The 72,089-nt window shown below is 36.6% G+C and overlaps 1 long non-coding RNA gene across 2 annotated transcripts; it reads right to left on the reverse strand.

Annotated features, from left to right (window-relative positions):
- Window positions 1-2,633: 2,633 nt before the first annotated feature.
- On the reverse strand, window positions 2,634-29,975 carry LOC125413962 (uncharacterized). Of its 2 annotated transcripts, none has more exons than XR_015736155.1 (4): window positions 29,838-29,975; window positions 9,088-9,219; window positions 6,794-6,901; window positions 2,634-2,731 (listed from the first exon to the last, which is right to left on the reverse strand). It is a non-coding gene; the product is annotated as an uncharacterized LOC125413962 (long non-coding RNA). The 2 variants fall into 2 exon arrangements; XR_014998549.2 differs by lacking the exon at window positions 2,634-2,731 and adding an exon at window positions 3,985-4,266.
- Window positions 29,976-72,089: the final 42,114 nt, after the last annotated feature.

Genomic DNA, 72,089 nt, shown 5'->3' on the forward strand with positions numbered 1-72,089 from the left:
AGCTATTTAATTTCCCTTCCCAAATTCCTTGAAAGTTATGGGATATATTTTGGATATGTAAAATACACAACCTCCTCTTGTATTATATAGCTTTTTGTACGGATAGTTTATTGGGGTGACAGTAATGGAATACAGACAATTAATAAGTGTTGATATGTGCATACTTCTTTTATACTTGAACATAGTAGTTGAGAGTCATAGCTGATAACTTATAGTCAGATAGTGAGAAATAACTGAATTATGGCTATAAAAGATTTCATTACTATGTATGTATACAGGTTTTTTTATCTAGCTTTAAAATACTAGAATTGTTGTTTTAGTCCTTTAAAATGTATACAGTCATCATGATCATCTAAGACTTTGCAGAAGAACACAAACTGGCTTAACAAAGTGAACCATTGAACACGGTCTCCTTATTTATCCACAGTGGAACCAGCTTGAAGGAATTTAAAGATTTCTTATGTTGAGGATGAAGGAGAAGGTGGATGGTAAAATAGATTAAAAATGGAGGTTATAACCATCCCCTTGTTTCAAAACAAAACAGGATGAAATTTAGGAACTCTACAGTGATATCAAGATTCCCAAGGAAGGTGACTATTAGTTCAGTTTTCAGAATAAAGGAGATCTGGAAAATATAGCTGTTTATTAGGACATTACAATTGAATAATTGATCATATTTTATGCTAAGAGTAGTATCATGAGTAATGCTAAGATTAAAAAGAACTGCCAAACATAAATGTCTTCATATTTTCCTAGAGAAAAACTTATTTTCAATAGATGCTAAATATTTATAAACATTAAGCTGAATACAATTTTAAACTGTGATAGTTTGCTATAGCACATTTTTACCCCTTGGGATTTTAAAACTGTAAGAGAACTTGCATATTCTATGAGGATATTTTTGAAATCTCCAAAGGACCATATGTAGCATGATGCAGAGGTTGCCATGGAAACAAGAAATTAAAAACAACAAAACAATAAAAAGTTATTTCTTATGCATTCATAAGGCTTGCATAATTGCAAGCATATTTTATTTCCATACAGTTAGTAAGTGCTCCATCGTTCCTTCTAAAAGTTGGCTCAGCTGTTTTAATCTTGTGTTATTTTTATCATTAATTGGATAAAACTAGGTCCTTGGCTAATTTTATTCTTTCTGAGTATTTGTTCTGTTGCTATATAATTGATAGAAAAAGTTACACGTAAGAAAAATTCTCAGTTCATAGGAAAAGAACAATAAGCTATTCAATAATTGAATATAACAATTTATTTCATTAAAAATTTACTTGTATATTGGTTCTATGGATGAAATAAAAATCTTCCATAATTGTTCTCTAACATCAGAATTTTCCAAGGGAAGAAATGCATTGGAAATCATCGCAGCATCTGAGCTGGAGGTATTTGTTTCTATGCAGAAGAGTTAACACAATTAACCATATTTATTTTATTATTAAAACACAAAGGACTTTTAATGCAGGCCCCAAATGTATTTTGTTTTACCTTGAAAAGCAATACTTATATAACAGCTTTGCTAAAAGGAGAAACAGAAAGAAGAAATGGTGGAAATTCTGTAGAGGAATCTATGTCACTTATGTAAGTCCCTCCAGGGAAAGATGCTCTAGCATTACATAAGTGTCTACTTGGATTCATCCTCCTTCAACAGATAGATCCACCAAATAGTTGTATGGGACCGTGTTTAGAATGTATGAAATAAGTTCCAAGTGGAGAGTTGAGTTTAAGTAGTTCTAGTAAATCATGATCCTTAAAAGTCACTAGGTATTTCTTGGACCTTAATAATGTCATTCCACTCATTTATTTTTTAAAAGCACACACCAAGAGTACAAGTCATATCAACAATTTCATTAACAAACATTCATTTTTCTCAATTAGTTGCAATCAACTGCTTCTTTTTATTTATTTTTCTCTCATACAATACATTCAATGGCATCCTTCCCTCCCTCCACTTCTCCCAACTCCCTTCCCCATCCCCATATCTACTGGTCTTCCACTTCCCTTCAGAAAAGTGCAGGAACATGGCAACAGGACATGACATAAAAAGATACAATAGTACCAAGCACAGACCTTCATATTACCACTGGAGTGGGCAATCAAGTAGGAAAAAAAGGGTTCCATGACCAGGCAAATAGTCAGAGACACCCCCACTCCCATTATTAGAAGTCCTTAAGAAACCTCAAGCTAAATAACGACAACACATATGCAAAAAGCAGAATGAAAACCCATGTAGGCTCCATGATTACCACTTCAGACTCTGTGAATGCCTGTGAGCCCTGTTAGTTGATTCTCTGGGCAGTGTTCTCCTGTAGTTCTTGACCCCTCTGGTTCCTCCAGTCCCCGTATTGTGTGGAGTTCTCAGTTTTCTGCCTGATATTTGGCTGTAGGTCTCTGCATCTGCTCCTATCAACTCTCAGAGGAAGCCTCCCTGTTGATGTCCGGGTTAGGTGCTGATCTATAAACAAATCAGAATATCATGAATAATATCTGTCTGTCTATCTATCTGTCTGTCTGTCTATCTGTCTGTTTGTATGTATGTACGTATGTATCTGTCTGTCTGTCTGTCTGTCTGTCTATCTAACTATCTTATCTATCTCTCTGTTTTGCTGTCATGTCTGGTTCTACTCAAGTTTCTGCCTGATATTTGGCTGTAGGTCTCTGCATCTGTTCCTATCAACTCTCAGAGGAAGCCTCCCTGTTGATGTCCGGGTTAGGTGCTGATCTATAAATAAATCAGAATATCATGAATAATATCTGTCTGTCTGTCTATCTATCTGTCTGTCTGTCTATCTGTCTGTTTGTATGTATGTACGTATGTGTCTGTCTGTCTGTCTGTCTGTCTATCTAACTATCTTATCTATCTCTCTGTTTTGCTGTCATGTCTGGTTCTACTCAAGTTTCTGCCTGATATTTGGCTGTAGGTCTCTGCATCTGCTCCTATCAACTCTCAGAGGAAGCCTCCCTGTTGATGACCAGGTTAGGTGCTGATCTATGAACAAATCAGAATATCATGAATAATATCTGTCTATCTATCTATCTATCTGTCTGTCTGTCTGTCTGTCTGTGTGTATGAATGTATGTATCTATCTATCTTTCTGTCTCTCTGTCTGTCTGTCTGTGTATCTAACTATCTTATCAATCTCTCTGTTTTGCTGTCATGTCTGGTTCTTTTCAAGTTTCTGGGAAATCTGGCTCCTGGTTTCTGGCCATCCAGGAAGCTTAGGAGATAGGCTCCCTTTCTTTGCATTAAACGCAGGTTAAACCAGCCATTAGTTGGCCATTCCTACAAGCAATGAACCACCATTGCTCCAGCACATCTTGCAGGTAGAACAGTCTGTAAATCAAGGATTTTGTGGCTGGGTTTGTTCCCCAGTACCACCACTGGATGACTTGGATGTTTACAGAAACACGCAGGCTTCAGTATAGTCCATTAATAGGAGTTCTGCCTAGGGTCAGCCTCATAGGTTCAACGTAGTTTCCACTATACATTATGCACTTAACTTCCCTTCTAACTCCAGTTGTCTCTCACCCAAATTCTCTTCCTAGATCCCTCCTTAAGCAATCTGAATCACCCTTTTTCCATCTGTACCTACCACCAGTATACCTGAAAAATCTATTCTATTTCCCCTTTCAGGGAAATCTATGCAGTACCCCTAGAGTCCTCATTGTTATTGAGCCTGTCTGGGTCAATTGTGTTGTGTCATGATTATTCTTTATTCAACAGCTAATATCAGTTTATAAGTGAGTATGTATCATGTCTGTCTTTGGGGGGCTGGGTTACCTGTCTAACAATGACTTTCTTCTACTTCCAACTATTTGCCTAGGAATCTCATGATGTCATATTTTTAACAACCAAATAGTATTTCATTATGTAAATTCATTATATTTTCTTTATTCAATTCTTTATTGAGAAACTTCTAGGCTGTTCCAAGTTTTTGTCCATTTTGAATAAATCTGCTGTGAATATACCTGAGCAAGTGTCTTTGTGATGGGATGAAGTATCCTTTGTATATATACCCAAGAGTGATATAGCTGGGTCTTGAAGAAGATAAGTTCCCAGGGTCCAGAGGAGCTGACATGCTGATTTACATAGTAGTTATATGTGTTTGTAATCCATCCATCAATGGGGGAGTGTAGGAGTGTTCCCATTGCTCCATATAATACGACTAGTCAATTCACAAGCCTGCTTGTTTACTGGTCTTATATGGTTGTTATTGCTTGCTTTGGTTTTTTGTTTGTTTGTTTGTTTAAATTCACCTAGTATAAGGACAGAATTCATCACTGTATAACATCAACAGACATTTTTGTTTGTTTTCAAATCAAGACTCTAACTAGACATTATTATACAAACTTTAGTTAGAAGGCATTAATAGAAAAAAGACATAAAGTCGATAGATTCATTTTATTTTCTTATATCAATAGCAATACATGATGCTAGCTTTTGCTAAATTAAAAACAACTTATAGGAAAATAGACAAAATATATAGCAAGGATAAGTCAAGCCAAGAGGAAGTTACAGTATTATGAAATAAGGATGTTTTTTTGTGTTATGAGGTATTTACTTAAGTGTTACTGAGTGTACCTAGGAAGAATCTGAATTACAAGTTCTAGCAACCACAGAGAAATAAGTACACACAGAAGGGCCACAGCTGCATAACAGCCACGGTGGTTGAGAAAAAAGTTTATTTTCTTTACCTCAGAAAAAGTTAACACTAGACTATATATGTCACTGAAAGGAGAAATGTGTATAAAAATGTATACATGGTATATCAAGTTTTGACATACAAAAACCTCTATTAATACTTTGGAAATACAGGATCTTTAGCCTTGTGAAGAAACACCACAAACTTTTCATTCAAAATCAGTAAATTTTCAAATATATATTCACTCCCAAACTGAAAAATATTCACTTGAATTGATATTTGATTTTAACAAGGTTTTGGGATATCACATCAAATAGAAAAAGTAAATTGTGCTTCTAACAATGACATATAATATTATACAATTAGATTTGTACAAATAGTACTTTTTATAGGATCCAAATCATAAAATGCAAAAGAAAATTGATACCACTGTAAGAAAAATGAGTTTACTCTTGAGGAAAAAAATAACTCACAAAACACGACGATCATTCAGAGCCTAGGCTGTGTATTGAAAAACTAAATTTGTCAAGTTGTTAATTATAGTCAGACACAGATTAGATGACATCCTATGCAAAATCCCAGCATATGTTATATATAAATAAATAAACATTTTATCAAAAAGATAAGAAATATGAAGATCCTTAAATAGCCATTCAATCGTGGCAATGAAAAGTTGTGTTGGAGTACTTTCATTACCTGATTTCAAGATTCACTGAACCTCTACAACAATTAAGACAATGTGTTATCGATAGAAGTGTAGACAAACAGATCAATAGAACAAAATAAAGAGGTTTAAAAAAATGGAGCCACACTTACTTAGCCAATTGAATTTCAACAATGCTGCCAAGGTAATTCAAAAGAAAATTGAAGTCTTTAACAAATGTTTCTTGGAAAACTCCATATACAAAAACAAAACTGTGAACTCTTATCTTACACAATGCAGAAAAATGTGTTTAATATGGATAAGAGACTGAAATTAAAAAGCAGTCCATTCTTAGTGCCATTAATCTTTTGCCTTACAATAATAGCTCTTGAAATTGCTGTAGTCTTGAGTTAGCCTCCAAAATTCTATCCCTATAGTCCTCCAATGCCAAATTCCCAGATAGTTAACATTCATCTTTTTTTCCTTTCCTGGGCAACTGACACTACCAATGGCTCAGCTGCACTCAGCTCACTGCCCAATGCTTGGTTTCAGAAGCACTTTTCTCTTGTCCCTTTACTAAAATTGTTTATAACTTCCTTCTTCCTCTTGTGCCACTCTGATTTACTTACCCTGTCTCTCTTGCTGCCATTATGATACAACAATCTCTGAAAACAGGCTCCCAATCCCCTCTCTTCCCTAACATTTTCCCTGTCTCCCGGCCCAAACCTAACAATTCTTCTGTGGGTTTTTGCTTTGTTTTGTTTTTATTTTTTGGTGGAATCTTTCAAACATTTGGTATTTTACACATAGACATTACCAAACGCATGTGCATCCAACTGTCTTGGTTGTAGTCATAAACTACCCTCTGCCTGATTCAATAGAAATTTAGAATTCAGCCACAAATAGTAGACATTCAATAAAGACTATGAACCAAACTTCATGCTTAGAACCAAATAGAAAAGATATCTTAGTCATCTTCATATTGTGTGGATATTAACTTCTTCAAGTCTAAATTGTTCCTTATGGAATGACTATGTCTTATGTAGCCTTTGGGACCTAGTTTCTCACTTTCCTCACCAGTTCTGTTGGATTAGATTTTTTTCTCCCCTATATTATAAATCTGCTATGTTTTTTAAAAAGTTGATACTTTTCTAAATTTTATTGGGCTCAATAAGTTTTCCCAACCAGAATTCTGAAAAATTATTGGGTCTCTTAGCCTATTCAGAAGTGACATAAACAATAGCACTTGAGGAAAATTCATGATCAGTATTATATGAAGTCTTGCTTTCCCTCGTCAGATCCTGAATTACTTATGTTTTAAGAGGCATGTTATTAAAAAGTTAAAGATTTGAAGAAACGGTTTAGAACAAAATACATGAAATTCCATTATTACCATTCTTCTCATATTTAGATAATGGCTATCCAAATACAATATTGTTTTTTTTTATCGCCCTGATGTATGTTTCTGAAGACAGCATTTGCAAACTATCCCCCATACCTTCAGGTTATTGCACAGAAATTGCTCAGTGATTGTTTCCTCAACATATGGATTTCTGTTGACCTGAAGCGAGGCTATCTGTCTTCTCAGCTCATTTGCAGTAGAATCCTATGGGGACACACAAATAGGAATGCTTTGTTATTTTTTTTTTAATTCAGAACTTTTTTGTAAAGGAGTAAAAATTCTTAAAGAAGTTCTGAAGCTTACATTATCTCCTTCTTGTTCAATATATGCATGGGGAAATAGCTCAGACCTTGAACTCAATAGCAGCTCCCATCATGGAAGTTTCCCAAACTGCTCTATCTACCAGATAATGAAAAATGACTCTCTATAGCCTCAGAATATTTACAGGACTTATCTCCACTTTGTTGAAAGAGAAATTATAACTAATATTCTATGATGTAGTTTCAATTTTCCCAGAAGTTATGCATACTTTGTTACTTGAAATGTTCTTTTACGATGCAGTTGTATCCAGTGATTTCCCCCTTTGGAATGTATATATATAGTAGCTGTCAGGAGGCATCTATATAATCAGAAGTCTGCAATTTAACTGACACCAGCTTGTAAAGGAAACAAGGCAAGGCTAATTGATACACGGAAAAGCACTCACCACGAATAACTCTTTAACCACAGCAGAAGTTTATGTACCAATTTGACAAAAGCTGAGGATATTGGCTTCAAAGGATGGATGGTTTTGTTGAGGCTTTTGTGCCCGACACTGCTCTAACTGGGTTCCCCCTGAGGTGGTAATGGATGGCTGCAATTGTGTTACAATCAGTTTTTCTTTAGATGCAAGAGGCAATATTTGTTATCACATCTGTTATGGAATTATTTCCTTCTCAGACATTGTGAATGACTTGAAACAAACAAAAAAAAGTTTTATTTTTGTTGTTTGTGTGTTTTTTAATTTTTTGTAAAGTCTTTCTGTTCCAATTTTGTTTATTTTGTAGATTTCTCATCAACTTTCCATTAACTTACAATATAATGTGGTTGATTATTGCATTTTCATGCCTGTATATTATCATACCTTATTCTTATATATTTGTCCATTATTTTCTGCTGTCTCCTCTCCACTCTCCATCTGCCCCTCCTCTCTCCCTGTTCCTTCAGGCAATTCACCTCCCCCTGTTTTCTGGTTTCAGAAGCCTTGTTGACTATGCTCTTCTATCAGGAATGCCTCTAGTGAATATCCAAGTGCATCTTTATGTCTTCGACCTCCGCTCTCCTCTGGTAGTCCCTTCCTTTCCTTATTGCAAAGGCTATAGGCAGATACTCCAACAATGTACAGGTCAAGAGGTAGTTTTTTCCCCATAGGGGCAGGACTAACAGACAAGGATCTTATAGAGAAACTTGTTAGGTGTTTCATTCTTCTTCCGGGACTACTTTGTCCTCATTTCTTTACTGGTTGTAAGGGTTCCCCAGAGGGATTATGTTACTATGACCAAAAGTGCTCACAGAACTGGGAAAGCACACTTCATTTTTCATTTATTCCTTTTTCCTCCAAACTCCACTTCTTACCTGCTATTCTTTCAGACCAGATAAGTCATTTACTCTATGAAAACCCCAAACAGGACAGCACATAGTTCTGAGTATTTTTTAAAGTAAAGGGAAAATCACTAGGAAACTGTTAAATTGAGACAAAAAATTTAATACAAGGTGACAGCAATCTGGACCTCATGCAATTTTCTTTAGATATCAAACGAGGACAAAAATTGTTGGATTTAAACATTTTTTTTCAGCATTAGAACTGAATTACACCTTTTCTTCAGGTTCTGTCCTATAGTCATATATATGTGATGACCAAAATTTTTCTTTCTGTACCTAATATTTCACACAAATATTTCCTTGTTTTTTTCACTTGACATTAATGTCATGCAAATCTTCAACAATTAGAACCTGCATTTGCAAATATTTGGTCCAATGTAATATAAGAAAGGGTTCTGACATGTAAACCTTTCTAAAGATGGATAATAGTTTTGTCCAACAGTTTCATGCTTTGCTCTCCTGGTAGCAGCTCCCTTATGTGTTTATATACTAACATCTTCCTTGATTAAACAAACATTAGTTTCATTGTGTGTTTCTATTCTAACCTTGTATCAACCTCCCTGACTGTAAACAAAGCATTAACTGAAGTGATGATTTAACTAAGAAAGCAGTATTATCAGGATAAGAAGAAGACACAAGCTACTTTTTTTAAATTTCAGGGAAACTTACACATGACCGCCTTGAAAAGCAATAGAAAAACTATTCCATGAAGAATGAATTATAGTTTTAATATTTGGAATTCTTTGTACCTTTCCTGATTGGAGATATGAAACAGATAGGTAGTAATGTGTAGGGATGGGCAATACATTTTCTCAGATCTTGTGCTTTTCAGATTTCATGGTACAGAGAAAGGATCCTCTTCTCACTCATGCTCTTCATCTCTAATACAAATCATAAAAAAGATAGATGAAAGGTAAGTGAAATAATGCCTGCCAGGCAGAAAGAATGGAGTGGTTGTTGTTTCATATATGTCATTACTTCATATAGAGAAAAGTAAAACAGTTGTCTATCATATCCCCTAAAGAGAGAGTGTGAAAACTTATAGAGAAGAAAAATCTGGCTATTGAGATTTTTATTATTAAAACTTTTCAATTAAATTTCATTATTCATTAGTGTGGGGGTGAGTGTGTAGGTGTGTGAATGTGTTTGCGTGTGTTTATGTGTATTTGTATTTTTTCCAACAGCTGGCAAATGTCAAAGTATAACTTGCAGGAGCAATTCTCTTCTTCCAGCATGTGGGTCCCAGTAACTAAACTCAAGTCCTCAGGGTTGGCGGTAAGAGCCTTTAGAACTATGACATCTCACCATCCCAAACCTATCAGCATTGATAGAAAAGATATTCAGCCATGATAAAGTATACTTCAGAATTTGAAGTTTGATGTGTAGATTCACAAGTGTAAGCTAATGATGTCAACATTATCTGCAAACTATTACCTTAAACCTTTGAAAATAATCAACTAAACTGAGTTCAAAGGAATCAAAAGAATCAAGCTTAATAATCACTTATGTGAATAGACTAAGGATTTACATTTACAATTTCTGGTTTGTGTATCCTTCTAAATGTTATACTGAATACTGTCCCTGTGTACTTGGGAGCTCTAGCAAAATTCCATGGTCGGGGCATTATAAACAACATGACTTCATAAACTATATGACTTTATTTCTCAATATGCAATAGGCTAGGACATACAAGACACTGGAGAATTCTTTGTCTTATGAAGGTTCTGTTACTTGCTCAAGTAATAATGGCCAAAATCAAAATCACTGATGACAGCTTATGTTGGAGAGTTTGTGGGGTAAAGGGAGCACTTCTGCATTGCTGGGGGGAATGCAAGCTTTAGATGTCAATGTAGCAATTTCTCAGAAAATTAGGAAACAACCTTCCTCAAGACCTAGTAATACCACTTATGGATATATATCCAAAGGATGCTCAATCGTGCCACATAGGACATGTGCTTGACAGTATGGAGAATATGGATCTTGAGAGAAACGTTCTGCTCTTGGTTTTCACAATCTGAAGATTGGATGACTTTGAAGACACCCAGCCCAGGGAGATTCATGTGACTTCTTAATGAAATTTAGAGCATTAGAGTATTTTTATCCATCTTATTCCAAGATTATGTGATACAGGTAGAATGACGATGTCACCATTCCAAAGTTTCTGAGGACACCTGAGCTAAAATAACAAGAAATCCAGTTAGGCATATCCCATTCACTAACTGAAGTGAGAATTTGCCAAACCAAAGCCAATTTGATCTTGTAAGACAGATCTTGTGGTTTTCAGTTTTCTCTTCTATAACTCATGAGAGCAGTTGAAAATGCTCCAACAATGCCTGTTTATCCTGTTTTGAATGATACTACTAATGATGCAGATTTTACAACCACAATTTTAGTTCTTATCTCACAGACTATTTTACATAGAGTCATTCAATTCCAATCAAAATTCTAACACCATGCTTTACAGACCTTAAAAGAACAATATTCTACTTCTTATGGTTAAAAAAAAAATATCTAAAGACTGCTAAAACAATCACGCACAATGAAAGAACTTCCACAGGTGTCACAAAACTTGATTTCAAACTGTACTTCAGAGCAATAGTAATAAAAATTGCATGGTATTAGCATTAAAATAGACAGGTTAATCAATGGATTCAAAATGAAGATGAAAAAGTAAATGAATACACATATGAACACTTAATTTTTGGAAAAGAAGCCAAAATTGTACAATTGAAAAAGAGAAATCATCTTCAACAAAAGTTGGTGGTCTAACCAGATATCTTCAAAGTAGAAAAATTCAAATAGATCCATATCAATCACTCTGTACAAAACTAAGGTCCAAGTGGATCAAAGACCTCAACATAAAACCAGATACACTGTATCTGATAGAAGGCAAAGTGGTGAATTGCCTTGAATGCATTGGCACAGAAGACAACTTCCTGAACACAACATCAATAGCATAGACACTAAGAATGACTATTAATAAACGGAAATTCCTGAAGCTGAATAGCCTCTGTAAGACAAAGGACACCATCAATAGAACAAATTGGCAGACTACATAATGGGGAAGAATATTCATCAACTCCACATCTGACAGAGGGCTGATTTCTATTATATATGAAGACTCAAGAAACTATACATGAATAAACCAAATAATTCATTTAAAATAGGACATAGATCTAAACATAGAATTCTCAATAGAGGAATCTCAAATGGACAAGAATTACACAAGAAAATATTCAACGTCCTTGGCCATCAGGAAAAGGCAAATCAAAAAACTTTGAGATTCCATATTACAGAATGACTTTCAGAAGGGCTAAGATAAAAAACACAAGTGACAGCTTATACTGGAGAGGATAAAGAAAAAGAATGCTCCTCCATTGCTGGTTGGAGTACAAACTTGTAAAGTCACTTTGGAAATCAATACAGAAGTTTATTAGAAATTTGGGAATTGATCTACTTCAAGACCCAGTTATACCACTCCAGGACATATATTCAAAGGATACTCCACCATACCATAAGGACATTTGCTCATCTATATTCAAAAAGGCTTATTTGTAATAGCCAGAAATTGGAAACAACCTAGATACCCCTCAAATAAAGAATGAATAAAGAAATTGTGGAACATTTGCACAATAGAGTATTACCTATTAAAAACAATGACAACATGAAATTTTCTGGCAAATAGATGGAGCTAAGAAAGTTCATTCTGAGTGAGGTAAACACAGAAAGGCAAACATTATAGGTACCCACTTATATATAAGTGGACATTACCTGCAAAGTAAAAAAAAATACTATTGTACAGACTCAGAAAACCTGAGTAATAATGAGGGTTCAAGGGAGGGGACACATGAGTCTCACTGTGAATGGGGAATATAATAGACAACATAGTTACACGAGGGAGTATATATGTGTGGGAGTGGGAATGGGAACAGGAGGAATCAGATGAAAGGAGGATGGAGGGAGAAATTGGAGTAAGGGGGCATCTCTTGGGTAAGCTTGAAACCTATAACAATGGAACAAAGTAAGATGGAGGGAGAAACTGGAGTGAGGGGGCATCTCTAGGTGACCTAGAAACCTAGAACAATGGAATACCCAGGAATCTATGTTGGTGATGCTACTTAAGGCTCCTAGAATTGGAATATGGAACCTGGCACTGACAAAATGCATGATTTTGGAAGAGGACAAGCAGGATACCAAAAAAAAAAAAAAAAAAAAAAGAAAAAAAAACTGTCAAATCTCACCAAGACAGGGTTAGATGGTTTTGGAAATTTTCTTGCCTCTGAAAATGGTTTGTTAGTTACTCTAGGCCTTAGCCAAAGTTGGTAGCTCTAACATTGAAAATGAGACTTTGGGTGATTGCCCAGGTAGCCAGTTGTCTCTGTTGCAGATTTTGAAGTTGTTTGATTACACTTCCTGCTTGCTCAAGGAATATTATTACCCTTCTCAGATCGTCAATGGAGTTGAAGACCAGATAGTTGTAGTTACTTTCCTCTCATGACTTGGCCAAGTTATTTATTAAAAAAGACTTAAACTCATTAGGATAGAATAATTATTGAAACATTTATCACATCTTTCTTGCTTGATATATTTGTTCTTATTTTATAAAATTTTGTTTTAAGCTTAGAACGCTCTTATTTAAACAAAAGGGGAGGTGCTATAGGAATTCCTACCGCCAGTAGCCTTTAAGTTACCCGCCCACTTGGGCTTGGTCACTTATACTATTTATACGGAGATAAAGTGCATCCGGTCTCTTTTCCAGTTGCAGGCTTTGGTTTCTCTTTTTCGTTCTAGCAGAGGATTATGATCTGTGAGTCTACTCCTAAATAAATAACCCTCTATTATTCTGAGTTCTGAGCTAGCATGGGATTTCTTTTAAGCGTCCTTCTTCATATGCCATCTCCTATAACCAGGCAAAACTCCCAGTGACAGGATTAGGACACCAACCCAACCACAAAACCCTTTATCTACAACTTGTTGTGTCTACAAGATGTGCTGGAATAAAGGTGACACAGAAATCATATACAAAGTGGGCTACCAAATGTCTGGTCCAGCTTGAGACCCATACCATGAGAGGGTGCACACACCCGTGTTGAGGGCCAGACGTAGTATAGAGCTTAACATCACTGGCAATTAAAAAAAAGATCAAAATAATGATGCCTAATGGTATTCTGCTATACTCCTAGATTGGTGCCTGTCCCAGTTGTCATCAGAGAGACTTCACCCAGCATCTGCACAGCCTGAACTGACAATCTCCTGTTACCAGACAAGACTTGAAGTGGAGGGACATACCTTTAACCTATAATGTGTCCTGTCTATAGGATATGCTGGGAAAAGGGTGGTGTAGAGTTTGGGGGACTACCAACAGTGAGAACAGGTGATGTCTCTGGACTAATCATGGAAACAAACTCACTGTACTTGCACCAAGTTGGGCACTTCTTGATCTTATTATGTATGATAGTAATTTATCACTATTTTACATAAGACTTGCTTTGACCCCCACAGGCACCCTTTCGTCAATTAAATGACTAAAAATCCCAATGTGGACATTGTTTTGTTGTTATCTAAAATAGAAACATGAGGTTAGTTTTCCATACACCAACTCATTTCTTAGCAAGTATGAGAACATAAAAATCTCATTTCTAAATTTCTATATTCTGACACATATTTCTAACATGGATTTTATGTTAGAAATTCAAGGGCTTTATTTCCATACTCTAATTTCCAATGTTTTTTTTTTAAAGCATCGTTTACTCACTCCAATTGTGGACCTTTCCTATCACAAAGTGAAAATTAAAGTTCTGCCTGTAGGGTGCCATTTACACATAGTCAGAATACAAAAAGGGGAAATGGAGAACCATTACAAAACTGAAAAGGGGAAATAATGTCTTCATTGTAATGGGTTTTTGATTGCCATTTGCAATATTCTTGCTTTACATTTTTCCTTCTAATGTAAGTGCTACTTTCTCAATGGGACGCACACATAACTGTGAGCAATAACAGTAATGTTATATCCAATAATTGCCTGACGCAAGCTCCCTGACTCTCTGAATTGAATTTCAGTTTCTAATATGACTAATGTATGCTAATATGATTTAAATTGTAGAGAACTGAAAAATACTTGATTTTATAACACTGGAAAACCCATTGGTCTTAATTTCACTGAATAAATTATTCTTGTACTAAAAAAAGAATCCTATATCTCTAGTCTTTCTATGCAGAATAGGTTTTGTTTAAGAGGTAACTATTTAAACATAGGATTTTAAGTTGCTATTTAAAAAAATTATTTGCTGTATCTATAAAATATAATTGCTTGCATTTTGCTGACTTATAATTTTAACTGAGGAGTTGGAATCTTAATTCTATTTGGAAAAGCAGTTGCCTTATTTCATTGTACCCATGGCTGATATTTTCCATAGTTACATATTAGCTTTCAAAAAATCAATTCTTATTAAATATTTATTTAAAAGTAATCCTGTTTATCCTTTAAAAAGAAGTCCCCTGAGCCACATCAGTAGGGAAAAGACCTTGTTCTTCAGCAGCAGTCAAATCAGCTTTAGAGTTCGCTGGGAGCACAACCTATGATCTAAAAATCAGGCTCACAGAAGTTTACCTATGAGATGGATACATCTTTTGAATTCCTACCTATGAGAAAGTGCCCTTGCTCACCTTGTGGATAGACTAAGAAAGCTGGCCACCAACCTTCCTAACATAACCTTAGAATACTTGAATTTCTTTACTAAGTTTTTATCTAGTCAATAAAAGAATCTCCTTCGATATGTTTCCTGATGGGGCCTCTTATGTTGCTCAGTGTTGGCACAATAAGAGCCCTTTCTTCATACACCAGAAAATACTCAGCCTCAGAACTCTTGTGGAAGGTTGCTTTTATAACACTTGAGAAAATTTTTAGATAGATTCAGGAATTTTAACATCCAGTCATAATTTACAAAGTCTGCCTAGGTTTTCTGCTGTATACTATTGTTCTCTGAAACAACACTTGACTTTCCCTGTTAATATCAGCTCAGTTTTTTTTGGATGACCTTTCCTTGAGTAGGATGGACTCTTAAAGAGCCCAAATGTTTTTCAATATGATCCAGTCAATCAGTTTAGCTTGTTCCCACTCACCTACCATTACACTGTGGCTTTAAATAGCTGACAGAAATGGGACTACATGATTCACCTCTGGTCAATGATGTGCAAAGATATTTTTGCTTAAAGTATTTTTTAAATTGTGTTTTCTGATCTCCTCTAATAAGGAAAGAATACATGTTCTCCTTTTTTAAATGTATTAGATGAGCAGAATTGACAGAACCTCTCTCCTGCTTAGAGAGGAATACTCACTACCCAAATGACAGCTGTAAAGGAGGGTCAACCCTGAAGGACAGAATTCTTTCATAGAGCTGTAGTTTGATTTTGACCCACCACTGTACTGGTGTGTTATATTAGTATATACATAGACTGATTTTTATATAAGTCACCTATTTATAGTTTTGTCTGTTCACATCAATTGAGTTTTACATAAAAGCAAAAAAATGATTGTTCATGACATATTAGTCAAATGTTTCCAAGTTTCCAGAAATATGAGATTAATAATAAGAACTCCTTTCCATTTGAGGAAAATAAATACATTTTATAAATGTATTATTTCTTAACAATTACTCTCTAATTGCTATTAGTACTCTAATTTTCTTTCACTAGAGACATTTGTTCTCTAGCTTCACAATCCTCGAAACAATTAATAATTATAAATGCTTTATTTAAAGGAAAAGCTTTAACCCTCTAAACAAACCCATCTTAAATAACTGGATGTGCTAAAGACTTTTATATGATTAGATGCAAATAGAGGAGCAATTAAGTCATCATTCATTCTTACTAATTAGAATGTTACTCAGGACTGTTGGCAAGTGAAACAATAAAACAAGCGACATATCTATGAGAAAGTGTGACTACATGAAGAAAATCATATTCTCCCAGTGGATCACAGCTCCTAAGCACTGTCAGTGACCACAGTAACTACATCAAAACCACTTTACACACTTCTTTGTTTGTAATGGAAAAAGAACTCTTGAGAGTTAAAACTTTATTTTTCTAAGATGACACATTCTTCATTTCAAGATCGATACTATCTTCTTGTTTCCATTAAGATAATGCTGCATAAAAACAGGACCATTTAATTTGATGATGCACTTTCAAAGAGCATTCATATTACTGCCTTCATTTTATATAGCACTAGTATATTACTTATTCATATTTATATAGTAGACATCTCTTTTGCTGCAGACAGTGCTTTTGTATTGAAAAATGTAATTTAATGTCACATAGCTCTGGTAACAATTCATTCATTATTTTATATTACAAGGAAATATTCCAAAAAGGTTTAGATGTGTTAGCCTAGAATGTATCAATTATTAAACTTAAATATCTTTCTAACATATTCGAAATGACTATGTTCAGACACCTTCAGATGAAGGACCTGAAAATATTTTATGGTCTGATTTGCAATTTTCAAAGTAGAAGTTTCATAGTAAACATCTGTGTTTCATATAGAGTAATGTGATTTCCTTTCTTTTGTTTATGTTTTTTGTTTGTTTGTTTGTTTTGAAACATGGTTTCTCTGTGTCACAGCCCTAGGTGTTTTAGAACAGGATGTTGTAGACCAGGTTGGCCTCGAACTCACAGAGATCTACCTGTCTCCAGAGTGATCACATTAAAGGCATGTGCCACCGCTGCCCAGCAAGCAGTGAGATTTCTAACCCTACTCTAATATTAATTATATTAAGTCAATTGGTTTTTCATGAGAGTAGTCCATGCAATTTTCCATTTCTCTAGAAATCTCATCTTTGTCTTATTAATGAAATCACCTACAAGAACCACTTTCTAGTAGGATAACATCAGCATGCTGTTATTGTTCTCAACGTGGTTGATTAGAATATTCTTTTAGTATGCGTGAATGGAAGTCAACAAAGTCCTCACATGACACTCAAGATCAAAATGGTTCTTGACCGTCATACCTGAGAATCACAGTAAGATTTGTTGGATAAGATCTGTATTCAGGTTTTTATGAAATTTAATAGCCATAAGTCCATCACATCTTTCATGATTGACCTACCCTATACATCTGTGGCTCTGTTTTAAAATCAAATTGAAGACATATTCCATCCTGTGCTGCTCAAGTAATGATCAATTCTCAGGGCTTAGAGAATTCAAAAAAAAAAAAAAAACCAACAACAACAAAAAAAAACGCAGAAGAGTTCCTTCAGGCACATTTCATATAATTGTAATATCCCAGCTGTAAATAAACTTTGTCCTTTTCCTGATATGAAAAGGCACCCATGAGCTTCTTTATTGAGCTTTCTGGAATCATAGATCACTTTGCTTTGCATTTACATTCTTTTTAAATCAAGAGTATTCGCACACTTTCATCTCATCAGGATATCAAGATCCTGCACACACTAATATCCTTCGTTTCCACATTATCCCAGAAATGCTGCACGTAAGTGTTAGCGCACAGTCTCATCTAGCCCTCACTGTGTTTACTATGGAGTATTGTATCTGATATTTGTATTTTCTCATGAATTTCATCAGGAGAAATCCTTATTTTAAAACTGATGCTTATTTGACATTTTGTTGACCTCTAGCTTTCTCATATACAGGACCATGTTTTTCTATTTGTGGCAAAATTGTCCTCCCTCTCTTTGAAATGTGGTCATAATAATCCCCTTTGAAATACCTGGATAAAATCTGAGAGATTCATGATGTTCAAGAAAGCAGCTGAAAATAAATTTTACCATTTCAATAGTCAAGTTAATATAGGCATGTTACTAATCTGTACAGCAGTCACTCATTTTACATTACTTACATAATGCAAAAAAGATGATAGCTTATGTAAATATCTAAATAATGTCTCTTTTTAAATTTTCATTTTGGTAACCTTCAATCTACCAGTGAATAACAAACTAATTTTTAATAGTTCAAACTTTCTTGATACTTTAACTTTTAGATCATTTGTTATTTATACTTTCCAAAATGCTTTCTTTCATTGAAAATTCTAACAGCTTTGTATGATGAATTTATATTGAGAATGTTAATTTCAAATTAGGTTTCATAATTTTGTTAATTATTAGAATATGCGACACTGTCTGGCCAATGATCTTCAAGGATCTGCCTGTCTCCACCCCTCACCTCCAGGGCTTGCAGTCAGGGTCACTTTCCACTGTACCTACCTTTCATTTTATTTCAACTAAGATGATATTTATGCAAGGCATTCAAATCTTGCTAAGGCAGAGACACACTTTTAAGGCAGTTTGCTCTTCTTTAAAAACTTCAACCCTAAGGGATTTTATATTATTATTATTATTATTATTATTGCTCATTTTTATTTTGGTTTCAGTGTTTTGAGAGAGAATCTCTCTGTGTGCAGCCCTTACTGTCCTGGAACTTTCTCTGCAGACAATGATGGACAGGAAATCATAGAGAGCCTCTCACCTCTGCCTCCCAAATGCTGGTATTAAAAGTACATGCCACCACCATTAACTAAATTTTTGTTTTGATTTATGCACATTTGTAAATATTGAAGAGTTGTTATGTGATATTCCGAGTCATCTATATAATATGTAGTGAATGAATTATGATAGTACATCAATTTTAATAAAGTCAAATTATGATGAGTAATAGATCTACATTATTAAAGTTTTATCATCTGATTTTAGTGAAGAGATTCAAAAAATCTCTAGCAATATACAGAGAATATTGTTGCTTCAATTTACCCTTCTATGTCACATAATGCTAAAACTTATTTTTCCTTTCAAAGTACAGCTTTCAAGTCATTATAAGTAATACTATTTTATATTTCAACATTGTGGTTTAGGACATTTTCTTCTCGTGCAAATTTAGTACATATGCTATTGGAAGGAGCACACATAATAACCTTGGATGTAATTTTTAGTAAGATAAATTTTCTTTGCAATTTCCCTTAAATAGGATATACTGATTTATTATGTTGTGGTAAATTATACCACTCACCTATTTTACCCAGACAAGAAACAGTTTGGTATTACTTTTTCAATATTGTAAAGGTATATATGATACATCTAAAAATTACAGGAACTAAAATGCTAGGCATGGGGATGTATGCCTATAATCCCAGTCCTTTAGTGCTGGATGCAGTAAGATCCAGTCTAAAGATCAGCATCAGTTCCATAGGCATTCATAATAGACTATGGTATGTAAGATGCTGCTTCGAAAATTGTATACTTTTGTGTCTTCTTAGGAAAGGTTTAGAAAGATACTGTTGGAGAAACTCCTCTATATATCTAACTTGATTTTATTATAAAAATATTTTATTAGTTATTTATCAGTCAAAATATTTTGGCAGTGTCTATAACCAATCTGGCTGAATATAGTTCATTATGGCTATGTGAAGATTAACTTTTACTGCAGAATCCAGGTTTGGGATGTTGAGCAAAATACCATGTCTAAAAGCATGAAGATGCTATGATGTGTTTCAGTGGATAAGACACATATTACTCAATTACATTGCATACAGTGTTACTTCAACGTACTTGTTTCATTCTTGATTAATTCTGCTTCTTCCTACATACCAGTCATTAGAAGGTCCTACTGAAGATACATCCCTAGTGTTTGGGGTATCTCAGACTTTTGCATCAATGGTATTTACAGTCTGGAAAATATTATGATTGAAAATAGCCTTATAAGAGTTTGTTTGCCTTTCTAGTTGCTTCTCATCCGGTGTCTACTAAGTCATACTAATGTCAGGTTTTCAAAGTTTTCAATAACTTTTGTTGTGCTAAACCCAAATCTAACTTTAGATCCAAAGATGAAAATTACATGATTTGTTCCTTATGTAACCCAAAAAAATCTCATCTTCTATATTTTCTGTTCAACCGTTAAAGGTTCATCGCCTTTTCATGCCAGCTTCCTAATCTTTTAAATCTTTTAGAGTCCTTTTTGCAGATAATTTCCTGTCCCTAGACTGCTGTCTTTCTTTAACTTGGTCTCCATGGTATATTAGTACATTCAGTGTTTGCTTCTGAATAGAAAAGCAAATAAATCCTGCCTGCTTGTGAATCTCAGGTCCACCAAATCATTCCATCCATATCACATGCCTTTGTGTCTCTGTATTGCATGTATTGTTTTTTTGTTTATTTTTATTATTTATCTTATTCTATCCTCCAAACATAACTAGCCTGTCCTCTGAATCATTTTAGTTTCAGCCCCGGAAAGTCATGAGTAAATTAGGAAATGAACAGGACATGACAACAATGTAAAACTCTTGCATTTTGTTTCAATGTTGCTATTTTTAAGGACACTTTGTGTAGTGGAGATCAAATATAATATGAAAGCAGAAATATTAGTGTGAATTCCTGGGAATAGTTAAAAAAAAGTGCGCCAGGATAAAATAGCATATAGTGTAAGAAATACTCTCACTAAGACTGTGATTTTCAGAATGTTAATAATATATTTGATTTGTCTGAATATATTAGCTAAGAGTCACCCACTCGATCTTAAAGAATTTTTTTTCAGAAGTAGAGGACCTGTGAAACAATTTGTAACTACAGATTTAAGTCATAAAGTTTCTTTAAAGCTGTCCCACAGAGCCAAATGCGTAGTTTCAAACACAAAAAGATGTCTCAAAACATCAGCTTTTTATCTGTAATAGCATCAAAGTGATTTAATTTTACATACAAAGTCACAGGGGCACTTCTAAGCTAAATAATAGTATTTAGGTTACAAAGGCATGGACTCTTAAAAAGAGGACTTTAAAACACTCTGCAGAAGTCCTCTGTCCATTAGCATTTCATGGATGACAGGAATGAGTCTCAGCAGCGACAGGCCACATTATTAGTCTACATCAATGTGGCCATCTTGTCAGTGTAGGTAACAGAGCTGAGATACAGGACACTGTCCAAACAAGTGTGCTGTCTTAAATATTTTTAGGCTATTCTCTTCAGGAAGTTTCTGATTGATTTGAGATATTCTGGTATGATAAAGTGAAAATCTAGGCAAATTATATGTTAAAACATCAGCTCAAGGCACAGAATGAAGGGAAATCAGCCCATGCAGTCAACTCCTGTTCAGAGCTTCATTTGTTCCCAAGAAGACCTAAAAGGAATAGAGGATAATTCCATGTTAAAGAAACATATGATGAGTACACAATTCTGAGATTCCATCTTACACCTATAAGAATGACCAAGATCAAAAACACTGATGACAACTTATGCTGGAGAGGTTGTGGGGTAAAGGGAACATTCCTGCATTGCTGGTGGGAATGCATGCTGGTACAACTGGTTTGGATGTCAGTGTGGCAATTTCTCAGAAAATGAATAAGTAAATTTCTATAAGACCCAGTAATACCAATTTTGGGTGTATATCCAAATGATGCTCAATCGTGCCACAAGGACATGTGCTCAACTATGTTCATAGGAGCATTGTTTGTCATAGCCAGAACCTGGAAGCAACATAAATTCCCTCAACTGAAGAATGGATAAGGAAAATGTCGTACATTTACACAATGGAGTACTACACAGCAGAAAAAGATAATGACATCTTGAATTTTGCGGGCGTAGATGGAGCCAGAAAACATAATTTTGAGTGAGGTAACCCAGACCCAGAAAGATAATTATCACATTTATTCACTCATAAGTGCTTTTTGCACATAAAGCAAATAAAACCAGCCCACAAATCACAATCCCAGAGAACCTAGACAACAATGAGGACAATAAGAGAGACATACATAGATCTAATCTACATGGGTAGTAGAAAAAGACAAGATTTCCTGAGTAAACTGGGAACATGGTGACCTTAAGAGAGGTTTGAAAGGGAGGGGAGAGGAACAGAGGAGAGCAGAGAAAAATGTGTAGCTCAATAAAAATAATTTAAAAAAAGAGAATCCACAATAATAACCAATAAAGTTTTTTTCCAATTGTAACTGATAAATTATATTTTGTAAAGGAAGAGCATAATTGTTGGCAAAACTCAAGTTATTCCTTGTGTAACTTCACACAAGTTATAAGATGATGCCACTGCTCAGTTGTGAGAGCAGGGGTCTATGAATAAAGAGGGGATCTGTCTGCTAATGTCAGGTTGTAAGTGACTTGGTACTCTGTTAAGAGACTTCTGTAAGTTTCAGGAGTTTGGAATGTTCTTAATGCCTCTGTTTTCTTGTGGGTCATCCTTTAGTGGCATAATTCCTCAAAGACAGGTCTCTGCTACTGGATTTTATAGCAACTCCATTTAGGGAAATGAAAATAAACTTTCAAATGAGTGCCTTAATGAAGCATATTACATCACTATATGCACCACCCTAGGCATGATGGACAGTCTGAATAATACATGTTCATTTCCACCCTGATCAATAACTAAGCAAGTCAATAAATAAATGTGAAACATCTAAAATCAGTATCAAAACTGAAAATATAAGGCCTCAGAGTATCATTGTTGTATCAGTCTCTACAAAGTTCCTTCATTAAATGATTTTCCTCAAGATGTAATATTATAAAGTCATAAATAACATGTGGTAGACATTACCAACAAAATTTCATAAGTGATGGGGAATCTCCTTCAGCTAATAGCCTTTGTGAGATTGGAAAAGGTGGGGTGTGTCTTTGGGTATCAAAAAGTCATGGTCCTGCCCACTTGTCCTTCATTTCACAGCTATTCTGTCTTTCTAGCTACTAGTGATACAGATTTTTATGCTCTACAGAATCATTGGTTTCTTATCCTGGGACACTTGGGTATGAAAAAGTACAAATCAGATTCTGACCACCAGAAAAGGAGAACTTCAGCCTTGCACAAGATACCCAAATTGTTATAAAGTCTTACCACAGGTTAGCCTAGGAAAATAATCAGAAATATTATTAGAGCCAATGATTTGTACAATTTTTCAGATATTTATGAACTCAAAGTGGTTTTTTCCTTTCTATATAATATACTTAAAACTTTTATAAAATTTCAATTAACATTTGGTGGATATGGCTACTTAGGTTGTCTGTTTTTGTTTTTTACCACCTTCAGTATTTTCATATCTGAAAAAGGAAATTCCTCAAGCACTGTGTATATATGTTATATCATCTACACTGTTTGCCCTTATGTGGCACACCATTGAAGGAACGTCTCCTCTCCATTCTGGGAAGTAGGCGGGCTTACTGATTATCTTTACCACTGCCTCCTGTGCTCCAAATCCATTTCGCCAGTCTCATCCCCAGCTCTGTAGCAGGCTACCTGATTTGGCCTTCTCGTCTCTGACCCAACCTCCAACAGATCCCAGTGATCTTTTCCTTCAACCTTTCTTTCCCTGACTCTTGCCATTATCCAAATGCTCCAGCAGGCATTACTTAGGAACTTTGCAGTCAAGCCTGCCAGACAAAATATTAGGCCAGCGAAGCAGGTAGGTCAGCTTCAGACCTCTACTTTCTCTCCACTACTCCACATGTAACCCCACTTTAAAAAATTTTATGTATTTATTTATTTATATTAAATCCTGGCCATAGATTCCCCTTCCTCCTCTCCTCCTATTCCCTCCCTCTAGCCCACTTCTGTTCTCACACTCAATACTCTCCTCCATTCTGTTTAGGAAAGGGCAGGTCTCTCATGGGTATCAACAAAATAGCATATCAACTTATAGTAAGACTAAGTACTTTCCCATGTATTAAGGCTGGGCAAGGTGACCCATTATGAGGAATAGGGTTCCAAAAGCCTGTAAAAGAGTCGAAGGCAGCCTGTTTCCTGTGTTAGGGGTCCCACAAAAGGACCAAGCAATAAAACTGTAACATGTATGCAGAGTGCCTAGGTCAGTCACATGAAGGTTTCTTGATTCTTGGTTCAATCTCTGTGAGCCCTTATGAGACCAGAGTCATTGATTCTGTGAGTTTTCTTGGGGTATCCTTGACCCCTCTAGCTCCTACAAACCTTTTGCCCTCTCTGTGTGGGATTTCCTGAGCTCCACCTACAACCTGGCTGTATGTATGTATCTGTTTCCATCAGTTTCTGGATAAAGCCTCTCTGATGACAATTGGACTAGGAACCAATCTATGAATATAGCAGAATATCATGAGGCACCATTATCTTGACATTTTTTCCCAGTCATGTTTGGTTCTATCCTAGGTCTCTGCAGCATCTAGCCTGTGGATCCTAGCACTACAGGCAATGTCAGAAGTAGGCTTACTATCCTAGCATGTGTTTAAGGCTAAACCAGTCATTGATTGGCCATTCCCTCAATCTCTAGGTATCCCTTACCTAAGGATGTCCAATAGCTAGGACAAACTTTAGGTCAAAGGTTGTATGGCTCAGTTGGTTTCCCAGTCTCTCTAACTGAAGTCTTGCAAGGTCACAGGAGATGGCCAGTTTAGGCTATGTATATGCTATCCATAACAATCTTAACTGGAGTTATCCTTGTAGATTTCTGGAAGATTCACATGTACCAGCTTTTTACCTGAACCCAAAATGTCTTCCAATTTCAGTAGTCTTCTTCAGGTCTCTCCCATAGAGATGCCCCCTTATGCTCACTTATGGTCTGATTATTCATGCTCTCATGCCCATCTATACTGGTTCACTCAGGAAATAATCTTCTGTTTACCTTCCCATGTAGATCTGAATATTCCCCCATGAACCCTCTTTGTTACCTATTTTTTTCTGGGTCTGTTGATTATAGCATGATTATCCTTTTTTTTATAGCTAGTATCCACTTATGAGTGAATACAAACCATGTTTGTCTTTCTTGGCCTATGTTACCTCACTGAGGATTATTTTTTTTCCTAGATCAATGCATTTGCTTTAAATTTTCTGGTATCTTTGTTTATAGCAGCTGAGTAATATTTTATTGTGTAAATATACCGCATTTTTGTCACCCATTCCTCAGTTGAGGGAAATCCCGGTTGTTTCCAGGTTCTTGCTATTACACATAAAACTTCTGTGAGCATAGTTGAACAAGTGACCTTGTGGTGTGATTGAACATTCTTTGAATAGATGGCCAAAAGTGGTATAGCTGTGTTTTGAGGTAGAATAACTCCTAGTTTTCTGAGAAACAATCATTCTGACTTCCAAAGAGGCAGTAAAAGTTTGCACTTCTCCCAGCAATGAAGGAGTATTCCCCTGCTCCATATCCTTGCCAGCCTGAGCTGTCACTTGTGGTTTTGATCTTAGCCATTCTGACAAAATAAAAGGGAATCTCGGGGTCTTTTGATTTGCATTTCCCTAATGGTCAAGGATGTTGAACATCTTCTTAAATGTTTCCCGGTCATTTGAAATTTTTCTGTTGAGAATTCTCTGTTTAGATCTATATCCCATTTTTATTTATTTATTTATTTATTTATTTATTAGTTTTTGTTTTCTTGTTTGTTTAGTTGTTCTTTTGTGAGACATGGTTTCTCTGTGGAACAACCATAGCTGTCCTGGAACTAGCTTTTGTAGGCCAGACTGTCCTCAAATTCACAGAGATCCACAGGTAATTCTGCCTTCTAAGTGCTGGGATTAAAACACATGTGTTGGTATGTATCCCATTTTTAATTAATTTGGTTATCTAGTTTATTGTATTATCTAGTTAATTGAATTATCTAGTTTCTTGACTTTTTTTATATTTTGGATATCAGTCCTTTGCCAAATATGGAGTTGACGAATTTTTTTTTCCTATTTTGTAGGCTGACATTTTGTTCTACTGTCAGTGTCCTTTGCCTGTGCACTGTTGATGTTCTGTTCAGGAAGTTGTCTCACGTGCAAATGACTTCAAGACTAGCTATTCCACACATTCTCTTCTATCAGGTTCAGTACATCTGGTTTTATGTGGATATCTTTGATCCAATTGGATTTGAGTTTTGTACAAGATGATAAATATGAATCTATTTGCATTCCTCAACAAGCAGATATTCAGCACCACGTGTTGAACTTGCTTTCTTTTTCCATTACGTATTTCTGGCTTCTTTGTCAAAATCAGGTATTTATGGGTATGTGGATCTTTTAAATGATTTTATTGATCAACCTGTCTATTTTTATGCCAATACCATGCTGTTTTGATTAGGAAAGCCCTGTAGTAGTACTTGAAATCAGGAATGGTAATACCTCCAGAAGTTCTTTTATTGTCCAGGATTATTTTAGCTATCCTGGGGTTTTTGTTTTTCTGTATGAATTTGAGTATTGTTCTTTCTAGGTCTGTATAGAATTGTGTTTGAATTTTAATGGTGGCAACCCCACTTTCTTATCCCAGCACTAAAATAGACCTGTTGTGATCTCCCCCCCACAATCTGCAACTATTGCCAGGTAACTAAGTAGATCGTAGTAGAGTACTCTCTTTTCCTCCCTCCTTTGGAGCCCCTCAACCCATTTTTCCTAGTCCTTTCCATTTTCCTTCAGCCTCCAATACCTAAAAACACATTCAATGATATGTATCCAGGGTTCACACTGAACGGTATCCCAGAATTTCCTGCCAGGCATCTCATAGCCAACACCCCTTGCTGAGAGTCAGAGAGTAAAATCAAAACCAATAGAAATAAACAACAACCAAACAAAGGCAATACAAGATCAGCTCCCAGAATTACAATCTTCCCCAAACCAGATGACTTGATGCCAGAATAAAAGCACAATCAATAACTTCCAGGGCAATCTGCTTCTACTAGAGCACAGCAACCCCTCCACAGTAGACCTTGAGAAGTGTAACTTAGCTGAAGCACAAGAAAAAGATTTTAAAATGACATTCGTTGGTATAATAGCTTTCCTTAAATAGGAAATGAATAAATATCTTAAGTAAACATATGAAAACACAAACCAACTGTGAAAGGAAATAAATAAAGATGTCTAATGATGGAAAGTGAATCAATAAGGAAATCATAAATTTTGGAAAATTTGGGTGTGAAAAATTTTGACTTTGAACAAGAACCACAGAGGCAAGCATTTCTAACAGAATAGAGAGGTGGAAAAGAAAATCTCAGGCATTGGAGACAAAAAGAAGAAATGGATACTTTGGTTGGTGAAAATGATAATCTAAAAATTATCCAGAAAGTTTGGGACACTATGGAAAGACCCAATCTAATAATAATTAAAAGAGACTAAGGAAAACATACCCAGGTCTAAGGCACAGAAAATATTTTCACCAAAATCATAGAAAATATTTTCCAAACCTAAAGCAGGAAATTACTGTCAAGGTATAATAATTACAGAGAAGATCAAATATACTGGAACAGAAAAGAAATTTGCTCTTGGTATATAATAATCAAAACAATAAAAACAGAATAAGAAAGAATAATGTGAAAGACCCCCGAGGGATGTCTTCCTTTCGAGAGAGGCCCCCGGACCCACGAATCAGACGAAACCACACTTACGGATGCAAACAGCAAGAGGTTTATTCGAATACACAGGTACCTGGGGTGACAAGGTCTCTCGGAAGACTTGCGCGCCCCCAGGTTGGAGTGAGGGGTTCTTATAGGAGAGCAAAAGCACGGGTACAGAAGCGAAAAGCGTGATTACGGGGATTCATTCCATTGGTCAATTCAAATAAGGCTAAGAATGCGCTCTGAGGGGCAAATTCTTGACCTTTCACCTAAATACCAAGGAGGGGTTTGTCCAGGGGCTTCCTGTTTTTCCTGCTTTCCTAGCTGGAGACCCGATGGCCGATGGCCGGCTGTAATTACCCTGACTCACATCCTGTCACAGGACAACAGGCCCCCTTATCTCTTCCTCTCCCCTAGCTGGGGCCTGACTTGTTTGTCCCTAAGGACCTATATTCTAACACCACGGGTGGTATTCCTTTCTTTTTTCCTTTTCAAATGAAAGTTTAAGAGAAAAATACCAAGTTACTTATGAAAGTAGACCTATTAAAATAATACAAACTTCAAAAAATGACACCAAAGTCCAGAAAGGCCTAGACAGATGTGCTGCAGATTCTTAAGGATAGCAGATACCAGTCAAGACTATTCTCTCCAGAAATTTTTCAATCAAAATGAATGGAGAAAGTAAAATATTCCATGATAAAATGAATTTTAAACCATTACTATCTACAAATATACCAGGACAGAAGAAGCTAGAAGGAAAACTCCAACCTAAAGAGGTTAACCACAACCAAGGAAACACATGGAATAAATAATTCCTGAATACCAAATAAATAGAGGAGAAAACACACACACACGCGTGCACGCGCGCACACACACACACACCACACACACACACACACGCACACACTGTAGGCCCATATTTCTTTACGGTATAGTAGCCAGGCTCTGAAGCCATTGGGCCAATCTGAAATGATCAGTAGCCCTGCAGTCAAGCTGTCTCTGCCTGACAAAGGTCAGGATGTTGGCTGCTCCCTTTCTTTGTAATTTAGAGGATGCCTTATAGAGATGCTAATTCAAGCCTACAGGACAGCTAGCATACTCAGCAGACAGGTAGATGCGGACATGACAAAAGGTCATTCACCTGGTTGCCTAGGTGACAAAATGATGATGTATTTTCCCACTGAGTTTATGTATTGGTATAAAAGATGTTTGGAGAATAAACGAGAGGTGATCTTCAGGAGGAAAAAGCCTGAGATGCCTGTTTCCGTAATAATGGTGTAAATTGTGTCTGGTTATTCCTTGTGCTTCCGTACCAGTCCAGTTAGGAAAAATAAATATTTGTGTTGGAGCCACATGGGCTTTAACAACACACACACAAATACACACCACAATAACAAAATATCAGGATCAATGAACACTGCTCATTTATATGTCTCATCACCTATGGTCTTCATTCAGAAAAGTAAAACAAAAAAAATAAATAAATAAAAAATAAAGACACTGACTAACAGAATGAAGTTGAAGACAGAACTATCCTTCTCTTGTATCCAAGAAACACATTTTAACAAGTATAGACATAACTTCCAACAGAAAGAAAGAACAAAGATATTCCAATCAAGTGGACCTAAGAAGAAAGTTGGTGTAATCTTTTTATATTTTAAAAATTAGACTTCAAATCAAAACTAAACTTGCACCAAAACTAGGACACCCAGGTTCCTAAGAAACACCACTACATCTCAAATCACATATTGCCCCTCAACATTGATAGTGGGAGAAATCAATACCTTTTTTTTCATCAATAGACAGGTCATTCTCACAAAATCCACACATAGAAATGGAAGGATCAACTGACATTATACGCCAAATGGACCTGACAGACATATAGAGAACATATCACTTCCCCCACACACCCTCAGAAGACATAAGAATATCCTTTCTTCTAAGAAACTGTCAGAAATATCTCCAAAATTGATCACATACTCAGAAACAAAAAATCTTAATAGCTGCAAAGACATTGAAATAGCACTTAGCATTTGTTACAAGGAGAGAGGGGTCCTTTCTTTGTCCCAGCCACCTGGCTAGCTTAGTCTGAAAAAAACCACACAGAAACTGTATTCATTAAAACACTACCTGGCCAGTAGCTCTAACTTCTTATTAGCTAACTCTTACATATTAGTTTAACCCATGTCCATTAATCTGTGTATCACCACATGACTGTGGCTTACCGGCAAGATTCTAACCAGTCTCCATCTCAGGCAGAAGATTCATGGTGTCCCTCATTCTACCCTTCTTCCCAGCATTCAGTTCTGTCTTCTCTGCCTATCCAAGCTTTGCCCTATCAAGCCCAAAATAGTTTCTTTATTCATTAAGCAATGAAAGCAACACATGAACAGAAAACCTCCAACACCAAGCATCTTCTCTAACCATCTCAGATTAAACATTAACAAAAACAAGATAAAGCATGTAAGCGCATAAAAACTGAGCAACTTAGTACTGAATGAAAAAGAGGTAAAGTCTGAAGTTAAGAAAGATTTTAAAAGCTTCTGTAATTTAATGAAAATGAATATACAACATACCTTTATGGAACACAATGTAAGAGATTTTAGGAGGCAAGTTCATAGCATTAAGTGCCTACATTAAAATAATAATAATGATAATAGGAGAAATCCAATACTAGCAACTTAACTACACACTTGAGTGCAATAGAACAACAAGAAGAAACCACACACAACAGGAGTAGATGGGAATAAACAATCAAACTTAGAGCTGAAATCAATAAATTGAACCAACGTAAGAAAACAATGCAAAAAATACATGAAATAAAGAGTTGTTCATTTGAGAAAGTAAATAAGAATGAGATGGCTACTTTAACTAAAAGGAAGAAAGAGAATATCCAAATTAACAACATTGGAGATTTAGAGATAAAAAGGGAGACATAAAAAACAGACACCAAAGAAATGCTGAGAATTATAAGTTCATATTTAAATAAGTACTCCAACAACTTGGACAACCTTAAATAAAGAGTTTCTAATTTTCTAATACATGAAACTTAAATGTAGAGCAAAATCTTTAGCAGACCTATAGTCTCTACTGAAGTTGAAGAAGTCATTAAAAATATCCAAACAAAAAAAGAAGAAAAAAACAAAACAAACAGAAAAAGAGGGTCACATGACATCAGCAAAGAATTGCATCAGAATTTCAGAGAACAGTAAATTCCAATATTCCACAAATCATTTAATAAAATAGAAACATAATTTGAGAAAATTACCCATTTCATTTTCTTTATCTTATTTTATTATTTATTTATTAAAAATTTCCACCTCCTCCACACCTCCCTTTTCCCTTCCCCTCCCCACCTCCCCCTCCCTCTCTAGTCTTAAGAGCAGACAGGGTTCCCTGCCCCGTGGGAAGTCCAAGGTTCAGCCTCTTTCAACCAAGTCTATAAAGGTGAGCATTCAAACAAACCAGGCTCCCACAAAGTCAGTCCATGCAGCAGAATAAAAATCCAGTGCCATTGTCCTTGACCTCTCAGTCAACCCTCATTGCCAGCCACATTCAGAGTCCAGTTTGATCACATGCTCCATCACTCCCAGTCCAGCTGGCCTTGGTGAGCCCCCATTAGATTAGTTCCACAGTCTCAGTGGGTGAACGCACCCCTCGTGATCCTCACTTCCTTGCTATGTTCTCCCTCCTTCTGCTCCTCATTTGGACCTTGGGAGCTAAGTCCAGTGCTCCAATGTGGGTCTCTGTCTCTATCTCCATCCATCGCCAGATGAAGGTTCTACGGTGATATGAAAGATATCTCCCCAGCTCTCCTGAATCTTCCCCTTCTCCCTTCTCTCTACTCATCTCCCTTTACATCCACCCCCCTACCCCACCCCCGTGCACCCAAGTTTTGCCTGGCAATCTTGTCTAATTCCAATATCCAGGAGGATAACTATGTGATTTTCTTTGGGTTCACTTTCTTATTTAACTTCTCTAGGATCACTAATTATAGGCTCAATGTCCTTTAATTATGGTTAGAATCCAGTTATGAGTGAGTACATACCATATTCTCTTTTGGGGTCTGGGTTACCTCACTCAGTAAAGCGTTTTCTATTTCTATCCATTTGCATGCAAAATTCAAGATGTCATTGTTTTTTACCGCTGAGTAAAACTCCAATATTCCACATCTTCTTTAACCATTCTTCTATTGAGGGGTACCTAGGTTGTTTCTAGGTTCTGGCTATTACAAATAGTGCTGCTATGAACATAGTTGAACAAATGTTTTTATAGTAAGATATGGCGTCTCTTGGGTATATTACCAAGAGTGGAATTGCTTGGTCCTGGGGGAGGTTGACTCCCAGTTTCCTGAGAAACTGCCACACTGATTTCCACAGTGGCTGTACAAGTTTGCATTCCCACCAACAATGGATGAGAGGTCCCCTCTCTCCACATCCTCTCCAGCATAGGCTATCATTGGTGCTTTTTATTTTAGCTATTCTGACAGGTGTAAGATGGTATCTCAAAGTTGTTTTGATTTGCATTTCCCTGATCGCTAAGAAGGTTGAGCATGACCTTAAGTGTCTTTTGGCCATTTGAACTTCTTCTTAATTTTGATAAATTGTATTTATCTAAAAAAGTTTTCATTTCTTCCACGTTTTCCAATTTTGTGGCATACAGGCTTTTGTAGTAAGATCTAATGATTCTTTGGATTTCCTCTGTGTCTGTGGTTATGTCCCCCTTTTCATTTCTGATCTTGTTAATCTACGTGCTCTCTCTCTGCTGTTTGATTAGTTTGGATAGGGGTTTGTCAATCTTGTTGATTTTCTCCAGGAACCAGCTTTTTGTTTCATTGATTCTTTGGATTGTTTTCTGTGATTCAATTTTGATGATTTCAGCCCTCATTTTAATTATTTCCAGTCTTCTACTCCTCCTGGGTGAGTCTGCTTCTTTTTTTTTTCTAGAACTTTCAGGTGTGCTGTTAAGTCTCTAATGTGTGCTTTCTGCGTTTCCTTTATGTGGGCATTTGGTACTTTCCTCTTAACACTGCTTTCATAGTGTCACATAGGTTTGGGTATTATGTGTCTTCATTTTCGTTGAATTCAAGGAAGACTTCAATTTTTCTCTTTATTTCTTTCTTGACTCAAGGATGGTTCAATAGTTGACTGTTCAGTTTCCATGAGTTTGTAGGCTTTCTGGGGTGAGAATTGTTGTTGAATTTTAACTTTATTCCATGGTGATCTGATAGTACACAGGTGATTACTACAATTTCTTTATATCTATGGTTGTTTATTTTGTTACTAATTATGTGATCAATTTTTGAGAAGGTTCCATGAGATGCTGAAAAGAAGGTATTTTTTTTTTCTGTTTGGGTGGAATGTTCTATAGATGTCTGTTAGGTCCATTTGAGTCATTACATGTGTTAGTTCTCTTATTTCTCTGTTAGGTTTCTGCCTGGTTGACCTGTCCATTGGTGAGAGAGGAGTGTTGAAATCACCCACTATTAGAGTGTGGGGTTTGATGTATGTTCTGAGTTCTAGTAATGTTTCTTTTTCATATGTGGGTGCTTTTATATTAGGGGCATAGATATTCATGACTGAGACTTCCTCCTGATGAATTGTTCTTGATATGAGTATAAAGTGTCCATCTCTGTCTCTTCTGCTTGATTTTATTTTGAAATCTGTTTTGTTAGATATTAGTATAGCCACACCTGCTTGTTTCTTTGATCCACTTGATTAGAAAACCTTTTCCCAACCCTTTACTCTGAGATAGTGTCTCTCTTTGTGTTTGAGGTGTGTTTCTTGTAGGCAGTAGAATGTTGGATCCTGATTTCGTATCCATTCTCTTAACCTGCACCTTTTTATAGGTGAGTTGAGCCCATTGATATTAAGCAATATTAATGACCAGTGATTGTTGACTCCGGTTATTTTTCTTGGTGCTAGTGTTTGTGTGTTTCCCTTCCTCAAGTTGTGCTGATGGAGGGTTGTCAGATGCTTGTGTTATTATGGGCCTTGTTGGCTTCCTTGGTTTGTGATTTTCCTTCTAGTATTTTCTGTAAGGCTGGGTTTGTGGCTACATATTGTTTAAATCTGTTTTTGTCCTGGAATATCTTGTTTTCTCCATCGATGGTGAATGCAAGCTTTGCTGGGTATAGTAGTCTGGGATTGCCTCCTTGGTCTCTTAGTTTCTGCAGCACATCTATCCAAGACCTTCTGCTTTCATGGTTTCCATTGAGAAGTCAGACATAATTCTGATAGGTTTCCCTTTATATGTTACTTGACCTTTTTCCCTTGCAGCTCTTAATATTTGTTCTTTATTCTGTATGTTTTGTGTTTTGATTATTATATGGTGAGGGGATTTTTTTTTAATCTAGTCTACTTGGTGTTCTGTATGCTTCTTGTACCTTCATAGGAATATCCTTCTGTAGTTTGGGGAAGTTTTCTTCAATAATTTTGGTGAATATATTTTCTGGGCCTTTGAGCTGTAAATCTTCTCTTTCTTCTACACCTATTATTCGTAGGTTTGGCTTTTTCACATTGTCCCAGATTTCCTGGATGTTTGTGTTAAGAATTTGTTGGATTTGTTTTGTTCTTTAATCAGTGAGTTTATTTCCTCTAGAGTATCTTCTGTGTCTGAGAGTCTTTCTTTTATCTCTTGTATTCTGTTGGTAATACTTGTCTCTGCACTTCCTATTCATTTACCCAGATTTTCCATATCCAGCCTTCCCTCGGTTTGGGTTTTCTTCATTACCTCCATTTCATTTTTCAAGTCTTGGACTGTTTCCCTTTCCTGTTTGATTGCTTTTTCTTGATTTTCTTGGTTTTCTTGGTTATCTTTGAGAGATTTATTCATTTCATCTACTTTTTTGTTTTTTTATGTCCATTTTTTTCGTCAGTTTTTCACCTCCTGTTTAAGTTCCTCTATTATTTTCATATACTTCTGTTTAGCGTCGATTTCTTCTATTTCTTCTGGAGTAGGGTGTTCAATTCTTTTAGTTTCGTGATCCCTGGATTCTGGTGTAGTCATGTTGCCTTTCAGATTGTTGGAGGAATTCTTGCATTGGCACCTGCCCATCTCTTCCTTCAAGTGGTGCCAGGAGAGTCTTGGTGGCTTGTTCAGTCTTTGCTGTGACTGACTCTCTGGATGGATCTCTTCAGTGCAGGAGTAGAAACTGTTTTTGTCCCTTTTGATGGAACTCCTCAGAACAGACACAATAATAGCTGGTATTCCAAGGACACCACAGACAAAAAGCGAATGTGACGGCAGGGCAGGGTCGAGGGGAGGGGAACCCAGAAGACCCTGCAGCAGGAGCTGGGGGGTACTGTGCTCTCTTCCGGGACAATCCACTGGGGATATCACACACTCACCCCTCTGGATGGAACTCCTCAGCACTGAAATAGGGATAGCTGGTATTCCAAGGACCTCCAATTCATTTTCTAAAGCCACAGTTACCCTAATACACAAATCACATAAAGACTCAACAAAGAAAGATATTTACAGCACAGTTTCCCTTGTAATTATATATGGAAATCTGCCCAATAAAATACTTGTAAATCAAATCCAAGAACACACTAATAAGATCATCTTAGTGATGCAAAAATGATTCAACATCACTAAATCAATAAATGTAATCTATTATAAAAAAAACAAAATGAAAGACAAAAACCACATATTCATCACAGTAGGTGCAGAATGGTCTTTTGACAAAACCCAATATTCCTTCATGACAAAAATTCTGGGGAAGTTATGGATATAAGATATATACTTCAACATAATGAAAGCAGTTTACAGTGAGCTCATGGACAAAGTCAAAATTTAATGGAGAGAAACTCAAAGCAATTCCACTGAATTGAGGAACCAAATAAGGTTGTTGACTCTCTCCATACCTATTCAGTATAGTGCTTGAACTGTTAGCTAGATCATCAAGATAACTGAAAGAGATCAAGAAGACTCAAATTGAAAAGAAAGAAGTTCAAATGTCTTTGACTTTTCTATTATATTTGCAGATAATATGATAGTATAGATAGGTGACTCTAGAAATTCCTTCAGGAAAGTTGAACAATTGATAAACATTTTCATCAAGCTAGCAGGATACACAATAAACTCAAAAAAAGTAGACCTCTTATATAAAAATGACAAAGAGACTGAGAAATATCAGGGAAACAACATATTTCATGATGGTCATTATGGCCTCAAATAATATAAAATTCTTCAGGTAATTCTGACCAAGTAAGTGTAAGACTCATATTTTAAAAATTTTAAGTATCTATAAATTAAATTGAAAAAATGATAGAAGAATGTTCTATGGTTCTATGAACAAGTAGAATTTGTATAGTAAAAATAGCAGTCTTACCAAAAGCAAGCTAGAGAATCAAAGCAATTCAAACCAATATTCCAACATAATTCTTCAAATACCTTTATAAGACACTTTCTAGCTTCATATGGGAACACAAAAAAACCTAGTATATGTAAAACAATCCTGAATAATAAAGGAACTGCTGGAAGTATTACCATTCCAACCTCAAATTGTATTACAGAACTATAATAATAAAAACCATACAGTATTAACAAAAAATGCATATATGTTGAACAACAAATCAAATTGAACTTCCAGACATTAACCTAAAACCTGTGGGTTCCTGATTTTTTATAACAAAAACAGATATATACAGTGGGAAAAAAAAACATTTTTAACAAATGGCGCAAGTCAAATTGGATGGCTGGATATAGAAGAATCCAAATAATTTCCATTAATTTAAAATTAATTAATTAATTTTTCAGCCCTATTGTATTTTTTCTCACCCTACCTCCTCCCTTCACAGTCTCTCCCAGAATCTCCCCTATCACACCATTTTGCTTTTCCTCCTTTCTCTTCAAAAAATGGCAGGTCTCACCAGGCAGTTATGGTGTATGCCTTTAATTCCAGCTGAAGCAGAGGCAAGTGACTCTCTGTGAATTCAAGGCCAGCCTGGTCTACAGAGCAAGTTCAAATACAGGCTCTAAACCTACAAAGAAACCCTGTCTTAAAAATCAGAAAAACAAAAACAAAATCAAACAAACAAAAACAGGACTTCCATCCTTCCATATATATCAGCCAGCCAATCAAGGCTAATCAAGTTGCACTAAGACTAGGTACCTCCTCTGCTATTAAGGCTGGGCAATGCAACCCAATAGGAAGGAAAGGTGCCAAAGCAGGTAACAAAGTCAAAGATGGTTCTTGCTCCCACTGCTGGTCCCATAAGAAGACCAAGCTACAGAACTGTGATATATATGTAGAGGGTCTAGGTCAGTCCTATGCAAGCTCTCTGGTTGGCAGTTATTCTTTGTGAGCACCTATGAAGCCGGGTTAGCTGATTCTGTGAATTTTATTATGGTGCCCTCAAATCCTCTGACTCCCATAATCCTTCTTCCCCCCCTTCCTCAAAATTTCAATTAATGTTTAGTTGCTGATCTCTGTATCTGTTTCCATCAGAGTCTGAGTAAAGTCTCTCTGGTGATAATTGGGCTGAACACAAATTTATGATTAGAGCAGAATATCATTAGGAATCATTTCACTGACTGTATTTTTTTATTGCTAGTCATCTTTGGTTCTATCCTAAGTCTCTGGACTGTCCAGCTTCTGGATTAAGACCCTCCAGGCTATGCCATAGGTGGGCTACCTCTCATGGTATGAGTCTCATTGTATGGCTATACCAGTTATTGGTCGACTATTTCCATAATTTCTGTGCCACATTTACCCCAGCACACATTTTAGGCAGGGAAAGCTGTAGCTCAAATATTATGTGACTGGGCTGGGGTCCAAATTCCTTCATTGGAAGTCTTACCTACCACATTAAAGGGGATGGCCTGTTCAGGCTTCATATTCCCCATTGGTGTAGGAGTTCCTTCTGTTTGTGTGTTGCCTTCATAGGATAATGAATAAAGAAACTGCCTTGGTCTAGTTGATATGGAAGAACTTAGGTAGACAAAGAAGACAGAATTGAATTCTGGGAGAAAGAGAGGAGAGTCAGAGAGATGCCATGGATCTTCAGCCTGAGACAGACACTGGTAAGAATCTTGCCGGTAAGCCACAGTCACATGGCAATACACAGATTAGTAGAAATGTAGTATTGAGCTGAGCACAGGCCCCTTGTTCCATCCTACATGGCTCCCATCTGCCCACCTAGCTTAATACCTGAAATAACCACATGGAAATTGTATTCATTTAAACACTGCCTGGCCCATTAGCTCTAGCCTCTTATTGGCTAACTCTCACATCTTGATTCAACCCATTTCTAATAATCCGTATGTCACCACAAGGTCGTGGTTTACCAGGAAAGATTCAGCATATCTGACCTGGCAGCTTCAGGGCAGGTGGCTCTCTGTCTGCCTTCTTCCTCCCAGCATCTAGTTCTGTTTTCCCCGCCTATCTAAGTTCTGCCCTATCCCTATCAAAAGGCCAAGGCAGTTTCTTTATTTGACCAATGAAAGCAACACATAGAAGACCCTCCTACACCATAGAAATGGGTTAAATTAAGGTGTAAGAATTAGCCAATAAGAAACTAGAGCTAATGGGCCAAAAAATGTTTTAATAAATATAGTCTCTATGTGGTTATGTTGGGTGTAAGCTAGCTAGGCAGCCTGGACAAACAAAGGGCCCCTCTCCTTGAAAAACCCCATTGCTAGGAGTCTCAGTTAGGGTCACCATCATAGATTCATGGGAATTTACATTGTACTAGATTTCTAGTTTATTCCAGAGATAATTCCTGATTTCAGTTTTCTCTACCAATATTCTCTCCCTCAATTCTCTTCCCACTTGATTGATCCCTCCTTTCCCATACCTACCCACTGACCAAAACGACCTCCCCCAGCCCAAATGTGATGGCTTTTCTGTTTACTCTTTTCAGTGTGATTCCTGTACTCCTTCTTGAACCTCCTTGTTACTTAGCTTCTTTGAGTGTATGGATATTATTTATTTGCAGCTAATATCCACCAAGAAGTGAGTACATACTATGCTTATCTTTCTCGGTCTGGGTTACCTCACTCAGGATGATATTTTCTAGCTCCAATTTAAAAGGAAATTTCATGAAATCACTGTTTTCAATAATTGAGTAGTAGTCCCTTGCGTATTTGTACCACCTTTTCTCTATTGTTGGGGTTCAGTCCCAACAAGTTATTTCTTGAACCACAGTGGAAATGTGGGAAAGAAGACACAACTCACATGACTTTATCAAGAGGGAGCTTTCAGGGATCCTTTATGAAATCCTAAATTCTCATCCTGAAAATCACCTGTGTTTATTCTTCAAACAGCTTTTATACCAAAATGTAAACTGAGGGGGAAATATCTTAGCATTTTGTTTCCTAGGAATCTGGGAGAATGACTGTGGTCACATCTACCCCTTTTTATGCCCATTTTGTCACATCTTTTTATCTACAACTGCTCTGTATACCTACTCTGTCAAGTAGACTGACTTAACACCTTTTCCCCAGGCAACCTCCCAAATTACAAAGAAGGAGCAGAACAACTTTAATTTATCCTGACCCTTGCTTTGGATGGTGTCAGTTTGTCTCCCTATCAAAGGGCTAGGTGACAACCTTTTGTGTGGTAGATGCAAATTGTACCTTGTCAGGTAGCCCAGAATTTTGACTTCCATACAATGTTAAAATATGGGCCTGTATAATACGGCCCCTATAATCCACTCTTTCTTATTAAATTTAATAAAACGTATGTTTTTGCAATAGAACAGATGATTATTACTACCTTAGGCAAAGACTTCTTTATATTCCAAGGCTAAACTTTCATTGAAACAGGCATTTTAAACATGTGAGTTTTTGTCTTAGGCATCTTGGGAGAAGAAGCTTTAGACCCATCTCTGACTGTTGATCTCTGTGAATAAAAGAGATTAAGGGAGAGAAATATCTTTAGGCTCTGTCTCTTGGAGTCATATTTTTTTCTCAGGAGAGATAATGAATAACCATGCTTCTAAAGACTATAGCTTTCTATTAAAATAAGAGGAGGGTTATCTGATTTGAAAATGTTTTTTTAGTTGGTTTAGAGCATCTTTTAACAATTTTATATTGTATTAAATTTAGAATTTTTAACACAAGTATTGAATTTAAATATTTATAGCACATGTTTAAACTTTTAAAAAAGTCTTATAAGCAGTTAAAACATTATGAGGTTAATACCATAATTTTAGAATGTGAATTAACAATAAATCTACAATTTACAATCTTTTAAAATCTATATCAATTAAAAGACAAGAAAAGGTTTTTTTTGTTGTTTGTTTGTTTGTTTTTGATGACTGAGAGTCTAATGACATTGTTGCTATCAAATACCACTTCCAGTTTCTGAGCAGCAGTTAAACCCTTAGGCTGTCCCCCACTTAAGTGAAGAGAAGTTTTAATTATTTTTTATTTTGAGTCTTTACATGACTTTATTTGGAGGAAATTTCGATGGATACTTTATGAAGTCCTAAGTTTACATTCTAAAAATCACCCACGCTTATTTTCCAAGCAGCTTTCATACCAAAACATAAACCGAGAAAAAAATTATTAGCATTTTTTTTCCTAGAGAGCAGGAAAAATGACTGTGATCATGTCCACACCTTTATGCCCATTCTGTCACATCTTTTAATGTGTGACTGCTATATATCCTTGCTCTGTCACGTAGACTAAATTAACACCTCTTTTCCAAGTGACCTCCAAAATTACAAAAACCAACCAAACAATCAAAACAACATTAACATATCCTGACTCTTGCCATTAATTGATGGTGTCAGTTTCTCTCACTATCAAAGGGCTAGGTGACGACCTTTTGTGTGACAGGTCGCTCAAAATTTTGACTGTCATACAATGTAGAAATATGGGCTCATATCATACGGCCCCTATATTCTATTAGCTCTTTATCGATCAAGGTTGTTTCCAGTTCCTTGCTGCTGCAAATAAAGCTGCTATAAACGTAATTGAGCAAGTGTTGTTCTGACGTGGTAAATCATTCTTTGTTTATATGTCCAAGAATCGAATAGCTGTTTCTTGAGATAAGTCAATATCCAGTTTTCTGAGAAACCACCATACTGGTTTCCAAACAAGTTTGTGTTTGATGGATGAGTGTTTTGTTCCTTGAGTTCTGTCTCCTCTTGGTCTTCCAGCCTAAGTGGTCTGAAATTCTGGTAACTAGTGAGTCTTCAGGTCCAATAGGGAAACTCCCCTGAGGTTTCTGCAGTCTATAAAATGGTTAGGTTTGGGGTTTGGATTCTGACTTCTTCAGTTTTAAGTATCTGTGTGGCTTCTGGGGTTCTGGGTACCTGCTTGATTTCTGGGATTCCTAGTACAGTGTGACCTCCAATAAAACAGAAGTGTTCTGCCAATGTTTTACTTTGGGATATGGAGCCCAGGGGAATGGGTACAGTCTTTGGCTATTTGTTGGGCTTTGAGAAAAGTTAGTGCATGGTGGGCAGTGTCTTACCTGGGGTTCCTTGATCTAGCCTGTCTCCGCTAAAGGAGTTAGAGTTGTGAGTTAGAATATGGAGCCCAGGGGTCATATGAAAACCTAATGTATTATAAACTCTTAAACTCTTAATGTAATATAAACTCTAAAATATATACATACATGAAGACAATCTAAAATGTGCAAATAATGGGGAAGACAGAGACCCCACTGGACATCTCTTGCCATTAATTGAAGCTTCTAGTCCAAAGATTGTATTACATCCAACTGAGTTGTTAGGCAAAAAGAACCCATGGGAACCTGCACACAACCCAGGTTGTTGCCAAGAATATAGGTTGTTCTCTATAAACTGAAGGCAGAATTCCATTGCTGATGACAACACATTCACTGAACATGGAGAAGCCAAGCTGATGGCCTACATAGAGTCGACAAACCTATGTAAGGGAGAACCACTAGTGAAAGAGAAACTGCTCTTAAGAGTAGGCTGCATGCAAGTACTAGATGACCAACAGGAAGTGAACTCAATGATGTCTTGGAAGGGTCCTTGTCTTATAATATTATATCAGGACTTAAAAAACATGTTTTTTTTTAAATTTTATTTCCATACATATGATATAAATATATATATTCTCTTTTTACCTTACAGATCCTTTGTGTATATTATAGATTCTAGATTTGTGATTTTATGACATTACTGAGTGTGCAAATGACTGGGTCTCTGTCCCTATAATTATTTCTTGTTTTTTCTTGTTCCCCCCTTGGGCTCTTTTCCTTATATTTGTTTGTTTTATCCTATTCTGATTCTTTAGTTTTATTTTAATTTATTTTATTTTGCTATTATCTTTTAGAAGTCTGTTAGCTTACTAATGAGAGACATAAAAGGAGTGGATTCACACAGGAAGAGAGATGGGGGAAAACTGGGAGAAATGGAGAAATGGAAAATTATAATCAGTATACATTTTGTGAGGAATTTTTTACATAAAATGTCTTAGAAGGAAACATAGTTTGCTACAGAATTTGTCAGGGAGAAATGTAGACTTTCTTCCAATCCCTTTTCTTGACACAATATTTAAGGAGCTTTGCTCTTCACTTATCATGTGTTCAAAATTCTGATAAGCTTATCGTAGTTTACATGGCAATGGAAAGAAGCACAATGTGATTTCCTCCACTTTCCATCATTGCAGGATAACACTAACAGGCAATTATTATGCTTACTTAAGGACATGAGTGATATTCTAATATTTTTGCTATAGATCTTTATAAAAAGTGCACTTTTTATAAAAACATGCTCTTTGTGAATGTATTAGCTGGCCTGACCTTCTCAAGGAAAGACTAAATACCTATGTCTCCACTTTCCATGAAGCCTGTGAATTTTGCTGTTCTCTAAACTAACCCTTTACAGGTTTTATCAGTGTTGTTTTAGATAATGTGGGTCTATGACCTGATTTCCAACTTACTTGGTTCATATAAAATCAATGTTTATTTTATATACCATCCTGCACTTCAGAAGACTCAAGGTAAATCAATATGTAGGATTTATTCCAGAGAAGTAATTAGATGCCCTCCAGCACGAAGGAGCAGCAGACTTGAACACCATGTGTTGTTCACATCAAATGACAAATCACTGAACCCACTCTAGTACCTTCCTTAAATTCAACTATATTGATCTTATCTAAGGCTAAATTCCACCAATACAGATAAAGAGAATTAATAAAAATATCCCAGTTTTTAGCTTACATTATTTAATGTTACTTTAACTGATTAGAAAAAGCAATAAAGGATTAAAAGCAATAAAGAATACTTGGATTATAAAGTTACTTGACACACCCAAAGTATTGTCTAGAGTTTGTCAAGATTTATCTGTGAAATAAAATGTCAGTGTTTAAGCTCCTTTGAAGTAGAATGATCATAATATGATTTGTTTCCCCTACTAGCATTTCAGTAAAAACAAAGGAAAATTGATACATCTTTGAGAATTAATTTCAGCAACATTTCAGACTATATAAAAGTAATCTGCTCAAATTTGAGAGAATCACTGAAGCAAGTATGCCTCTGGCATGAACAAGATACATTAACGATATCCCTGTTGCAGGTTCTCAACCAGCTTTGGAAAGCTACAGCCCAACGTTCAACTGATGTGTAGTTTCCAAACTGATGCCAAATCCTGTGTTTGCCTTTCTTTCCTTTTTATTTTATTTTTCTTTTTAAAAATGTAAATAAACCATCTTTTTTTAATTTTAGTTATCAATTCTAGCTCCCTCTCCCTTCCCTCCTCACAGTCCCTTCATTTACTCCCCAACCCATCCCCCATCCGCTCCTCAGAGAGGTCATGGCACATTGCTTTGGGGAAGATCCAATGCCCTGTCTACTATATTTAGGTTGAGCAAGGTATCCATCCAAAGATAATACATTCTCTAAAAGCCAGTACAAGCAGTAGGGATAAGTCCTGGTGCCACTTCCAGTGGTCCTGCAGTCTGCCCTATCCATTCAACTATCACCCACATTCAGAGGTACTAGTTTGGTCCTATGCTGGTTCCTTCCCTTCAGGTTAGAGTTGGTGAGCTCCCGTTAGCTCAGGTAAACTGTCTCAGTGGGTGACCACATCATGGTCTGACCTCTTTGCTCTTTTTCTCACTCCTCCCAATCTTCAACTTGATTTTGGGAGCTCAGCCTAGTGCATTTGCCTTTATTTCATCTTTATGGAAGTTTTGGATCTAGACAATTTGGAATTGGAGTCACAGTTAACACTCAGAACCAAATATGTCCCTACTCTCACCATTTTCAATTTCTAAGAGGGTCCACATATATGCTCATGAAAAACATAATTCCATTCTTCTTTTCTGAATGAATACTATTCCACTGAGTAAATCTACTATGTTTTCCTGGATTCATCATTTCATAAACAATTTGATTTGTTTCTGTATCTTGGCTACTGTGAATAGTGCTAGAATAAATGTTGGAAGGCCAGTGTCCCATACCCTATTGTGGCATAGAAAGATCATGCAGTAGTATTCATTTTAAAGAATATTCCATACTATTTCTTGTGACAATTCCATAAATAGTGAACCATTGTGCTACTTCCCCACATCTGAACTAGTATTCCTGATCTAAGTACTTTGTTGATAACCATTCTCAGTAGTGTGGGCTAACATCTAATTGTGGCTTGACTTGCTTGTCCTGAATAAGTTGTGACAATAAACATTTTCTCATACAGCCCTACCAACTGGTGATTAGTAAAAAGAAGTATAGCTTCTTTTTAGAAATCACACTTAGCACTTTTGTTTCTTTATTTAATATATTGTATTCTATCCATTGATATTTTTAATGTGTAACACTTAAGAACTTATTCTTCTTTAATTATTTTATGTAGAGGACCGCAACCACATACTCCATTACAAGATGGCGCTGGCATGCGGTTCCACCGCCAGGTGAACTAGGTAACGCACTCGTGCTTGGTAACTTTCCACTACTGCGTCCCCGCCTACTCCCGAGGCATCCTCTGGGATTTTGGGCAGCGGGCCAATCCAAGGGTGATACGTCCAAAGCAAGGACTGTTTCATATATAAGGGCTGGGTTCCCCTCGTCCTGGGTCCCCGCCATGTTAGCTTATGCTCTCTCTCTCAAGACGCATTAAAGCTTCTCTGCAGAAGAATCCTAGTGTCTCGCGTGGTTCTTGCTAGCGAGACGATAGCATGGGACAATTTTAGGGAGACATAAGATGTACAATGGATGGCTATTCACAGTTAGGTAAGTGTAAGAAATTCTAATGTGTTCTATACAGTATAATGATGATGAATAATGATATTTTGAAATAGCTGGGAGAAAAGATTGGGGTCAGGCAGATCACTATGAAGAATTTTTGTACGTTTGAAAGGTAGGTATGTTTTACTTGATTTTAAAATTGTTTATGTGTGTGTCTGCAAGCTTCATATGATAAACTATAAATATTTTTATGTTTTATGTATCTGTCTGCTACAAGCCACAACATTATACAGTAATGACTCAGTCATCTTTTCACAGGTGAATTATCATAATGAAGGGATCTGGTAAAGGCTAAACCAAAAGGCAAGACTTTTTGGCGTTATAGCTTTGTGAATAAAGTGACTGCCCTTTGCTGTAGACTTCCACTGTATTCTACTCCCTTTCTGTTACATATTTGCGAATTAATTCCTTAGTTCAGCACAATTTCTCCCTGCCAGGACACCATTCTTCTCACCTAGGTAAGCACAGAGATCTTCTCCTGCAATTATCTTTATCAGTAGGCATTTGGTCAATGTTTAAGATCCAGGCACTAGAGCATTCTATCTAAAATATTCACAGGTCGTCAAGAACATAGAATTATACCCTGCCCAAAGCTACAACTCTGGTTTGATCCCACTTAAAATATTCTTTACTCCTTACACTCATTTTCACCTCAGTTTACTGATGATTTTAGTTCAGGACTCTTAAGGACAGCAAAAGGGATAATAAACTACAACCCAGAGAAAGACCCACAAGACCCTCGATTAGAACGGCTGATAAAAGCATAGGCCAGAACTGACAATTTAGAGGCCTGGGTCCCTTCTTTACTTAACACAGTAAATCTAACTTTAGACCTAGGTCCTTGAACATCTGGTGTATGTGCTATTTGATCAAGAGCAATTAGCTTTTCCACAATTGTTTGCATAGGTTTCCTGGTTAACTGGTAGCCTCTGTGCATATTGGGAGAAAAGAAGCAGCATGCTAATTTAAAATACAACCCATGACCTATTCATAAGATGACTGAAAATTAAACTCATTAGCTTTTTACCAACTACCTAAAATTGGAGTATAGCACACTAACCTTCCCCTCCAGAATTCCCTGAGGATTTAATTCCTTTCTTAACTAATTTTCCCCATTAAGGTGTTCACTGTATATGTACTAGCTACTTCCACGGCTCTCTCTCTCTCTCTCTCTCTCTCTCTCTCTCTCTCTCTCTCTCTCTCTGTGTGTGTGTGTGTGTGTGTGTGTGTGTGAAAATCTTTATCTGGTTTTCTGTGGGGCAAAATAATTTTGTTCTGGTACCTGCTAGGAATGGAAAACAGCAAATGTGAAGGATGTACATGACTGGGAATGTTGGTAACAGGTAAACAGGTAGAACGATGTAGAATTAAGAACTAAGAACAACATAGAACAAAAGAGAACAAGAAGGAACAATGAGAAATTATGGATTGAATAGAGAAGGAAAAAAGAAACATGAACAGATGATTCCTGTTGTGAGCAGACTTCTTTACCCTCAGATTTCTAGACCCCTTTTAGCTCATTCTGACATCCTTAATTGAACCCCATTATCAGTCATAAATAACTTGTCTTTATACCTGAATTACATTAGGCCTTAAAGCAAGTTCATTTGATCCAAAGACAATCTTTTCAATGTTACCTGATGGCAATCCAGTGGTGAAACCACTGTACTCACAACTGTGTGTATACAATAGAGGACAAGGCAGATAACACATTTTTTATTGAAATGCTAATAAAAATGTTGTTATATGACTCTAGTCCCTCATCTAACAAGATAACCACTGTGAGCTAAAGAGCATATCTTTTGATCCCCAAACCTCAATTTCTGACAAGAAGTTCTACAGATTCTTTAAATCTTAGTGGATTTGAAATGGATTGTTCTTTTCTCTTACAGTTTAATTATGTAGCAGTAAACAATGGAAAACAGAATTTAAAGCCGTGTTGTGGAAAGTCATCCCCATAATTATAAAATATTCAAGAAACTTTAACAGCAACTGTGACTTGGAATATGGAAGGTGAACTTCAAAGTAAGTATGAAACTTCAAGCAACAATGTAAACAAAATTTAAAGAGGAATTAGAAACTGAGTTCACTGTAGAAACAGCAAGCATTTTATGAACAGGGGTATTTCCTCAGAGTATTTACATCTCATAAATTATTAGCTATATGAAGTCACAAAAGACATGAACATAGTGAGCATGGAATTGGTCACCAAACTATGAAAAGAGGAAGTGAATACGCTACAAGAATATGAGAATTGTTTGAGGTCATTGAAATACCATGTGATTTTATGTACTAAACTTGCACCTCATGGTCTATTTTCAAATCTGCGACAAGCTAAGAATGTACAGAGATGTAGTAATATTTCCAATACATGTGTAATCCATCAGTAAATTCACCTATTTATGAAAACGAATACATATTGGTCAAACAATTGGTCACTCACAGATGATAGATTTTTTTTAGTAGAAACAAGAAAATAAGATTATAAAGTAGAGAATTTGGAGATATAATGGCAGATGTGTACATTGATGCCGTGATACCAGTCCATGTGTGAAATGTGTGTGTATGTGTGTGTTTGTGTGTGTGTGTGTGTTTGTATCCTCCAAAAGGAATTCACTGATAAACTGAATCTCAAGAACTATGTAGGCACAGGAAAAAGAAAGAAGAATGTTTCAGAACAAGGATGTGAGAGGAATCACAGTTCTTCATTTGCCATGATTATCAACCAAACTTTTTCTAATTGGCAAGGAATTACTTGGGATTACAGAGGACATGACGGGATATGATTCTATTGATCATTTGCTTTTTTTAAAAGTCAATACTTGTAGGAAAAGCAAAGGAAAGGGGAATCGATTTATTTACTAAAATAAATTGGAAAAAAGAACACAAAGAGAAAAAGGTTCAAAAGCATTCATTTTAGAAAAGTTCCTCCAACTCATATCGTAAATTGTGAAAATTATTTCTTTAAAACATTACATAGTTCCAGAACAAGCTACAGAGAAACCTTGTCTCGAAACTCACCCCCAAATACATATTTTAATTAAAGTTAGAAATAACGTTGGAAGATGTATATAAAGCTCCTTTTACCAGGCCAGTGGGAAGGATTTCAAATTACTGAAGAAGATTATACAAATTTTACTCACCAATAGGTGTATGGGGAAAACACTGTAGTGATAAGCAGGCAGTATTGCTGCAGATGGATTTAATATGGTTGTTCTTTAGTTTAACAACTAACAGTGACAGGCACAGGACCTATGAATATTTGGCCTTTGTTAAAAATATGGAAATTAAGTTTTGATTCTTTAGGATGTAGAATGTCTTTTGAGTTTGTCTTATGTTTAGCACTATTATTTACAATGAACGATTATATATATGTAAATCATTTTATTTCAAAGTTAACTTTTTCCTATACACTGATAAATTTGTCACAGCAAAATCACAGAGAAAAAAATGTGAAACTGTTGTTTTAGACTTTTAGCTTACTAAACTTAAAACCAATGGAAGACATGAAGATAAAATCTGCAAAATGTTTATAAGAATAATGTTAAACTTTTGCGATAAGCTACTTCAGCTTCCACGCATAAATTAGAATGAAAGATCTTTCTTTCTCTTTCAGGTATGAATTTAGAATTTTGATCCATGCCTGTACCTGATAGCTCTACATTATATATCTAACCAAAGGAGAGAAGAGAAAAAGCATAATAGAATTGACATCAGCCGTCCCGTGAGATGGCTTAGTGGTTCAGATTCCTAAAACCAAGATTGAAAACCCAAGTTCAAACTCCCAGATCCATTGGTAGACTGGGAAAACTGAGTCCTGACTGATGTACTGTGGTCTACAACGGAAAATTAGCCTGTGTATACACTCACATACACATACACACAAACACACACACATAGGTAAATTAATATATTTCCTTTAGAAGATAAACTCAAAGAAATAAATGAATCAATAGACAAAATGTTTCCTCTTTCTGAATCAGTCTCACACCTGCTCAGTTTTGATATATTAGTGAAGACAATTTGCTAGAGAAAGAGTTTAGGGAATGGAAACCTTTACTGGGAGAATTATTTGATAAAAGGAGACTCTTGGGGATTTATTATCTTTGTTATATGACTTTTCCTGAGAAAAATATGAACAAATATATATTTACTTCAGACAGAGCACTGATAACAGGCAACAGAAATAATTCCATTGAAATCTAGCTTAGTAAAAGGGCAAGTTTACCAGGGTGGCTTTGGGGAACGTGAGTGGGAGGTTTCTAACAGGACCCAATGTGAAATGCACCACAGAAAACCACCTAAACTAAGGTGATGAATTTAGAAAATTTTATTCTCAAAGCTCTGTTCAACTTGCAGGCAGTTCCTTCAAAGAGATTTACCTGCCACCTGGGATTCCTTATTGCTTTTATCGTCTTGTTTAAAGGTCTTGGCGTGTTTTGCTATGTTCTGAGCTTGTTGAGTTCTGTGGATTTGCTTACTTTACTTTTACATTTTCCTTCCAGCTTTTCCCTCCTTCTTCCTTCCAAGGTGGAAAACTTCAGCCTGGAAGCTGTAACCACACAGCATTCTCCCTCTATTTTTTCCACCTCTTTTAATGTTCTCTCTTCTCTTCCCCATCATTTTATGATGTCTTCTTAATGAAGGACCCGCATGTTAAAAACTTTCACAGGAGGGTCTATCGTGTAGAACAGTTGATGGTTACATGTGACTTTTAAAAGTCATTATTAACATAATAAGGTGTACTAACTATACCTCAATACCTTTAAAAAGAAAAAAAAACAAATAAAACTTTATTGTCAAAAACTTATCACTATATAAAGAAAAATTAGACACCAAAATTGCTTTAAAAATAACAAGAAAATCTAACAGCAGTTTCACTATGCAGTAGAGTTATAAATGGAACTTTGGTGTACAGGAGTTGTTGAATACCTTCCCCCTTACCAATGAATTTCAATTTCCATGGTTCAGGTCAATAAAAGGTGTCTACTAACAAAGTGAATCAAATCTTAATTTCCACACTGCATTAACTGGAAGTGCATGACATTTAACTTCACTGTTCTTATTCAATCCAATAGTTATCATATAAATAACATCAAACTTTCTGATCAATGGCCAATTAGCATCATTTCTCTGAAAAGTTTCTGGTGAAGGGCCATGACACATAGTTACTGAGCTCACATTCAGATAATAAATACCTTGACTAACTTCTGCAGGCCCAATAAACAATTCATGCAATGATCTTCAACAATGGTAGTTGGGATCATCTGGAAAATCACTACTGCTAATCAAGTTCCTGTAGCCTTTGGCGATCACTTTGCTACAACATCTAAAAAGCACCACTTTATTCTTTCTTCTATACATTCTGTTCCTTATAATCTCTGCATATGTAGTCATACCTGATATATGTGTTCTCATGTTTGGGGCATTTCACATGTTCATCACATTCTCCATTTCCATCTATGGTGTCATAAATGAAAGATTTCTTCCTTACTCAACATGACACAGTACGTGTATACACACTATATTTTAGTTTATCTATCATCTCTTGAATGATACTTATTTTTAAAAGGAAATTAAGAAACAAAATGAAATTATGCAAAGAAAGATAAAGTGATAATGATGAAAATGAAAGTCATGAAAAAAACTTGTGAACTTGCAGAAGTTCCTGAGAACAGGAACAATAATCACTCCTCCCATTGGAGAGACTCAAAACATGCAAACACATAGAAATTCAATATCAAACAGTTGGGATACACACACACACACACACACACACACACACAAACACACACCTGGATGAAGATTTGCCAGAGAAAAGGATGTTAACAAAGTCATCAAATTTAGGAAATCTTGTCTGTTTATTTAAGGCATTGGGATTATAACATTTTATTTTGGGTTAGCATTCAGAAAGCGTTAGAATAATTTATCAATGTTTAAAAAATACATTTACTCCATATTTTAATTCATCATGACATACTTCAAATAAAAAGAATTAGAACATTAGAACACATTATTACAGAGCATTTTACGTGTTTTAAAATAGATTTTCAGTTTAGGTTCCCCCTTTTTAACTTTGCTAACAAAAATAAGAAAAGATTGAACAATAGTAAATATTAGTATAGAAGTATCATATCTTCCCTATTGGCTGTAAAGAATGTATTAATGTGATTTTTCGGTCCCTAGCTACTGCTCTTTTTCTCCAAAGTTTAAAATATTCAATATGTAATTTAATATATTTTAATATGCTAATATATTAAAATATTGATGTTTTATGCATGAATATTTTATTTTATAACTTAGATAAAACTAAAGATCAACTTCAAAATTTTAAGATCATAACTCAAATTTGAGTTTTCACTAGACATTTCATTTTCACAGAATTGCTTAGGGCAAATACTCTACATAAAAGAATTTGTTATAAAGATATTATGTCTTTCTGAAAGTTATGATATCTAAATCTAGGGTTAAGGGTAAAATGTCTAACTAGATTATTGCACAAAACATTTACTGTGCTTTGAACATTTCCAAATTTCTTAAACATTCACACAAAAACTTTCTTTCTTGACATTACAATGCTAAGACATATAGAGTGATGTAAGACCCCATAAAATGCAAAATAATGCTTCATGGAAATTCATTTACTCCAAAACTCCTGGTATTTCACCTTGATTAATAGAAAAAGATGCCACAACTATGCTTTTGAATTATAGGGAAAAATAATTCATTTTTTATTTTGAATCCTTTTCTTGACTGAAGGTAAATGCATATCTTGGTAAGGAAATCTTGCTTAGTCAATACTTCTGGGAATCTGACTGAGTCATTCGGCAAGTGTACTGATTACAGATGGAGCCAGTTCATAAAGAAAATCCCACACAACCTGTATAATAAGGAGCCTGACACTTCCATCCTTTTCCTCATATAACGCCTGTGTTCCCTGCTTCCCTTTCCTGTGTCACCAGTAAGAAGGCTCATTCTTGTAGGCTTTAGGCATCTAATTTAGTTCTATTTGTCCCATGGGACCCAACACCTAGAATATGTAGGATATCTTTTCCTCTGCTGTCTACTGCCACATGTACCTGCAATGAATGTACTCCTATGATTAAGTATCACCTCAAATGTTCCTTCACCTCTGTTCAGCTCTCACTGCTATAGAGGAGGCATTTCTATGCTTGTCTTTTGAGAACTAGTGAAGCCGCAAAACAATCCCACACTAGTTAAGAATTATGGATAATATAAAGTTTATTTATTTAAGGGGGAAAACTTAGAGATCACCATCCCAAACAACAGCCCTTCTGTCGCAAACAGGAAATAGAGAGGCTAGCAGCAGGAACAGGAGCCAGAAACAAGAGAGAGAGAGAGAGAGAGAGAGAGAGAGAGAGAGAGAGAGAGAGAGAGAGAGCGCACAGTTCCCATTCCTTTTTAAAGTATAAGAGATCACACTCCAGTAGGCTGGTATCTTAAAGGCTATTGACTGAGAAGCAGACCATGCTCCTGCAGCAAACTAGGGTCAGTAATGATTCCTGGTGTTGTTCCTGGGTACTTCAATATCGCATTCCAGTTCTGAAAGCCTTCTTTATCAAAGCATCTTATAGATCACACTGATGTCTTACTAAGCTGATAAGAAAAGTGTAGACAGGGGCTAGAAAACCTAAAAAAAATCTATTTGTTTTGAGATTTACAAACCTATACATGTTCATACAAATTTGTATCCACATACACACAAACATGAACACATCCTTCAAGAGGTAAAATGTGCCAATGTACAAAATAAAATCTGCCTCTGCTCAGCTCCCTTAGATCTTTGATTTTTGCGCCTCTGTCTACTGCTAGAAGATCATCAATTTCCTTGACAAAATGAGTGGCACACTGAGAGAAGAAACCCCGATAAAAAATGCTCCATGCTGGTCCTTTATAATGCTGATCATTCTTTCCCTCATAGTTTTCATGTTTCTTGACTGAAACTCCTAAAGCATTCTGTAGGGAATCCTGTGGACAGTCCACAGAAAAGGAATGGTTTGTGAAGACAGCGTCTTCACAGAGCTAAATCTTTCCTGATCAATTGACTGCCACAAGAGAACCAATTCTTTACACACACAGTAAGGGATTTTCAGCCAACGGAGAGGAAAATTGATTACTAAATACTTGTATGCCCATGAAGGAGACAAATGTGACTAAACCAAGTGCCTTCTGAGCAAACCACATCTAAAGGATGCCAAGAAGCCATTTGCGTTCCTCTAGAGATGCACACAAGGGATCCCATCTTCTAGAAAACAAGAAGGGACTTGTGGTTCTGGGGATTCCCCCAATTGTCAGAGACAATGAATGTTGCTCAGCTTTGGGAGTTAACACTATAGGATTAGTGGAGAGAAAGGAAGCACAGATCAATGGTACAGAAATTGGCCAGCAGATATATAACTATAAATTTACTATAATTAATTAATTAATTAATAGTGGAGGATGTGATGTAGTGATGTGCTGTAGGAATTCCTCCAGTAATCTTTAAGTTACCCGCCCACTTGGGCATGGCATCTTATACTACATATGCCAGTGTAAAGCGCACCACTCTCTGACCTCTTTTCAGACTGCGGGAATAGGTTGTTGTTTCCCATTCCAGCAGAGGATTGTGATCTGTAAGTCTACCCCTAAATTAATAACCCTCTATTGTGCTCAATTCTGAGCTAGTGTGAGATAACTTTTAAGCATCCATCTTCAGTGATATAATTGTAAAAATCTCCCTGTGCCTTCACATTCACCAAATCCTTTTAATTTATATTGAAGTATGAAAAGAAAAGGTCTCCTGGTAGCTGCCTCCTTGATGGCGAGACTGAAAATGACCAGCTAGGTCCTCTGAAAACCTGGAGAATTTAGTACACGGGTGGAAATAGGTCCAGCTGGTTGGCTAAAGGTTACTACATGAAGAGGAAGAGACCTAGTCAGTTGTAATCATCAACTAAGACCATGAAACCCAATATGGGCAAGTTCAACAGAAATACTTGGGCTAAAATCACAGAATCTGAGAGTGGAGAACAGACAGATGATGCCTCTTTCTTAAACCCAAAAGGAGGAAGGGAGCTGATAGAAATGACAGGAAAGACATTTCCTCATATCAGAAAGAGTTACCACAATAGGGACCTGGAACTTGAGAATACTATACACAGTCAGGGAAAGTGACTTGCTCATGAATGAGCTCAGTCACTTCAGGTGGGATGTCATTGGATGGGCAGAAATGCATTGGACAGGAACACAAGAACTTGCAGTGAACAGATGTAAGGTTATAAACTTAGGGAAAGCATGTAGCATGTGTAGCTTTAGTGCTGTTCAGTTTGGCCCAAAAACTGTATGCTTGGTACAGATTTGTAAATGACCAAATTATATTAGTCAGATTACAGACAATGACATATGCAGTAACTGCCATACAGGTATACACACCTACAGCAGATGCAGAAGAGGATGTAATCAACTGTTTCTACACAGATCTACAGAATAAGGTCAGCAGGGAACATAAGAATGACATAATAATCATTATGGGTGACTTCAATGCAAAAGTGGGATCTGGATCAAGAATGGACTATAGTGTCATGGGAGCATATGGATTCAGACAAAAGAATGATAGAGGGGATCGCCTGCTTGACATCTGCTATTCAAATGATTTATACATATCCAACACAAAATTCAAGCAGGGCAAACCATCAAGATGCTGGACATGGAAACTCCTGACAAACTAGCATACAGTGAAATTGACTACATTCTGGACAGTAGGAAACTCTTATCCAACATCCAAAACAGTCAATCATTTTCTAGTGTTAACTTAGAGTCAGATCACCAATTTGTTCAAATGAAGCTTAGAAAAGGCACACCAGGCAAGACAAACTGGAAGCTTAAACTTAAATAACTGATGAACCCACCTGTACAGAGAGAGTGTAAAAGAACCACTGAAGAAAAGATGAGGGAAGTCATTAAACATCCCGTTTCAAACATAGAAAGCAAATGAGAGAAAACCAAAAGAGCTATATAGGAGGTGCCAAAGGAGACACTTGTTATACAAAATGGGCAACACCAGTAGAATGACTTGCTGCAAAAAAGTCTGGAGGAAGGAAGAAGGGAACAAAAGAGCAAATGAAGAGACAACCCATAGGCAGCAAAACATCCAACTATTTGTGCAGGGAGGTCCAAAGAATAACAAAGGATGGAGAGCTGTATATACAAGGTATATGCAAAGAGGTCAAAGATGCTAGACTCCGTAAATAGTAAAACATATCTTGACTATGAAGTTATCAGACAGATAATTGCCAGATATGCTCCTCAGAATCAGGTAATTAAATATGGGCAAGGCCATTTATTAACAGCCAGGAGAAGTAAAGCAAAGATGGAGACAATACTTTTGATACCCTATACAATGACCCTAATGTAATCCATGTAGACTACAATGAGAAACACTTCCACAGCCACTCGAACAACATAGATGATGAAGAAATTTTAAATATTGACAGGAGTGACACAGGAAGCTATCAAGAAAGCAAAATATTGAAAGGCCCCAAGAGTGGATGACAATATGGTGGAGTAGCTGGAGGCAGCTACAATAGGCTCAGGGCCCAAGACACTTCTCAGATTCTTCAGAGAGATATGGGATCATGAAGTGATTCCCACTGAATGGAAGCACTCAGTAATAATTCCCATACACAAGAAGAAGAACAAATTGGACTACTCAAATTACAGGGGCATTAGTTTGCTGTACCATAGCAGCAAGGTCTTTTCCTCCACTATTTTTCAAAGAACCAAGGGCAGAACCGAAGAAATCTTAGTAGATGCCTAGTCCTGATTCAGGAGCACAATAGATCAAATCTTCACTTTGAGGCAATTGGCAGAAAAATACGAAAATTTTGGAAAAGATTTATATGTCTGATACATTGGCATTAGGAAGGCATTCAATAGTATTTGGAGGAAAAGACTTTGAGAAACAATGAGGTTCTACATATACCCAGAAAACATAATAAGAATACTAGATAATGCCCATAAAGATACCTTCGCATCAGCCAAAGTCTGTTAAAAACTAAGTCATCAGTTTGAGATAATCATAAAAGTGTTACAAGGATGCGTCCTCTCCCCACTACTCTTTAATATATTCCTAGAATTGATGTTAGCAACAGCACTTGAGGATGAGATAGGCATGCTGAGAGGTGGTATGTGAATCAATAACTTGTGTTTCGCTTTCAAAACAGCACTACTAGCTGAAAGTCCAAATGAGCTGCAGGCCATGATAGAGTGGTGGAAGTAATTGAAAAACCTTGATATGAAAATAAACATTGAGAAGACTGAGATACAACACATAGGAAGAATATACAAGAATTTTAACATTGTAATAAAAAGTCAGAACCTCAAGCAGTTACTTTTGTGTATATGGGAGCAAACTTCAGTTCCAAGAAGGAATCTATTTAAGACATCAAGAAGTGGATAGCGATAATGAGGGTTGCATTCCAGGCACTAGGAAAAGTTTGGTCAGCAAATGACATAACAACAAAATTACAAGCATATGAGACACTTGTCTTGAACTGCCTTCTTTACAACTCCAAAACTTCAGCAACAAACGCTCCTCAGAACAGTGGCTGAACGTGTTTGAGGTGGCGTGTCTCAGAAGGATTCTAGGCGTCACACAAAGATATAGCTGTGCACCAATGACATTAACAAACATTTCATCTACAGAAAGAAGTAAACTACAGGATACAGCAGTAGCACCATGTTATGAGAACAAATGATGGCAGGCCCATAATGTTAGCACTGCTTGGAGGAGTGCACAGGATAAGGCAAAGAGAAATAACACAAGCATCTAGGGCTGCCCAGGATAAGAACAACTGGAGAACTGCCATAAATTGGCTGCCCATGCATGCACAGGAATTGTTGGGGCATAAATGATGATGATGATAGTGGTGATGGTGATGATGATGATGATGGCATAAAATGGAAAAAGCAGAGTTGAAAGTTCAGTGTATTTTAATTTCTAGTACTAGAATATTAATGGTAGAAACATAACTAGCCATAAAATTAATATTCAAAAGAAAGTTTTTGAAAGCAAACTTTATAGCAGGTTTGAATATTATGACAATCAAATATCTGAAATAATCTTTAAGAATAATGAAAAATTTACAACCGCCCTAGAAATTTCTCTGCTTATTCTTAACAATTAAGGATACCATAATTAAAATAATCCTATTTTTTTCTATTTATATATCATAATTGTTATTTTGACATTGGTTACAGATAAAAGTGCTGAGGAAAGTATTTCCAACAGCAATTTCTCTTGAAGAGAAAATTGGGAAAAGAATTTCAAGAACAAATTCAAATTATAACAATAACAAAAGAAATATGAGAATTAAATATTGTTACATATAAACTTAGCAATAAATTAATCACAGTATGAAAATCAATAAATATAACATATAAATGATTACATGTTTGAAATCTGTAACTCAAATTTGGGCAATATTATTTATTTCTGACAGAGTTATTCCATTTTCAATTACAAAATTCAGGAACTTTTTGAGCTTTAAATATAAGAAAATACCTTTAAAGTTTTTGTACTTATTTTCAAAATACCTTAAATGTCTTTTGGCCATTTGAACTTCTTCTGTTGAGAATTCTCTGTTCAGTTCAGTACCCCATTTTTAAATTGGGTTAATTAGAGTTTTAGTGTGTAGTTTCTTGAGATTTTTATGTATTTTTGAGATCAGATCTTTGTCTGATACGTGGTTGGTGAAGATCTTCTCCCAATCAGTAGGTTGTCTTAATGACAATGCCCTTTGCATTACAGAAGCTTGTCAGTTTCAGGAGGTCCCATTTATTCATTGTTGTTCTTATTAACTGTGCTACTGGGGTTATACGTAGGAAGTGGTCTCCTGTGCCCATGTGTTGCAGACTACTTCCCACTTTCTCTTCTATCAGGTTCATTGTGGTCAGATTTATGTTGAGGTGATTAATCCATTACTTAAGGTCATGCTCAACCTCCTTAGCGATCAGGGAAATGCAAATCAAAACAACTTTGAGATACCATCTTATACCTGTCAGAATAGCTAAAATCAAAAACACCAATGATAGCCTATGCTGGAAAGGATGTGGAGTAAGGGGAGCACTCACCCATTATTGGTGGGAATGCAAACTTGTGCAACCACTTTGGAAATCAGTGTGGAGGTTTCTCAGGAAACTGGGAGTCAACCTACCTCAGGATCCAGCAATTCCACTCTTGGGAACATACCCAAGAGATGTCCAATCATACTACAAAAACATTTGTTCAATTATGTTCATAGCAGCACTATTTGTAATAGCCAGAACCTAGGTGTCCCTCAATAGAAGAATGGATAAAGAAGGTGTGACACATATACACATTAGAGATCTACTCAGCGGTAAAAAACAATGACATCCTGAATTTTGGATGCAGATGGATGGAAATAGAAAGCACTTTACTGAGTGAGATAACGCAGACCCAAAAAGAGGAATATGAACCTTCATCTGGCGATGGATGGAGATAGAGACAGAGACCCATACTGGAGCACTGGACTGAGCTCCCAAAACCCAGATAAAGAGCAGAAGGAGGGAGAACATGAGCAGAGAAGTCAGAACTGCGAGGGGTGCGTCCACCCACAGAGACGGTGAGACTGATCTAATGGGAGCTCACCAAGGCCAGCTGAACTGGGACTGAACAAGCATGTTATCAAACCAGACTCGCTGAATGTGGCTGAAAATGAGGGCTGACAGAGAAGTCAATGATAATGACACTGGGTTTTGATTCTACTGCATATACTGGCTTTTGGGGAGCCTAGTCTGTTTGGATGCACACCTTCCTAGATGTGGATGGATGGGGAAGGGTCTTGGATTTCCCACAGGGCAGAGCACCCTGACTTCTCTTAGGACTGGAGAAGGAACTGGAGGAAGAGTGTGGGGAGTGGGAGGGAAATGGGGGGATGGGAGGAGGTAGAAATTTTAATGAATAAATAAAAGGGAAAAACGGCAAAAAAAAAAATAGCATATAAAAAAAGAATACCTGAGCACATATGGTAGTTTACTACAAGGAATGTGAAAATTGGTGCAATTTTTTTTTGCTAGGGTTCAATGATAAAGGACAAAGGCAAATGTTTACTATATGTTTCAGAACATAATAGTTTTTCAATATGCTTCAAGTTATAGTCATTTTGCCACATGAATTAGACACAAGACATTTTAATCCATCATTTTTTCTTTTTCCAAAGGCTTATTTTTGATGATTAATAGAAAACACTCTTTAAGAACTGAAAGTTTGATTTAGCATTGCTGCTGCTATAAATCAATGACTATCATTCTGTGAATTGGAAAATCCTGTGAATTAATAATATTTACAGTAGTACTTTTGTTTGTAATGAGTGCAGTCTACATAGTTTTAACGGAAAAGAATGAGATATTCATATTATCAAATGTATCTCTATGTGTGTATATCTGTGTGTGCATGTGGGAGCATGTGTGTATAGATAAATGTAGATATAAATATATATGCATATGTATGTATATATATTCATGTATATATGTTCTTGTTTTATTTTTTCTTCTCTGACAAATATATGAGTGAAAGAAACTTAGGGAAAGGAGGATTTATCTGGCTTACAATTTTCTATTACAATCCATTATTGGAGGGTAGATGAGACAAGGCAAGAACTTAAAACATCACAATCACAGTCAAGAGCAAAGAGACCATAAATGCATGGTTCCTATGGCTCCTTGCAGTGTGAGTTTTTGTGTGTGTCGTGTGTGTGTGTGTGTGTGTTGTTTTATTTTCTTTTGTTTTTCTCTGATAGTTTTTGTCACTATACAGTTTTTGGCCCAGCCTAGGTAATGATGCTACCCACAAATATCTAGTTCAGTTAAAAATCAAGACTATCACCCACAGACATACCACTCTGGTTTGGGTGTATCGTCATTAAGACTCTTATGCCAAGGTGGTTCTATCTTACAGGAAGTAACTCATTCATTTTGTGTGTGTGTGTGTGTGTGTGTGTGTGTGTGTGTGTGAGTGTGTGTGTGAAACAATGGGATTACTAGAGTTGCTTATGGCTATATGGTGACTCAAAGTCAATTTTGTTACCAAAGAGTCCAACTGGATATGGGCAGCTACTCAGGAAAATGCCATACTTGGAGCTCTTTGCTCAACTTGCAGGAGGTTCCTATCTACCATTAATTATTCAAAGCTTACCTAAATTTGTGACTTTCCAAACTCTTGTAACTTTCATGAGATTCCTGAATCTAGTAAATATTTATGAGCTTCCTGAGTCTCATGAACTTCCGTCTTTAGAGAAGAACTTTTCCGAATGGAGGAGATAGCTGCACAGCTGCTATTTCCCCAGTATTTTAGCATAACAGCAGAGAGCTTACTCACGGTCCCAGAAAATATTTTAAAACAATTGCATAATAGTAATAGGATAGCTGATGGCTAGGAAGGTAGCCTATTGCACAAATGTGAGGACCTGAATCAAAACCCCAGGGAACCTATTAAGCAGGATACTGTAATACATATCTGTAATTCAGTGTTCCTAGGACAGAAGGGGCATTAGCATAGGTGAATCCCTGGGAGCCTAAATGCCAGCTACTCCAGTGTGCACAGTGGTCAACAAAAAATGAGGTTCTGTCCCAAAACAAGGTGAAAGATGAGAGCCAAGATGTGAAGTTTTTCTGAGAGAGAGAGAGAGAGAGAGAGAGAGAGAGAGAGAGAGAGAGAGGAATAATTGAGCATAAACACTGTGGGAAAATGGTTTAATTAAGGGAATTATTAAACTTTTGTTTGTTCTTAAAGGATACTAGTCAAATAAGATTTGAAAAAGAGAGAAAGACAAATCTAACACACAACCTGGAGTTAGGCAAAGCAACCAACAGAAGTAGAATATCTCAAGAGAAGGCATAAAATCAAAGTTTCACTCATTCACACATTTTAGAAACCCCATAAGACCACTACATGAAAGGTGATAATATATGCAGAGGACCTGGGACACACCTGTGAAGTCCTGTGTATCTTGCGTCAGTTTCTGTGAGTTCATATGAGCTTAGCTCATTTGATTTAGAGAGCCTTGTTTTTGCTCCCTTCCATCCACTCTGGCTCTAACACTGTCTGTCCTCTCTTCTGAGAGCCTTAACGTGAGGGATTTGATAGAGAGAAGTCATTTCCACCTGAGTTTTCCTGTGTCACTAAGTCTGCATATTATCTGGCAGTGGGTCTCTGTATTTCTTTCCATCTGATGCAGGAGGAAGCTTCTCTCATGATGGCTGAGCAAGGCATCGATCTACAATCTCTGAATATAGCAGAATGTCATTAAGAGTCATTTTGTGACCACATTTTGAGCATGTGTGTGTTTGTCTACATGTGTTTGTGTGTGTTTAGTCTTTAATTTTAAACAGTGTACTTGGTTTTATCTTAGATTCCTGGGTTATCTCTTCTTTGGTTCTTAGTCACCCAATGTAGATACAAGTGTCAGGTATGTGTTTCATTTAGTAGATTGGGCCTTAAGTAAAATAAGATATCACTTGGTTACTCTCATAATCCCTATGCCTCCATTGCCCTGGAATATCTTGCAGGCTGGACATCATTGTAGATCAAAGGGTTTGTGGTGGAGTGATGTTTATGATTTTTTTGAAACTTGTAGAGTACTTTGCTATACCAAAGATGTTAGGGCATTGGGGCGAGGCTCTTTACAGTCACCAGATTGACTTCTCTGTGTTCAATGAGTTCTGTATGTGCTGTGGGTCAGTGGGGTCTTGCAATCAGATAGCAAAGAGCGAATAATAATCTTGACAACAGTCTGGGGCACTTGGGGATTCGCATGGGATCCGTGTGGCCAACAACTCAATTTGATATAACCCATCTTTAGTACTGGAATTTTTATTTGGTGACAGAAGATGGCAAGTTAGGACTCTGTCTCTTCCATTATTTTGGGATTTCATTTAGATCACCATCAAATATACATACCTTTTTAAAATGTTCTAAATTATTTGATTTCCATACTGTCCCTCAACTGGACATTAATTTTATTTGTATCTCCCAATATTCCATTCCTCATCCCACCACTGCTGCCTTCTTCCCACTTGAACTTCCTGTTCCAGTCCCCATCACCCTTCTTTATCTGTCTATTCTATTTCCCTTTACTAATGAGATCTATGCGTCCATTCATAGTTCCTTAATTAATACCTAACCTCTGCATTTCTATGGACGTTAACTTGGTTATCATTGACTTAACAGCTAATATCTACATATCAGCAAATACATACCAATTTTGTCTATCTGTGTCTTACATAGCTCACCAAGGCTGTTCATTCAACATAGAATTTCATTTTAACAGCTATGTAATAAATACTCCACTGTATAAACTTTCCATAATTTCGGTATCCACTATTCTATTAAGAGACATCTAGATTGTTTCCAATTTATGGTTGTTATGAATAAATCTTCAATGAACATCATTAAGCAAGTGACTCTATGATAAGACATCTTCTGGGTGTACTTGCAAAAGTGGTATAAGCTAGATCCTGGGTAGATTAATTCAAATATTCCCATGTAACTTCCACACTGATGTTTTCAGTGTCTGTAAAAATTCTTACTCCTGCCTTTAACTTATGACTGTTCTTTACTCCACATCATTGCTAGCACAAACTGTCACTTATTTTATTGGCCATAGCACATCTAACAGGTAAAACGTAAATTCTAAAAGTAGGTTTCATTTGCAACTCCATGGTAACTAAGGATGTTGAACAATTTTTAAGTGTTTCTCAGCCATTTGAATTCCTTCTTTTGAGAATTATTTGTTTAAATTTATACCCCATTTTTCTATTTGTCTTCTTGATATCTAGTTATTTTGAATACCTTGGATAATTAAGCTGTTAGCCCTCTATTTGATGTGAAGAGACACCATGACCACAGCAACTCTTATAAACAAAAATATTTAATTGGGGTTTGCTTATAGTTTCAGAGGTTTAGTCCACTATCAACATGGCAGGAATCATAATGGCATCTAGGGAGACATGGAACTCTCAACTTCTTATCTAGTTCCAAGAACATTATGCCCTCTCTTCTTCCTTTTAAGAAGTCACATTGGCAGGTGAGAAGTACCACCTCCATCTGGTCAGATAGCCCATGATCATCTTTGGAGCAAACACTCACTATATACTTATGTATACTAAGATATCATCTGCAAATAATGATACTTTGACTTGTAGTGGCATTTCAATTATATTTTAATAAATAAAGCTTGCATGAAGATCTGAGAGTAAAACAGCCCTACATGTCAGCTATACAGACCAGGTAATGGTAACACACACTTTTAATCCCATTAGTCACAATGACAGGTACCTTTAACCAACATAGCCACACTAACTGCCATAGAAACCAGGCAGTGATGATTTTAATCCCAGTGGTGCACATCTTTAATTCCAATCCTAGAGAGGATTATAAAAAGGGAGGAGACAGATCTCAGATACAATCTCCTGATTAAGATTCCTGGAAACAGGATTACCATTTTCAGACTAAGATCGAGGTAAGAGTCAGTGGCTGTCTGTTTTGCTGTTCAGATCTTCAGGTTAGACCCCAATTTCTCTCACTGAGCTTTTACTAATTGTGCATCATTGATGCACTTCTTTTTTTCCAACTTATAACCTCTTGATCTCCTTCATTTTTCTTATTGTTCTAGCTAAGATGCCAAATACTATATCAAATAGGTATAGAGAAACTGAATGACCTTGTCTTGTTCTGGATAGTGCCTTGAGTCTCTCTCCATTTAAGCTGATGCTTCTATGGGTTTGTTATAAACTGCCTTTATTATGATTAGGTGTATCACTTGCTCCCCAACTGTTCATAACTTTTATCATGAAAGGTTTTTAGATTTTGTCAAAGGTCTTTCCTATATCTAATGATATGATGTGTTGTTTCTTCATCAATTTTGTTTATATGATGGATTACATTTATCAAATAGCATCTGATGAGCCATCCAGATATCTCTATAATGAAGTCTACTTGATGTAGGTGGATGATTTTTTTTGATATGTTCTTTGATTCTGCTTGCAAGTATTATTCCTTCTATTTTGTGGAATAATTTGAAGAGTACTTAGATTAAATTTTCTTAGAATTTCTAGTAGAATTCAGAACAAAATTATATGGCCCTGTGGTATTTATTGGGAGGGGACTTTTAATGAGTTCTTCTATTTCATTGGGGTTTATATGTATGTTTAAAGTGCATATATGATCTTCATTTAACTTTGATTATTGGTATGTTTCAAAAATATGATCCATTTCTTTTAGGTTTTCCAGTTTGGTAGAGTACTCTTTTTTGAAGTATGTTCTGGTGATTCTATAGATTTCTTCACTGTCTGTTGTTATGTCCCCTTTTCCTTCCTGGTTTTGTTAGTTTAGATTTTTTCCTTATGTGTTTGTGTTAATTTCAATAAAAGTTTGTCGATATTATTATTGATTTTCTCAAAGAAATACCTCTTCCTTTCATTGATACTTTTTATGTTTTTCTGTTTTATTGATCACAGCTATGAGCTTCATTATTCTTCCTGTCTACTTCTTTTAGGTGTTATTTCTTCTTTTTGTCCTAGAACTTTTAGATAATGCTATAAAATTACCCCTTAGAACACCCTTCATTGTCAACCACAAATTTAGCTATATTGGTCTTAACTTTCACTAAATTCTAGAGATTATTTAATTTTTTCCTAAATTTCTGTCTAGACACAGTTGTCATTCATTTAGGAGTGGGATTTTCAGTTTCTATGAGTTTGTAAGCTTTACATTGCTTCTGTTGTTGTTGCTACCCCCGCTTCAAACATGGTAGTTGGGATACAGCTGTTATATCAATTTTATCATATCTGTTGGGATTTTCATTGTATCTAAGTATTTGGTCAATTTTGGAGAAATTTTATGTGGTTCAGAGAAGAAGCTATATTCCTTTGTGTTTTAGTGCCCTTATGTTGAATGATTAGATGTTAAGAATGGCTATACAAATTATTTTTAGTTACATTTGCTTGAAATATATTTTTATACCCTTTAACCCTGAGGTCACGCCTATCTTTGATGGTAGGATGAGTTTTTTGAATGCAGCAGCAGGATAGACTTGTGTACATAACCATTCCTTTCCTCTGTGTCTTTTAACTGAAGAATTAAGATCAGTGATGTTAAGAAATATTAAAGATTAATGTTTATTAATTCCTTTTATTCTTTTTTTGTTGCTGTTGTTGTTTATGCTGGTGGTTGTGTGTGTGCGTGTAAGAGAGAGAAAAAGAGAGAGAGAGATTTGATTTATTTATTTTCTTATTTTCTTGAATGTGTTTAACTTAGCTTCTTTGTGTTGATATTTTCCTTCTATAGAGATATATTATTTAAATTGACTTTATCATGGAATGTTTTATTTTCACTATCAATTGTAATGGATAGTTTTTTCTGGATATAGCAATCTGCGGTGGTGTCTGTGGTATCTAAATGTCTATAGAACATCGGTCCAGGATCTTCTGCCATTTAGAATTTCCAATAAGAAGACAGGTGCCATTCTAATAGGTCTGCTTTTGCATGTTACTTGGTCATTGCCCTTGCAACCTTTAATATTGTTTCTTTGTTCTGTACGTTTGTTGTTTTGGTTATTCTGTGATGAGGGAATGCTTTCTTTTTCTACTACAGTCTATTTGGTGTTCTATATGTTTTTTTGTATCTTAATAGCTGTCTTCACCTTTAGATTTTGGAAATTTTCTTCAATTATTTTTAGATTTCTTCTCCTTTCTTTATTCTTCTAGACTTAGATTTGGTCTTTTCATTAGTGTCCCATATTTCCTGGATGTTTTGTGTCAGGATTATTTTTTCTATGGATTTAACATTTTATTTAAATGAGGTATCATTTCTTCTATTATATCTTCAATGTCTGAGATTTTCTTTTCTATATCTTGTATTCTTTGGTGAAACTTGCCTCTGAGTTTCTTTTTCAAGTTCCTAAAGTCTTTATTTCCAGATCCCTAAGTTTAGGGTTTCTTTATTGATTGTATTTCCACTTTCAAGCCTTGAACTGTTTTATTTATTTCCTTCCACTCTTGGTTTTTGTTTTCATATGTTTATTTAAGAAATTTATTTATTTTTCTCTTTAAGGACCTCTATCATTTCCACGATGACTATTTTAAGGCCTTTGTTTTTTGTTACAGTTATAGTGCACTATTCAAGACCTGCTATGGTAGGTTTGCTGAGTTTTAGTAGAGCTATGTCGTCCTTGCTACTTTTAATGGTGTTTTTATGCTGGTGTCCAGGTATCTGGCTTGGGGAACATTGCAATTCTAAAGGCTGATATCAGTTCTTATCTTTGTTAGGTGGCTGATTTATTCCTTAGTTTCTGTCACTGATAGCCCTCTCCAGTACTTAGAAAAGTGTGTTTGTTGTTTGTTGCCTTGTAGGGATATTTCTGGGATCCTGACAGGTATGGCCACTGGGAGGTCTAGGCAAAATGCATTTCTAAGTATTGGAAGCTGACAGTTACAAATAGATATGACCTGAGGGGGCCCACAGGAGGGAACAAAGCAGAGTATTGCCCCAGCATCTTATTGCCCCGAGAATTGGTGCTGAGAGTAAAGAGCAATCACAGCAGAAGGTCTATTACAGAGCTGCTGATGAGACTGGGCATCAGATTTCGAGGAATCCTCAGACTGATTGCCTAGACTGCAACCTCAGACTGACTGCTTGACACTGCAGCCTCAAGCTGCACTGAGCTCCTGTCTCCTCCTCTCTTATATACCTCTCTCCACTGAACCATATAACTTTGTCTCCACCTCCCTAGTGCTGGGATTAAAGGTATGTGAACCCAAGTCCTAGGAACACCTTTGGTGAGAGATCTGATTCTATTTTAGACAAGATCAAAGTTGTGTAACCAAAGGTGTTCTTGAACTAACAGAGATCTATTTGCCCCTGTTTCCTGAATCTTGGGATTAAAAGTGTGTGCCACCACTCCCTGGCCTCTAGTCTCTTAGCTCTGTACTCTGATTTTCAGGTAAGCTTTATTTGTTAAGACATAAACAAAATATCACCACACAAGGAACTTGTGCTTCAGAGAGTGAGTAAGGATATCAGAAAGTTTAATGTGTTAATTTCAGGGTTCCCTTAAACCATTGTCACTTGTATCTAGTTCTTTGCAGAAAATGACTGACAGTGTTCCATGAGGACTTTTGCCGGTATGGACATCAGGAGTAAGAACTCACATGAATAAGGTATGAAGAGAAAAAATATTTGATGAGACAGAGATGTCTTGATGGCTAATTGCACTTACTGTTCTTGGAGTTTGTACCCAGGTCTAGGTACAAACTCCCACATGGTCCTCTCAACATCTATAAATTCCAGAACATACAATTCTCTCTTTCAGGCACTTGTATGTATACAGTACACATAGAATCATGTAAGTAAAAGAAAATTAAATCATCTCAATTTTGAGAGTTTGATTTTTGCAAAACCGTAACATTGAGACCTGCTGTCTCATCTTATTGAAGTTTTGGTATCCCTAGTTTGGAATGCAATGTTCCTCATTACAGTATCTATAGCATACATGATGAGTACCTTTGAAGTGGTTCTCATTTTAACTGGACCCTTTATGAGGTTAATGGCACTAGAATCACACACCTAATCCCAGGTGATTAAGGAAGTTTTACGGAAGCAGAACTAGAGGAAAATTGAACCATTGGAGCTGTGCCTATAAATATGGTGTGCGGTGACAGGCCTTTCAGAAGTGTGTAGTAAATGAAAAACGGCATAGTCACCCCAACAGCTGTATTTCAGCAACAGTCCCCTGAGCTCTCTGGCAATAACCTTTCACACACTTAATTGTCACAGGCAAGGTACTCAGGCCAGCCAAAGCACCTTCATCACAATGAGGCTTTATCCTTAAAACTTTGCAGGAAACTACGAATCGATGACATATTTGCAGCATGAGAGTGGGTTTCACTCACAATGATTGCTTTGATCTTTAGTGCTCAAAGGAGAAAAGAGAAAGCAAAGGACAGTCTACAAGTTCCATGGTGCGCTTAACCCAGACAGATGACCTCATCGACTTCCTCTTCTCCGAAGTCAGTCAGCTTCTTCTGACAGTGCTTTCAGTTGCTCTTGCTCTTTGAGTCTGCTGAAACAGAACTGTACTAGTTTTCACAATTTAAAATTACCTGTATTTACATATTTCCAGTTAATAAAAACAGAACATAACCCAACCCCTTTAAAATGTTAAGGGAGATATGTTTAATGCAACTTTCTAAACTGCCAAAACAATACGGCAAAGAATACAAGCCATTTTTTTCCTCATATTTTTATATCCAGTCAACATCGTGTTTCATATGTGAAGATTTGCTTACATATTCTTTTGATTTAGTTGGCCATCTATACATAAGTATGTTATTTTTTAATTGAAAATATATTCCGCTCTCATATAATATATGCCAAACGCAATTTCTTCTCTCTCCACTCCTCCTATTTCTCCCACCCCCCAAAACCCCCAGATCTACTGCATTTCCATTTCTTTCAGAAAGGAGCAAACCTCCAAAGGACAATAATTGAACATAACAAAACAGGATACAATTAAAATAGGCAAAAGCTGTCATATCAAGTCTGGAAGAGGCAACCCAGTAGGAGGAAAAGAGTCCCAAGAACAGGCAAAAGAGTCTGAGAAACACTCACTATCACTGTTAGGAATCTCACAAAAACACCAAGCTAAGAGCCACAGTATATACATAGAGGACCTGGTGCAGATTCTCACAGGTCCTATGCTTATAGCTTCAGTTTTGTGAGCCCATATACGTCCTGCATAGTTGATGTCTGTGGGCCATGTTTTCCTGATAGGGTTATCTATCCCCTGACTCCCGCAATCTTTCCTACCCCTTCTTCTGTGGGGCTCCAAGGGACCCAACAGAGACCTCCTATTTAGATTCTCTCTGACTAATATCTGGCTGTGGGTCTCTGCATCTGCTCCCATCTGTTGCAGTAGAAGCCACTCTGATGATGGTCTCTGAATATAGCAGAATATCATTAGAAATCATTTCATTGACGTTTTTGCTAGTCTTGTGTGTTTCTACCCAAGCTTGTTGATTTTGAGTCATAGATTATAATCCAAGATCTTTCTGTCATGTTTATGTGCAAATAACAGTTACAACTTTATTTAAAAACAAAACAAACAACAACAAAAACTGCACCTGGAAGAAAGGAAGATGGTTCAATTGTTAAAACACTTGCCTTCTATACATGAGTACTTAGTTTATGCCCAGAACACACTTATAAAGCTGGGCATGATGGCATGCCCTTGACACCCAAGCACTTGTGGAGGTATAGACAGGAGGATACCTTGAGCTTGCTGGTCAGCCATCCATTGAGACATCTAGTCTAAAACACCGAAAGTGACAGTCTCTGTAGAATGACATACAAGACAGTATATTTACACACACACACACACACACACACACACACACACACACCCTGGTGGTCCTATGCTGTATTGGCATGCTTCTGAAATATCCCCCCCCCAAGCAAAAATAAGTAATAAGCAAATACTGAAGAAAAGTCTTAGGAACTGTAAGGAACTGTAATTATTTCCTGGGACTTCCATAACAAATTATCACAAATGGGATATCTTAAAACAAATAGCTAATCATCATCTCAGTTTTGGAGAGCTCAATTCTAAATGACAGGTCTACAGGGTCACTCTTTTTTTTTCTTTTTTTTTATTAAATTATAAAAGTTTCCATTTCAGCCCCTCCTCCCAACACCCTCCCACTCCCCCCACTCCCTCTCCTCCTCCCTCTCTATCCCCTAAAGCAGTCAGGGTTTCCTGCCCTGTGGGAAGTTCAAGTTCCTCCCCCCTCCCTCCAGGTCCAGGAAAGGTGAGAGTCCAAACAGACTGGAGCGCCAAAATCCAGTATATGCAGAGGAAGCAAGTCCCAGTGTCATTGTCAATGGCTTTTCAAAAAGGCTCCGGGCCAGCCACATTCAGAGAATCTGGTTGGATCACGTCCTCATTCAGTCCTAGTCCAACAGGCCTTGGTGAACTCTCATTATATCAGTTCCCTTGTATCAGTGGGTGCTCGCATCCCTCGCAGTCCTGATTACTTTTTTAATTTTCTTCATCTTTCTGTTCCTCATTTGGACCGTGGAGTGCTCAGTTCGGTGTTGCAATATGGGTCTCCGTCTGTATCGCCATCCAACGTCGGATGAAGGTTTCCTCTGCCCTTGCCTTCTTTGCTCACGTTCTCTTTCCTTCTGCCTCTTATTTGGACCTAGGGAGCTAGGTCCAGTGTTCCAACGTGGTTCTCCGCCTCCATCTCCATCCATCGCCAGATGAGGGTTCTATGGTGATATGCAAAATATTCATCAGTATGGTTGTGGGCCAAGGCCGGTTCAGGCACCCTCTCCTCTGTCCAGAGAACCATCTGGGGATCTCTCCTTGGACCGGGGATCCCCTTTATAATCAAGTCTCTTGTAAACCCTAAAATGATTCCCTTAGTTGAGGTATATACTTGCCTGATCCCATATCCATCCTTCCTCCCTCCCCATTATTTAGCTATCCACCAGGAGGTAGAAAACAGACAAGAGTCCCAGGTAACCTCGGGTGCATGGGGGGGTGGGAGGGTTGTCGGAAAGGGAGAGGGTTAGAGAGAAGGGAGTAGGGTCACTCTTTTTTACAAACCCAGAAGGTTCAATCAAACAGTTCACTCCCCCCATGTCTTCCAGTGGAGTTTTCTTTGAATTGCAACTGCCACATTTAAATCTCTGCCTGTGTCGTCTGGACCCTCTCTATCACACAGACCCATGCTTGAGTCCTTCTTCCTATTTTTTATAACACCATTCATACTGGATTGCAAGCTCACCTAGCATTTGTGATTCTGTTTATACTTAGATAATATTGAGTTAAAGTACATTAGGAAAGTATACCTTCATTAATACTCTACACTTTGCGGTGTGTGAATGGTGTGTGTGTGTGTGTGTGTGTGTGTGTGTGTGTGTGTGTATGTTTACAGTATTCATATTCAAACCTAGAACCTTAAACACAGTAAACATCCACTCTAGTGCAGGCAGACCAGCAACACTAAATTTCAGTTGCCTCCTAAGAAGTAAATCAGACACTTTTGGGTTTTTATATTAGCTATAGTGTGTCACTGGAAAAATGCTTAATACATTGCAACATTTTCAAGTACTTGCTCCTGAAAAGCTCAAAGCTTCTGAAGTTTGATGCATGGCCACTCCACAATAAAGAGAGAGTATTCAAATCCTTGCAAAGTAAAGTAGGAAAGAGTCTGTTTCTGAGAATAGCTACTGAGGAAAATGATGGTTCTGGCCAAAGTCTTTCAGATGCTATCTGGGTTCCTGAACAGAAAAGAAACAAGTTGTGGCACTCGGTGTTCCCTTCATGTAATAAATGACATCAATGATGTGTATCAGGTAGAAGACTATTTCCTCCAGCCAGGATTTGTATGCCAGGGCAGCCGCAGCCACGGCACTGACATCCCAAAGTAAACAAATCTAAGTTTCAATGGAACTTTGAAGTACTTTCCATTCCAAAACTTATTATTATTGGGAGATCATAAATCCCTGGAGGCATGTGATAGAAACTACTGATAATGTGTTGAAAGTATATGTATCACAATCACATGAGATATTCCTCCCTGGCCTGCTGTGCTCCACCTTCTGTTTTGGGCGATCTTCCTAAAAGGAACATATACTAGATATCTGATATCTTGAGTCATTCTGAAATGGAATATTCATGTTCCCACTGTTGAAGCATAGGTTTCCATTCATAATGTTGTATAATATTATTTTAAGATGTGTTCCACTTGTTTACGCTGTGAAATAGTTGCATAATGATCCAAATATGTGTTGTATCTCTTTATGTTGCATTTATTTTGTGAAGCTGTGCTACTGTGCCTGTCTAAAACAATTGATTGTTCAATAAAGAGTTGAACGGCTAACAGAAAGATAGGAGATAGGATAGGAGGGATTGGCAGGAAGAGGGAATAAATAGAAGGAGAAAAAGAAGGATTAAGAACAAAGTGAGGAGGACATTAGGGGTCAGTCACCCAGCTACACAACAAGGCACAGAGTAAAAAGTAGAGAAAGGTATATAGAATAGAGACAGATAAAAGTCTAGAGGCAAAATATACTGGATCATTTAAGTTAAGAAAAGCTGACAAGAAACAAGGCATGCTAAGGCCTTGCATTTAAAAGTAATAAGTCTCCATGTGTGATTGATTTGGGAGCTGGGTGGTGGGCACCCGCAAAAGAGCAAAAGACTAAAAATCAACCAACACC

Source organism: Myodes glareolus, chromosome 23 (assembly GCF_982192425.1).
Source record: "Myodes glareolus chromosome 23, mMyoGla1.1, whole genome shotgun sequence".
Taxonomy (NCBI): Eukaryota; Metazoa; Chordata; class Mammalia; order Rodentia; family Cricetidae; genus Myodes; species Myodes glareolus.